This window comes from Megalobrama amblycephala, linkage group LG4, assembly GCF_018812025.1.
Source record: "Megalobrama amblycephala isolate DHTTF-2021 linkage group LG4, ASM1881202v1, whole genome shotgun sequence".
Lineage (NCBI taxonomy): Eukaryota > Metazoa > Chordata > Actinopteri > Cypriniformes > Xenocyprididae > Megalobrama > Megalobrama amblycephala.
Genome location: NC_063047.1, coordinates 49,017,720 through 49,078,112, shown reverse-complemented (window position 1 = coordinate 49,078,112; position 60,393 = coordinate 49,017,720). Strand labels below are relative to the sequence as shown.

General features: G+C 36.9%; 3 protein-coding genes and 1 pseudogene across 3 annotated transcripts in view; all 4 read right to left on the bottom strand.

Annotated features, from left to right (window-relative positions):
• Positions 1-2,631: 2,631 nt before the first annotated feature.
• On the bottom strand, positions 2,632-24,746 carry LOC125267786 (annotated as a pseudogene).
• Positions 24,747-26,740: 1,994 nt separating this feature from the next.
• On the bottom strand, positions 26,741-41,559 carry LOC125267782. Its single transcript, XM_048189732.1, has 2 exons — positions 33,167-41,559; positions 26,741-30,409 (listed from the first exon to the last, which is right to left on the bottom strand). Exons 1-2 carry the CDS (start codon positions 34,194-34,196, stop codon positions 28,818-28,820), a joined length of 2,622 nt encoding a protein of 873 aa, XP_048045689.1. The 5' UTR covers positions 34,197-41,559; the 3' UTR covers positions 26,741-28,817.
• Positions 33,469-42,482, bottom strand: LOC125267784. The gene is made up of 2 exons (XM_048189733.1): positions 41,570-42,482; positions 33,469-37,153 (listed from the first exon to the last, which is right to left on the bottom strand). The coding sequence occupies exon 2, from the start codon at positions 36,454-36,456 to the stop codon at positions 35,116-35,118; it is 1,341 nt and encodes a 446-aa protein (XP_048045690.1). The 5' UTR covers positions 36,457-37,153; positions 41,570-42,482; the 3' UTR covers positions 33,469-35,115.
• Positions 42,483-52,766: 10,284 nt separating this feature from the next.
• LOC125266145 (cationic amino acid transporter 2-like) overlaps positions 52,767-60,393 on the bottom strand; it is a 9,592-nt gene continuing 1,965 nt past the window's right edge. Inside the window, exons 5-11 of the mRNA XM_048186601.1 lie at positions 59,026-59,248; positions 58,095-58,231; positions 57,744-57,846; positions 56,417-56,541; positions 55,332-55,498; positions 53,900-54,008; positions 52,767-53,453 (exon numbers count right to left, since the gene is read on the bottom strand). Coding sequence (XP_048042558.1) covers positions 53,305-53,453; positions 53,900-54,008; positions 55,332-55,498; positions 56,417-56,541; positions 57,744-57,846; positions 58,095-58,231; positions 59,026-59,248 — 1,013 coding nt within the window. The 3' untranslated portion in view covers positions 52,767-53,304. The remainder of the gene's footprint in view (positions 53,454-53,899; positions 54,009-55,331; positions 55,499-56,416; positions 56,542-57,743; positions 57,847-58,094; positions 58,232-59,025; positions 59,249-60,393) is intronic.

Genomic DNA, 60,393 nt, shown 5'->3' with positions numbered 1-60,393 from the left:
TCATTTTTGGGTGAACTATCCTTTTAATATTAATTTAACACAATAATAGCAATGTAGCTTATGCTAGTGCATAAGCTATCTAAAAACAGTAAGAATGAGAAATGCTTTATTTCACAACCTATAGCTTCAGTTATATACTAGTATATGAACTATGTAATTTAAAAGACATTAAAGGGGTCATATAATGCCACTTTTACAAGATGTAAAATAAGTCTCTGGTGTTGCCAGAGTGTGTATGTGAAGTTTTAGCTTAAAATACTTTTATAGCATGTTAAAGTACACATGAAATCATATTTGACCTTATTTATTTTGTTAGCTCAAATTGCTAGTTTTGTGGTGAACAATTCATCCGTGCAAGTCAATCCACACAAAAAAATTGTTTGGCTTCGTAATATTTAATCAAAATTTGAAAATGCTCCTCCCCTCTGCAACGGTGCCCCTTCTCTGATGACATCAGTTTGACGGCTTGGGTTGAAATCGCTTAAACCACTCCCCTGCAACCGTTAGACTGCTATGAGCGAGAGATGGAGAGGAGGAGCGCTAAAGTAAAACCCTGCCCTCTATTCAATATTCTGTTTTACTTGGAAATACGTGACAACACTGGAGAAAAGTCGTTTGCAACTTCCGGTTCACGTGGACTTCAAAGGTGCTCTATGTAAGAATGATAGCTAGTGGTTGAAATGGGTACTGCAGTCCAAATTCAAAATATTGTTTGCCCCGCCCCCTCCTCCTCAGACTTGAAGCTCTCGCAGGTTGCCAGTTTGAGGACACGCAACAGCGTTGGAAGGCGAGGGGACTTAAAGGATTAGTTCACTTTCAAATTAAAATTTCCTGATAATTTACTCACCCCCATGTCATCCAAGATGTTCATGTCTTTCTTTCTTTAGTTGAAAAGAAATTAAGGTTTTTGATGAAAACATTTCAGGATTTTTCTCCTTATAGTGGACTTTTTGAAGAATGCGGAAAGCGGAAGCACATGCAAGGTGATATTTTGTGTTTATAAAGCATATACAGTTTTTTTTTTTTTTTGAAAATGACCGATCGTTTCTCTAGATAAGACCCTTATTCCTCGTCTGGTATCGTCTGATATCGTAAAAAGCGCTCCGTTTTTGTGTGTCCCTTTAAATGCAAATGAGAGCTCATGTTAGCAGCTCCGATTACTTCACGCAGAATCACTGAAAATGTCAGAAACTGTTCAGCATTTTATGTTCAATCTGGAGTCGGACCATGGTGGAGAGACTCAAGAAGAAGTGACAACATGTAGAATGCAACAGGAAGTTTCTGAATGGTTAGTTGATGAATTTATGTAGCTGATGTGGTTTTAACTATCTTAAAGTCATTCATTAGCATATTCTGTCACGATAATCTATAAATCACTTGTGTTGGAACTGTTGTAAGATCCTATAGAGCCAGTGAATATATGCTGCATGAAGATAGAGCAGGTATAGTTTAGTTTAATTACGGTTATAACTTGTCATGTTGTTATCCTGCTTTTATGAAAAGCTATTGCATTTGTGTTAAGTATACAGTACAGTCCAAAAGTTTGGAACCACTAAGATTTTTAATGTTTTTAAAAGAAGTTTCGTCTGCTCACCAAGGCTACATTTATTTAATTAAAAATACAGTAAAAAACAGTAATATTGTGAAATATTATTACAATTTAAAATAACTGTGTACTATTTAAATATATTTGACAAAGTAATTTATTCCTGTGATGCAAAGCTGAATTTTCAGCATCGTTACGCCAGTCTTCAGTGTCACATGATCCTTCAGAAATCATTCTAATATGCTGATTTGCTGCTCAATAAACATTTATGATTATTTTCAATGTTGAAAACAGTTGTGTACTTTTTTTTTTTTTCAGGATTCCTTGATGAATAGAAAGTTCAAAAGAACAGCATTTATCTGAAATACAAAGCTTCTGTAGCATTATACACTACCGTTCAAAAATTTGGGGTCAGTAAGAATTTTTATTTTTATTTTTTTGAAAAGAAATTAAAGAAATGAATACTTTTATTCAGCAAGGATGCATTAAATCAATCAAAAAGTAAAGACATTTATAATGTTACAAAAGATTAGATTTCAGATAAACACTGTTCTTTTGAACTTTCTATTCATCAAATAATCCTGAAAAAAAATATTGTACACAAATATTTTGTACAATTGTACACAATAAATGTTTCTTGAGCAGCAGATCAGCATATTAGAATGATTTCTGAAGGATCATGTGACACTGAAGACTGGAATAACAATGCTGAAAATTCAGCTTTGCCATCACAGGAATAAATTACTTTGTGAAATATATTCAAATAGAAAACAGTTATTTTAAATTGTAATGATATTTCACAATATTACTGTTTTTTACTGTATTTTTAATTAAATAAATGTAGCCTTGGTGAGCAGACGAAACTTCTTTTAAAAACATTAAAAATCTTAGTGGTTCCAAACTTTTGGACTGTACTGTATATTGCAATAACATGGCCTTACTCCTTTGTTGCATGTTCTCTTTATGGACATTTTAGGGTTAGTGATGTTGTTTTCTGCATCCAACATGTTGCATATGCATATACTGATACTTAACATTGGATAGCATGTTGAAAGCTATTAAAAAAAAAAAAATTCAATATGCTATTCAATGGTGAGTAGTGCACTCAGATGGAAGAAAAAGACCACTCATAACAAAGGCCTGGAAAAAAGAATTTATGCTACATAGAGCAGGTCACACCCACAGCAGAGCCACATGAAGACATTTCTCTTAGTCTTTTTCAGTATTTCATTTTGTTTACACTTATACATCCTCCTCAAGCTCAATAGTTCAACTGGAAGAACACAGAAAAAAAAATCATATTAATAATTTTTTACAGGAGAAAATATATTCTTGTCACAAAGCACAAGAACTATAAATAATGTGATTTGCTGCAATGAAATTAGCTAGCTAATGACATGTATGTACATTTTTGCATTGATCTTCAAAAGCCAAACATTAAACGTAACAGCGGCGACAAAGAAAGAGAAATGTCATGGGTTGATGCATTGTGCTACCAGATTTTCTGTTATCTATAGGCTTTATGATTAGTAACAATGACAATAAATATATAATTTAATAATAACAACTGACACTGGGGCAGTACTCTCAAAGGTACTAATACTAAAATATAATATAGGTTCAGACTTTTATCACAAAGAGAGTGTACTCGGTCTCAGTCATCATCTCAAATTCACAAATTCATCCTCATAATCATTCAAATTTAAATACAAAAAATTTTTCTCAGTTGCAAAGCACTAGAAATAAATGTTGGCTTTAAAGCTTGGTTTGTAGCTTCGGTGTAATGGATCCTTTTCTTTGCTCGTCCTCCAGTTTAGCATCAATTGTCTCAACATGGTTGGGGTGTTTGGGAGACTGATTACGTTTCTTCTGTACACTGAAGTGCACTCCATAACAGAAGTAGATGAGCAAGCCTATGTTTCATTAGGAAAGACAATTATACTTCAGCAGGTATACATATGTATATACTGTATATACACATGTTCAGAAAAAAATTGACTATATATTGCAAATACAGTGGATTATATGACCTACAGTATATTATATTATGCACATATTATGCATAAGCCTTTCGATCGCATGATTTTTAAGATGATCAAAGAAACAAATCTAAGTCAAGTGTGTCCAAACCTTTAACTGACAGTGTATGTATATACTGTAAATAGTCATGTTGTCTTACCCACTGCCATCCACACTGCATAGCGAATCCATGTTTCACCTCCCAGCTGAACCATTAAGTAAACATTGATGAATGTACTGAAAATAGGAAGTATTGGCAGGAGTGGGACCTACAGAAAAAAATGTGAAAATGTTTTTGAAGACCAAAGCAGTCATCATTTACTCACCCTCATGTCATTTTAAACCCGTAAGACTTTCGTTCATCTTCGGAACACAAATGAAGATATTTTAAATTAAATCTGAGAGCTTTCTGTCCCTCCATTGACTTCTATGCAACTACCACTTTGATGCTTCAAAAAGCTCATAAAGAGATCGTAAAACTAATCCATATGAATTGAGTGGTTTAGTCCAAATTTTCTGAAGAGACTCAATCGCTTTATATGATGAACAGATTGAACTTAGGCTCACATTCAGGGCCCTATTTTAACGATCTAAGTGCATGGTCTAAAGCGCATGGCGCAAGTGTAGTAATTAGTTTTACCATCTTTTTTGAAGCATCAAAGTGGTAGTTGCATAGCTGTCAATGGAGGGACAGAAATCACTCAGATTTCATTAAAAATATCTTAAATTGTGTCTGAAGATGAACCAAAGTCTTACGGGTTTCGAACGACATGAGGGATTTTTTTGGTAATAATGCTTTAAAGTAGAAAAGTTTCATGGCAACTGTTCTTAACAAAAGTAGTTCTCAACAGGTGGATTGCAACCCAAAACTTTCTATGGACAACCTTGTGAGAAATGTACACTTTAGCATAGTTTTAAAAGGACTTATTACAAAATAATATACTTTAAAAAAAATACACTGAAGTATGAACTGAATATAATGTTTTTGGACACTTAAATGCATGTTAATTTCAATTAAATGTAAAGCTATTATAATTTAAATTCATATTAAATGCAATTATAGTTGAACTTTGTGCTTTTAGACCCACTTAAGTAGGACTTGAGTACATCTTTATATGTTTATATGAAGTTCTGTTCTCTTTGAAAGAGTACTGCCGAATATACTGACAAGCATTTATGGTAAATTAAAATATACTTTAATGTAATTTCCATTGAAACTTATAGGCTTATGTCTTGTGTTTAAATATATTTGTGATTAGGCATTTATAAAAATGAAGTTACAATTTAGCAGACTTAAAATACATTAAAAGGTAATATTGAATAACATGCTACAGTTAAAATTATAATCAAATACTTGTGTGTTTTATTATGTTGGTCAACTTGTTAACAAACAGTAATGCAAGTAAATCTCTTTAAGTACACTTAAGTGGCCTTTTATTTCAAAAGTATTATATCTGCAAGTATAGTTTACTTTTAAGATTTGAAGTACACTATAAGTGCACCATTAAGCACACTTCTGTTTCACAGTGGCACAAACAGCAGGAGAAAAATGCAAATAGAATGCAAAAACAGAAGCTAAATGCAAATAGTAAGCTGACACTAACCATATTAGCATGCCTAGTTAAGATAGGAAAATAAACTAATGAACTAGGTAAAATACTGTTAAACAAATGGATTTTCATTGTTCAAAAGGATCTTTTGCTGTTGACGTCAGAGACTGTATATGCCCAATCAAACTTGTTAGAATTTTAGCTAAAATTCATCAGTCACTTATAATACTCACGTAGGTCATATGTCTAATACTACTACAAAATTCTTCCTATGGTAAATTGTTGTAAAGCACACTTCTGCTGTTGTTTATGTATGTCATGTTAATAATTTTGCAAATAATAATTTTGACCTACAGTATGCATGGTAATATTAATACATTTCAATAATTGAGTTCAGTGCCGTTTTATTACAGCAGGTTTGGTACTGTATTGAGTTGTCGAATGTAAAATGGATTCCGAAGCAAAAACGGTTGAGTACCACTTCTACAACATCTAGGTACATCTTGTTTATGCATTACTTAAAAACTAAAACATGTCGTTGCCTTCTTAACCCAGTGAAAACTTACCATAAATGCAGCCTTGGTCCCATTCTGCGGCTGTCGCCAAATAATGATGATAACCATGATAAAAGCCACCAAAACCAAAGTGATAATCAGAATCATCCACCACTCCTCAATCAGACCAGCTGGTACACCTTTTGTGATGATCACACTCAGGATAACCGCAAACACAACTAGAAATGACAATAAAAGTAAATAAGAAGTGTTGAAATATTGAAATACACATTGAGTAACCACATAGTTCACCCAAAAAAAATTCATGTCATAAATTCATGTCAATGTCATTAATTACTCACCCTCATGTCGTTCTAAACCCGTAAGACCTTTGGTATACAAATTAAGATGTTTTTGAGTCCACTATTTTAACAAATTCTTCAGTACCTTTCAGTGGTAATTAAATTGCTGTCTATGGAGGAGTCAGAGAGCTTTCGGATTTCATCAAAAATATCTTAATTTGTGTTCTGAAGATGAACAAATGTCTTACGGGTGTGGAACAACATGAGGGTGAGTAATTGATGACTTTCATTTTTGGTTGAACTAACCCTTTAAAGACGTGTTCATACCAAGAACGATAACTATAAAGTTAACTATATGAGTGTCCACATCAGCGGACGATATCACTCTGTGTACTGCTGCAGTTTAGCCTGGATGCCAGCCGAACTTAGCCCCGCCCACAACATTTTGAGGTCGGGGAGTTCGGTCTGGACTCGATCCGTAGAGGAGTAATTATGCCCGAACAGAAACTGTTCGGACCAATCACATTGTCAGGGCGATGATTGACAGATTATCACCAGAAACGTAATCAGCCACGTCATCAAAGAGCGCTTGGGGAGTTTGATTGACAAGCGATCTAACCAATCAGAACGCCGCATCCGCCATTTTGTCCGACAAAGCAGTCAGGAGTTAGAAGATTAACCTCGGTGGAGTTAAACTTGGAAAAATTGTGCATATTGACGTCTTTCCGCGTTTGAAACAACATTCATTCTCATGTTCATTCATGTTTATTTGATGCTATAAATGGACTAGTAGGAAGAGATGATCGGTTCACAAGCCTCTTGAGCTGAGGCGCTACAGCAATCTGTCACGATCATGGTCACAACCCATTAAAGAGCCACAAAACGGTTTTTGTTGTTTGAATTTTTTTAATAACTACACAGTTTGAAAGCTGGGACTTTGTTTAGTATCATAAGTAACCTGCTCTGTCTCGTCTGTCAATGTGATGTCAGTTTCCTCTTTGCTCCTGCGATGTATTTTCCACTCTGTGTGGCGTGACAGCGCCACGGCTTGTCGGACAAAGCAACAGTAACTAAGGGGGGCGGGTCTTTGCGAAAGGTCAATTAGTTTACAACAATGATGGCTGTTGAAGAACTGAGATGTGTAGATTCCGCCATCGCGTCCGTTATAGAAGATATCGACAGCGCATTCATTTTAAAAAAGGAACAGAGGACCGCGATCAAGGCATTTGTCTATGGGAAAGATGTCTTTGCCGTCCTTCCTATGGGATTCGGCAAAAGTTTGATTTATCAGCTGGCCCCGATGGTCGCTAAGAAGAGTTCTGTTGACAACTATGCGTCGCTCAACATACGTCACTTACTCTGTAGCTCTGATTGGTTGTAGGTCTATCCAATTGAGGTCTTTCCTGGATCGGTTGAAATACGCCCACATAATCAAAGCCCAATGGAGCAGTATCAGACTCATATTCGAACTAGAATTGAGTATGACCACGTCAGGCTAGCTGCAGTTCCCTTTAAATGTGGAACTTCGACACTGCGTCTTGGTACTGGCACTACGGGGAACACCATCAGCTTGACCGGTGTCTGAGGCATGTGTGAACAGATGCAAATAATCATAGGCAGACGGCAGTCCATGACATCACACGTGGAGCGCTCGTGGCTGTGTCTGAACTCACCCCCTATACTATTTGAGGGGAGAACCATTTGTAGTGGTGTCCAAAACCATAGTGGACGTTATCGAGCACTCATTCAATCCCATAATGTGTTGCAATAATGAGCATACAACTGATGTACACTCAACAGCTAGAGTCTCTCCAGAAGATGGCGCCTACAGCATAATCAACCATCCATCCATCCATTTACCAAACTGCTGGTCCAATGTGGGTACAGCGTAATCATACAGGCATAAATTTATTTTTGATTCATTATTAAATTGTTTAATAAGGTTTATACACGCTAGTTTCCATGACAGAATTAGAGATAAATCACCACTGGAGCTGTCAGTTTGCTAAACAAGCACAAACTATGCAAAAGTGGCAGACCTTCACTCACTCGTTTTCATTCACCCCTTCAAATGGACTATATTAGTGGAGTAATGTAGGGAATAGTGAATGAGGGTATAGGGGGCTATTTCGAACACAGCCCGTGAGTTACACGTCATCAGCTTTTTTTGTCTTCAGGAGCCGCTTGTTTGTATATGTGTGGAAGATAAGAGTCTGTTGGAGCATGTTTGACTCTTGATTACATTGTATTCCTGATAAGAAGCTCTGTTCTTGCTTGATTTTCTCCCGAGGGATGAAAATCTAGCATTTGCATGGAACGCGTTTGGCTCTCACGGAAGCTAGAGGCACTCATGGTGGTGCATTTGTGGTTAGAGGCTCTGTTATTGCTTGATTCTCTCTAGAAAGATAAGAATCTAGCTCGTGTATGGAGCGGATTCGGCTTTTAAGGGAGCTGAATGCATTCATTGTGATTTGTTCGCTGGGGGAAGCTCCACCCATGCTTGACTCTCACTTGAGGGATGAGAGTCGAGCATCTGCACCTTGCAGCTTGGGTCCTGCGGCCACCGAGGTGGTGGGCAGATTGATTGCTGGGATTGTAGGTGGAGCATAGGGAGGATCCTGATGGGAGTTTTCTCTTTTGGGCTTCTCCTGCTGTTTCATGGACACTGTTGTTTTCATGTCGGTTCGGCAAACCGCTCTGTGGCCACTTCTGTCCTGACTAATTTATTGTGACTGAGGAATTAGATGCAGAGAAAGTTGATGCATTATTAATAATTAATAACAAGGCATGTTATTAGTAATCCGCCTCCTCTGCTGTCCCACAAAGAAGTGTGTGAGCCTTTTGTTCCTTCTATATTTCAGTCAGCAGCTTTCAGGAGAAATATCCCCCTCTGGGGGTCTGTGAGGGTTAATAAGTGTTAATGTTAATAAGTAGAGGAAGTTCTCCTGCGAGCATCCTACCTTGTTATCTGTCGCATACTATGGTCTATTACTAAAAGAAAAAGACGGAGCGCTCACTATAGTGGGTCTTAGGTAGAGTGCCTTGACTTAAAGCTGGGTATGGGCCTTAATTATTTTGGGGTCTTTAAGTAGGGCCTATAGGCTTCCTTGGGGTTTGGAGCATGGGTGAGGAGAGTTATTGCGCAAACTACATTATGTCCTGCTCTCATTTGCCTCCCTTTCCTGATTAAAGGGTAAGGATGTATGCTTATTACTGAGTTTTTAGCACCTTGCATGTTCCCTTTGGTTGGCTGTTCAAGTACCCCTTAGAGTAGAGCAGGGTGAATGGAACTATAATGGGCAATTCATTTCATTTAACTCCATCCCCAAATGTGGTTTGGTCTGGAAGAAGGGATATATGCTCCCCTTTGGTGGGGTGCTTCTATAGGGATGATCAGTGTTACAACCTAATGAGTAGAGGCAGATCACCAGTGGCATCCCTCTTTATCATAGTAGCATTTATAGTTTAGCCATTAACTATAGTGAATCCTGAAGAATTGCCTTTACTCAAGTCAGGTATGAGCTAATCTCACCTATAGGGTCGTTAAAATGGAGCAGATGCTCACCTGTGGTAGGCTACTCCCTAAGAGCCTTGTCAAATACTGATGAGATATGCCTGACGTAGCTGAGACTATGTTGGGTATTTTCCCCTTAGAACTCTGCTTTTGGGGACACAAGGGGGGGAGGAAGGTGTAACAACTGGGACTTCCTTTGCTGTAGGTCATAGAAGATCTTTCCTAGTATCGGGGAGTCTTGGCTTAGGGAGTAGCGCCACTATATGAGTCAAATGGGATGCACGCATGGGGTTGGAAGGCTTCTGACTTCGGCTGGGTAATCCGTAGAGTTAATTTATGCTATGTCTGCTATGTCCATGCATATTCACAGCCTAGTGAGGCAGGCATTCCCTCAGCATGGCGTAGTGAGTATTGATTCACCAACAGTGGGAACCAACAGTGTCTTGTTCCCCTTCTCAGGGAACCAGGGTTACAGTCGTAATCTGAGACTTTTTGTCGTATGCGGCATTAAATGCTCGAGCTCTTTAAAGCAGCATGCATTCTGATTGGCTATAACAATAACTATATAGGCGTCCACACTAGTGGACAATATCATTCTGTTTATGCATTTATGTCAAAATGATTATATTTACAAATTTAACACGATACAAATTTAACAGAGTGTCTACTATACAGTCATTATTACCAGAAAACTAATTATTTAGAATTTTCTTTAAGCTTGTAATTTTTATTAATTACAAGGTATTTTTTCAAATAATTATGGCAGAAGCAAAGTGGTATTAAGGCCTTTGCACACTGAGTCCGAAATTTTCATAAGCGTTTTTTCGTATTCGTGATCCTAAAAATGTGTCAACCACAGAGACCTTGCACACTGAATCCGATGCATATTAATGAATTCATTGCAAAAAAATCTGCAAAACAATATAAAATGTAGTCTTCAAGCAGTGAGCATGATTTAAAGAGGAAATATTTGGTCCATCCAATCCTGAGGTTGCGTAGAGAAGAAGGAGAGTTCCACCTCATCAAGGAGCTGCGTGATTATCCCGAGCAATTCAGAGTTTACTTCAGGGTGTCAGTGGCTCAGTTTTTATAATATGTCTCTTTGTATTCCGCACTTTGTTTGTGCTGTAGACGAAGTGGGTCAACTTGTCAGATGGCATTTTGGCGTTCGCTTGTATGGTGGCTCTGAATTGTCAAAACGTCTCTCAAAAAATTCGTGCCACGGATGAAAATAAAACCGCAGAAAATCGAACCTGATCCAAATTTTTTATGACAGACAAAAGTTTCGGAGGCAGTGTGTAAATGTGAGGGACACAACGTGAGGTCGTATTTATTTTATAAATTTATTTTATATAATGAGCGAAAATTTCGGACACGGATTTCAAGTGAGCAAAGACCTTTAATCATAAAAAAGAACAATTTAGTTTGTACTCATTTTGTGTACTACTTATAAGTGATAAAGTTGGTAGGTTTAGCTGGTTTGACAGGCTTGTGTGACTAAACTACATTTTCTAGCTTTTTTGTGATTGTACAAGAATGATGGCACTTCTAGATACACAATAAATCATACACTAATGGGCATCCTTTGCTCTTTGTTTAGGTAAATAGGCCTAAATGATTTCTGTCTTTGCCAAGATGTGAGAAAGAGAGAAGAAGGAAATATGCCAGGAGGATTTTAAGGAAGCATTAGCTACACTTACTCAACAAAATTGTAAACATACATACTCATCACTGCACAAGCATGAAATGATAAAAGCTGAAACTCACTAGTAAGTATGGTCAGCAGAGACACAGCTTTAGAACTTGTGGCAGAAGCATATTTAGGGGGGCGAAAAGGATTCCACTTCTGGACTTGTGATTTCTCACTGAGCTCTGGTTCGTACCTGCATGGACAAAAATAGTTACTTTAATTGCACATCTGTTACTATTGCTAGTAATTTACATCATACTCTGCTGGATATAATGCAATGGTTTACTGAGCACTGCACATCGTGCACAGGGGGGCACCACAATGTGATCCAAAGGGCACTTTACTACTAGCAATTAAAGGGGCAGAGTGCACCAACTGCACCAAATTGCATATTTTTTGCTCAGTTTGGGCCTCTGAATAAAACTGAGGTGTCTTAAGTGAGTTACATATTTACATTATATCATACTATATGAGCCATAAAATCCTGATGTACTGTATCACACACTTAACAAAAAACTCATATGCACATTTTTTTAATTTTTTTGTCTAAAGGTTCAATAAACTGTTCTATATAAAAAAAATATATTAATTGTAAGAATTTACATTGTTAAATGTATTTTTTGTGTGCTTTGTAAAATCTGTGTCGGTACTTCAGGAAAAAAAAAACAATTGTAAAATGTATGATACTATCCATAGATAATTCTTTATATTATATGTATCTTTATCTGTGTCTTACCTAAGAATTAAGATGCAGATGGCAACGAGGGTGTAGGCAAAGAGCGTTCCAATAGACATCATGTCTACTAGAGCCTTCAGGTCAAACACCAGCGCCATTATCGCTAAAATCACAAACAGTTCACTCTTAGAATTTCAGAGGCAAACTTTTAAGACAACCAAATTTACATGTACTATAATAAACAAAAGAATATTTTTTGTTGTTCTAAGTATTCAACTTTAGTGGCCATTGGGATAGCCCTTCATGATAACCTAAACATTTCTCTGGTGTAGTAGTTATGCTGTCTAAGGTACAGTTACAGTATGTCGCTTAAATTAGTTACTGTTATCATGGTGTATTACTGGGATGTGTTCTCGAACAGAATTACCTGCTACTACTCCAGAAGCAAGTGTGGCGATGACAGGGCTCTGTCTGGAACTCATGTTACTCAGTGGTTTGAATAGCAGCCCATCTCTGGCCATAGCAAATAGCACACGGGGCATAGGAAACATGGCTCCCAGCAGACTGTTGAATAGTAAAGAAAAGTGCATTACACTGATGTTACAGTAGTTTAACTTGGCGTTTTCTTTTACAGTTTTGTACATTTCAGGAAAAAACTCATAACAGCTAAAAGAGTTGTGCATTCAAACTGATGTGGCATGTGTTACGCTCCTGTTTTCTCATAATGTTGCATGGTGATCACTGACTGTCAAGTTCAGCTGCAAGTTTGCTTAAGTGTGCGGTATGTAAGGAAGACAGCTAGTGGTTGAAATGGGTACTGCAGTCCAAATTCAAAATATTGTTTGCCCCGCCCCCTCCTCCTCAGACTTGACGCTCACACGAGTTGCCAGTTTGAGGACACGCAACAGGAGCGAGCCCAGTTGACATTGGAAGGCGAGGAGACTTACACACTGTAAGTTGATTAGTAATTTATTGATTTATGTTAAGTTGAAATCGCGTTTTAAAGGGGTACTTCACCCCTGGAAAGATGAATGTGTATTTAAAATTGGTCATTTATGTAGTAGAAATGTGAAATTATTTTTGAATTTGGAGCTTTCTAGACTGAGAAAAGGCAGAAAATGTATTTTTGACTAATGTGGTTGAAAGACAACAACTCCCAGAATGCACTTGTTTTGCTGCCCTTGCGAGGCCACGCCCAAACCACGCCTATCGGTTACAGGCGGCATTCAGGAAAATTCAAACAAATAAATCGTGAGTTAGTTCATACATTTACAGCGAAATGGTGCTAAATTGCTTTGTACCTGGATGTACACCCAAAACCAGGAAAGGACAAGTAAGTTTCCATCATTTTCCGATTAAGTTAAAGATCTGGAGCGATGTAAACAGTGGCTGCGGGCCATCAAACACCCGAAGTTTGGAGATGACACCGTTATAGAAAACCTAAAAAAACCGCAGAATATGTAGTCTCCATTTCAAGCATGAGGACTACGAACCAAATATCTTTGCAATGAAGAGAACCATTCTGAAGGACACCGCGATACCATCGATATTCACTTTCCCAGAGGACGAACAGCCTGGGCATCTGGTACTAAGCGTATTCGCCTAGAGCTAAGACTCACTGATACTAGACTGATAACACAGTAGCCTATATGTAGTGTTGTAGGTAGCAGTAAAACTGCAAACTTAGCAAAGTAACGTTAGCTAGACAATTACATATAAGTTGCATATAAGTTGACCGTTATCAAAGTAAAGCCTCTGTTCTGTAAAACTGAGTTTATTTATCTATTTATGCTAACGTTACCACAAAAGCCTGTTGCTGTATTGGTTGAGATGACTGCAGAGACCGATACATTTGCGAGATGAACCACTGATGTAGTGCAGACAAAATAAAGTGAATTACTGTAAGCTTAAAAATATAATTGACACCCACTTTTGATAAAATCTTTGATCTATGTCCGTGAGTAACCTCAAAAGCGCATATGTATGGGCGTGGTGAAAAAATGCGGAACTAGCTGCTATTACTGGCTGTAGTTTTAAGCCTCTGGCCAAAAAAGCCTCCGATGACGCAAAATGACGATTTTTGCGTCATCGGAGGCTTTTTTACAGAATAAAAATGCATAAATCTCTCATCTCGGGCTGATATGAAGGGGGAAAGCACGCTAATTCGAAAATACTAGTGGCATTCTACTAATACAAAGCTTAATGCTAAATCCTGAAGTAACCCTTTAATATGCTCCCATTCAGAGAAATTTCTAGATGGATGCTGAGGCTTTTTAGGTTTGCGATCTCTGACCCAGTTTGTTCGCTGGCTTCCATGGCTGCAATTTACTTCATGTGTTTTCCGCCAACTGGCAACCCAGGCCGGCGAAATACTTTGGTTTAAGTTTTGCACAGACCAAAACAAAAACAGATATTCCGACACGACACGTTCACATTTTGAACTTTCTTTAGTGTGTAATGTTTGCAGCATGAAAAAGGTCTACAAGTCAGTTACAAGTCAAAAGGATTCTCTATATCAGTAGACACTGTTTCGAAACTCTAGTCTCGAGTTTTCTTCCGGGAACGAACAAGTTCCTCATTTAAATAATTCTGCACAAGGCATATGGAAAATGAAGGGGCGGGGCCTGGTTGAGTTGTGGTAAGGGGCGTGACAGTTCGAAAACATGCTCAGAGTGGGTGACCAATCACGACACTTTTCGGAAGGAGGGGCTTCGTAGAGACAGGAATTAAACAGAGCGTTACTGATAGACTAAGAACAGGGGATATGTGAAAATTAAAATAATGTATTTTTTGAACATTCAAGGATGAAAACCTATTCTAGTTGACCCCAAAAACAAAATCAAGACTTTGTAAAGGGGCATAATAGGTCCTCTTTGAAGTCACAATGTAATCAAAATAGACTATTTTTGTTTTTTATATAATATTGCAGTATGTATTTTTAAATTCATCATCATTATTTTTTTTAATTCATGTGTCCTCATAATCTTTAATCAGAATAATTTGCCCTTTTGCAGCGACATCTCTTCTCTGAGTATGTGTTTACTGGCGTGAGGGCGGGGCAACCTGTCACTCACATAAGATCCACCAATAGTAAACCACAATCATCCAATCAATTCCTGTGATCCCGTCCAACATTTTTTCTTGTTCGAGAAGCCTTTTCACTCAGATATATCTGACAATAGGGAAGAAAAAACTATGGCAACCTCCATTTCATGCCGAGTTTAATTTATATATACATTTAAAGAACTAAGCTGTTAAAAATGTATCTCCTATAGAGAACCTGATCAACCTGGATTTCCACCACATGTGTTAAATAATTAACTTCTGTTCTGACATTTCCTACATCAACATCCATCCTTGACAACTGTGTTTGACAGTCATAGAGTCCTGCATTATCTATACTACATTTGACTTTATGATGCTAATTTTACCAAACCGATGGACACACTTTCCTTTTTAGTTCATGAGTATCTGTACTATCTTCTTACTAATCACGCAATGCTCTGTTTTATAGTCTTAATAGTACGAGTCTAGTGTAGTAAGTGCTTTATAGGCCATATATGTTGCTCTACCTTGTTGAGAGAGCACACAAAGATCCAACAGCCACAGCATACTTTGCAGGACCCCAGCCCACATAGGTGAAGGCTACGGGTAAGGGACTCTGAACACTTAGTTGGTAGTAGGGCATCATGAGGGTGAGAGAAGCCGAAACGCCAAAATAAGCCAAGAAGCAGATGAGAAGAGAAGCCACAATTCCTATGGGGATAGACTTCTGAGGGTTTCGTACCTCCTCACCTAGAAACAAGAGACAGGTTTAAAATACAAGTGCTGAAATTATTTAGACTAAATGTTTCCTGCTATGCGTTATGTTTCAAAAATTCTTAGCATTATAGCTACGGGGTGATTCACAATATTATAAACTTTGATTTGAAGCAAAAAAAATATTTGAAAATTGGACAAAAAGACAGTGTATAAAGGCTTTAGTGAGGGAAAGAACTACAATCTCATGAATCATTCAACAATATTGAATTAAAAAAAATGGAGAAATATAAAACGTTGTTGATTATATCTATACAAACACTGTATTTTAAGTTTATTGCAAAATATGCATAAAGTATTTTGAGATCATAGAGAGACAAACTCAATTAAAGTTCACCCACAAAGGAAAATTCTGTCATCATTTACTCACGCTCGTTTTGTTCCAAACCTGTATGAGTTTCGTTCTTCTGTTGAACACAAAAGAAGATATTTTGGAAAATCGTTTAAATATCTTCTTTTGTGTTCAACAGGAGAAAGAAATTCATACAGGTTTGGAACAAATACTCACAAGGGTGAGTAAATAATGACAGGATTTTCATTTTTGGGTGAACTATCCCTTTAAGTCATTTGCGGCGCTTCATGAGAGTGCTTCCCTAAAGAGCTCTTTTGGCATGATTTGGCAAATGTAAACTTTTGAAAGTAACTTGGTGCTTCAAATAACGTTTGTATCGGTTGCATCTGTTACGACAAATGTATTTTTCATTGAATCATTCATTCAAGAGATTCCTTCAAAAATGCTGATTCATCCAGTAATGATACAAGTGAAGCAGTCAGTCATTGAATCATTCATTCAAATCGAGTTTTTCTTTTAACAATTCAGATTAATTTAACATTTTAAATAGACTACAGCAATTAACGCTTTGTCAGAACCTCTAGTAAATGACATTATTTTGTTTAGTTGTCTTTTCAGAATTGTGAGAGAATCATGATCTTAGTTTGAAACAAAAAATCATGATTCTCAGTTTATCCAGAATCATGCAGCTCTACTTTAAAGATGCAGTGTGTAAATTTTAGCGGCATCTAGCAGTGAGGTTGCAAATTGCAATATAGAGAAGCTATGGTGTCCAACACAGGACGAAGATGTCGTCGTCTGAGATAGTAGCCATACTATGGGGTTGTATTGCGGTCACGGATCAAAAAATAATAAGCATGAATCAAAAATTAAAAAAAAACACGTAAAAATATATTGGACAAACTGAAACAAATAATGCAAAATGATCAGAATGGCAAAGAATGTAGTCATGGATAAAAATATAATAAGTGTGAATAGAAAAATTAAAAGCGCATTTAAAAAAATAACGAGCATCAATTAAAACTTTAAACACATTAAAAACTTCTGTTTATGTGTTCTTAAAAGTTGTTTTCCTTGCTTTTATTACTCTGTACTTTGTGCACTCTTACATTTTCTGCTCATATTTTACTCTTTTGTACGCTTGTGGTGTTTTTCTCTTTGCTCTTCTTTCCACGTTCTGCTCTTGCTTTTCCAAATGTTGCAGTTCGAGTTTCATGTAAATTAGGGCAGGCTTAAGCGTCAGCATTGATCCACTAGTTCTAGATTGACATCACTTCAATGTGACTCATGGCTACTGATGCACACACTCATACAGGGTAAAATAAGAGTAAAATATGAGCAGAAAATGTAAGAAAGCACAAAGTACAGAGTAATAAAAGCAAGGAAAACAACTTTAAAGAACACATAAACACAAGTTTAAGATTTGTGCAATATAATTTTTAATGTGTTTAAATTTTTTAATTCATGCTTGTATTTTTTTTTAATTGCGCTTTTAATTTTTCAATTCACGCTTATTATATTTTTATCCGTGACCACATTCTTTGCCATTCTGATCATTTTGCATTATTTGTTTCAGTTTGTGCAATATATTTTTAAATATGTTTCTAAATTTTTGATTCATGCTTATTAGTTTTTGATCCGTGACCACAATACTTTAGGCGGGAATCTAACCCCATACCCAGTCAAGCAAATAGAGCAGTTAGTCCGTTTAGGACATGCCAGCGCAAAATGGCGACTTAACATGTAAGCGGACCCACGACGTAGATAGAAATGGCTCATTCTAAGGTAATAAAAACATAACGGTTCATTATGTAAGGACTTTATACACCACTGAAAGCACAGTTATGCAAATTATATTGCATTTCTGTCAATAGACCCTATCAATTTCCCTATGGAGAAAGTGAATGGAGATTTTTCTTCCAGAACCAGATTAGGCCTGTTTCACTCTATTGATGAAGTACCTGTGGTTGCAATGCAGTCAAATCCCACAAAGGCATAAAACAGGTAGCAGCTCCAGCAAACGTTCCCTCAAAACCAAAGGGAAAGAATCCTCCAGATCCAAAACTGGATAAAGTTTCATTTGAAACTGAGAGATTTCTAAAGGAAAAAAGCAATGTTAAAACTATTTTTTAACATAGTAGATGGTGCGGTAATTAAAAACAAACAAATTAAATTGAAAAAAAGATTCAGAAGCATGAAATACGCTCTCAATTTTTCATTAAATTTTTTTGCAAAGTCATAGATCTAAGGGTACGTTTACATGACAGAGATGTACTAAAAGAGGAAATGTTTTTCCTTTGCAGACGACACCATTGTCGAAACGATTCCAGTTCAGACGGATCATTGAAAACGACTAAAAACGCTGTATTATTCATGCCAGGCCAGTAGTTGGCAGTGTCACTTTGTAAAAAAAACTACGCACCTATAGACTTAACACGCATAATACGCATGCTCATGATGTCACAGATTTGTGTTTTTGTAGTTTACATAGAGACGATAACAGTATCGTTTTAAAAAACTTGGTTTAAAACTCGTTTTTTTAAAACGTTGTTTTTTCAGGCCCCCAAAACTCTGTTGTCATGTAAATGAACGGCCAAAACGCATAAAAAGTTTTACGTTTTTAGTTGAAAACTGTCGTGTAAACAGTCCCTAAAACATGCAGTTGTAAGTTTTACCATAACCACAAATGCTATGTAAATTTCATAAAGCAACATACGTGGTTATTGTGTAGTTCAAAATGTCCTCCTGTGTTATCTGCCAATTTCCAAGGTCACCCTTGATGAACCCAGCAATGATGACAAAAACCAGAACTACCATATTTATTGCTGTGAAGATCTTATTGACAATGGCAGACTCCTTCACCCCAAATGCAAGGATACCTGAGAAATTACAAGAATTAACACAAATCTGACTGTGTTTTATCATAGCCCATTTAATGACACTACAATAATTGTGCTATAGATCTTACTTGCCTGCCAAAAGCATTATAAGGCCAGCAGCAAAGAAGTCTGGATAGGGAGCGAGGCCAGGTAAATTCATTGGTGTATTTTTACTCAAATAATTGGCGATCTTATTTCCAATCAAGTCATCGAAAGTGCCGCTCCATGCTCTGGCCACACTGGATGTGCCTGTCATAAAGTCATTCAGATTAAGCAATTCATTCATAGAGACATTTGATAAGCAAGTTTATTGACCATACAATTATAGGTATAATCATTTAGTGAGTCATGAAATAAATAAATAAATCTTGATTGATACCCCTGATTAAAATGATTGTGGGATGCTTGTGGAAAACATTATTTAGTTTCCCAAAAGCATTGTGAGGTCTCTGCAAACTATTTTAATTCTTTTGGGAAATGCAGCCCCAGTTGATTCTGCAATATTATGTGATACTCAAAGTATATTAAAGCTACACTAGAAGTGCCTTGTCAAGTGTCTTATCAAGGCGGAAGGACGCATCATGATAATGATTCCCAGAATTTTGAACAATCCGTGCTCAGTTAATGTTGGGCATGTAATGTTTGTTCTTGCCTATGACATATGACAGCAGTAAGTTCCAGCCGGTGATGAAGGCCCACACCTCTCCGACGGTGACGTAGCTGTACAGATAGGCAGAGCCTGTCTTGGGCACTCTGGCGCCAAACTCTGCATAGCACAACCCCGCAAACACAGACGCCACTGCCGCAATGAAGAATGACACGATGATGCTGGGGCCAGACACTGTTCTGGCAACCTCTCCAGAAAGGACATAGACCCCAGCCCCGAGTGTACTTCCCACCCCGAGGGCCACTAGGTCGAGTGTGCTTAAGCAACGCTTAAAGTTGGACTCTTCACCATCGGGCTCCAGTGGCTTTCGCCTCGATAGGCTCTTCAAAAAGGACAGCACCTTGTTGCAGAACATCCTGAGACAAATAATATAGGTGATTATCTAATAAATTAAACATGCAGCATGTCTATCATTCTTTAGAATTATGTTAATAACAGATATATTTAAGAGAAACAGATGTGCATTCTCCAATTAATCATCTTTCTTTATTATTCATTCTTTTAAATCCATTTTTATCTGTTCATTTTTTAAATAATTTATAAATAATGTTTAAACATGATCAGTTTATTTTTTTGGTTATTTTATGCTCTAAAAGCACTGTCTGTGAAACATGTAATACAAATAAACATGCCTTGCCTTAAAGGGAAAGTTCACCCAAAAATGAAAATTCTCCAGAGTTGATACATGGGCCCCATTGGCTTCCATAGTATGGGGAAAAAATACTATGAAAGTCATTGGGGTCCATCAACTTCTATTATTCAAAATATCTTCTTTTTTTGTTCAGCAGAAGAAAGAAATTCATACAGGTTGTGGGTGAGTAAATGAGTAAACTATCCCTTTTGGTTGTGGTTTTGTTTTGTGTTCATGCTTTCATGTCTTTTATTTTGTAGTTTGGTTCCTGTTTCCTGCTCTTGCATGCGCTTCCCTTGTGCACATGTCATGTTCTGATTGGTTGCTCTGGTCATGTGTTCTGTTTTGTCATTGGTTCATTGACTTTATCATGCTCATGTGTTTCTTGTTAATCATTAGTCTTTGGCTGCGTCCCATCAGAGGCTGCATCCTTCGAAGGCTGATTGCGTCACATTGGCGCTACAAAAGCTGTCCCAATTCGAAGGCTTCCTCAAATTTGGCCGCCAAATGCGTCCTTCATTTCCCGTGAAATAAAGGATACAACAGAGAGATCCTTCGCAGCTTTGCCTACACCATAATTCGCTGTGCACTAGTGATGACAGGAGAGACATTTCCAAATTACATATTTTTACATAAGTATTGGGTTTCAACCTACTCAAATATCTAATGTAAACAAACAAACTAAAAAATCGCTCAAATGTTGACGTATCTTACTAAGATGCGATTATATATAGTTTACTCTTTATTGCATGCAGAAATGGACTATGGCGAACATATTTAGACAGTTTGTGAATCCTGTTTTCAGACAGTTTAATATAACTTTAAAAAAAAAAAATTCCATTTCACTCATCAATGTCAGTTGTCACAGTTGCTAGGCGACAAGAACAGTCAGTAGGCGTGGCCTTTGAAGTCCGAGTCCTTCGAAGGAAGCAATCTTTGAATTGGGACACAGCCTTTGTATACATATAGCCCTTATGTTTCATTGCTCCTTTGTCTAGCTTTGTTGATGAAACCCGCTGTCTGATGAGTCCATGTCCAGGTCAAGTTCATGTCCATGCTCCTGTTTATTATGTTTATTTTCACATCAACTCATGATTTAAGTTTAGTTTTCCACCTTTTGTATTTGGTTTCACGTCAATAAACTGCACTTGGGTTCACAACTCGCCTACAGTAGACATTCGTTGCACGTAGAGTTTCCTCTCTATTTTATTACAATGCAAGTGATTTATTCATATTTTATCTTTCTTTATTCATTCTTTTGAATGAATTAACAGAATTAACAGTACTATGAAATGAAAGCCAAAATGAAAGTGCAAAAAAATTATGAAAGTTTAAATTTACTTTAAAGCAAATGTACTGAACTAATATATTTATATATATCTATATATATATATATATATATATATATATATATATGTGCTAGAAAACAAAGCCATATGTCTAACCAAGTTGTGTTACAAATTTAAGGTTGATATCACAAAAATTGAGCCCGATAAAAAAATATTTGAAGTAGTTTCAATTCCTTTTTTTTTTTTTTTTTCACAGGATGAATTTTGAGAGTTTAAGCTTTAAAAATGATACCTAATTTATGATGATTGCTAAATTATGTGATAGGGATAAAGGCTATAAAAAAGCACGCCAACTGCCCTGCTACTGGGACACTTGACATTTTTTTATTTCACTTCATTTGCAGAAGACTTACACTTACACAGTGCTTCCGTTATCAGGAGATAATAAAAATAATAATCCATTTTATTTGTATACCACCTTTCATACATAAAATGCAGGTTAAATTACTTTATAGGTCAGAGCATAAACTATAAAGAAAAAGCATAAACCATAAAGAACGTAAAAACAAGAATGACAAAAAAAAAAAAAAAAAAAAAAAAAGGAAAAAAAGGAGAGGAGATGAAGGGGAAAAATTATACAATGACTAAATATATTACAAACATTAATTAAAGGCTACAGGGAAAAAACTTTTTTTGAAAACATATGCTTAGAGTTTGTGTATAATTTCATTTGGAAAGAGGCTGACCATTTCAGGGCATAATAAAAACTGGTTCACCTGAACTTTTATCATTTACATTACAATCCTCTGATTTTTAATGTTCAAAAGTCATATAACTTATCTCAAACCTTCCCTTATAGGCACGCAATATCTGGTAAATACTCTTATCTTGCTTTTATGATGTTCTCGTGAACAGACTAATGTGTTCCTAATGGGAAATTGTGAACTCAGCAGCAAATGTAAACTACATTTCTATCCTAAAAGGCTTTTAAAAAAAAAAAAAAAAAAAAAAATGTAGTTTAGGAATTTTACAGAAATTATGCCAGTTATGAAACATTAAAATGTATTTGTATTCACTCTTTTCTTAAACAAAAACACAAAGCGTCTCCTTAAACTATCCTAACTATGACTGTGAAGCGCACAAAACTGAATAAGCCTTTGCCAAATATTCAAACGGAGCTAACTCGATCTTCACATTATTCACAGCATCTTCCTGAAGAAATGAAGTGTCTTACCTGTATGTGTAGATTCCAGGCGGTGTGTGAAGGTGAGGTTGTGGTGTGTGAGTGCTGTGGCCCCAGAGTTCCTGAGCACAGTCCATATATCAAGAGCCCCTCCTGCAAACTCTCACGTGTCCAAATCCTTCAAGTGTAATTTTTGACAGACTCTGTTACATTTAGAAGAAATGTGTGATTTCTGAAGAGGAGATGTACACTTGAAAAATGGCATTTTGCATTTGTAAGCCTGACACAAGGTATTTAACAAAAGAACTCTAAAAGTGTGGCGTGGTTACAACTTATGATTTTATGAAAGTTTTTGAACATTTTCAACCCGTTGAACCCCAGTGAAGTCCACTATATGGAGAAAAATCCTTGAATGTTTTCCTCAAAAACCTTAATTTCTTTTCGACTGAAGAAAGACATGATTATTTTGGATGACATGGGGGTGAGTAAATTATCAGGAAATTTTCATTCAGAAGTGAACTAATCCTTTAAGGCAGCAAATAAACCCCTTAGCATTCCCATAAAATTAATGCCTAAAAAAGGCATACCCAAAGTAAAGATCTTTTATTACGGAAAATGGCATGACCAAATGTTTAATGTCTACCTTATCTTCTTACACCACAGCAATTTCATTCACGATTGCAAAGGACATGTACACTGCTTGAAAATAACAAAGACCCATAAACATTTAATATTGAAGACATAAAAGTAATTCCATGCTGAAATTAATGCAATGAAAATGATCAGTTAAAAAATAAAATTAACCAAATTAAATGTATTGTTCTATAACATAAGTATATAGTATATAATAAAAGAATAAAACAGTGAATGTTTCATGAAATAAAGATAATGATGAATCATGATGAATCATGGAAACACTGAGTTTAACTCTGTCACTGTCAAATCTGATTCTATGGCAGTTTAAAAAGATAAGGGGCAAAATTTCTTGCTGACTCTTATTATCAGTGACTGAAGTCCATGACTATATCCTGAATAGCAAATTACCATACTGTTACTATTTCTGCAGCATGTAGCTTTGATACATTAGTCCTATAAAAAAGTAATTACTATCGAGTAGCTTACATTTTAGACATTTTAGATAAGAACAAATTACTTAGTCAAACATTATAAGTCAGCTTCAACACACCTGTGGTAATTGGGTTGTTGTAAATTATAACTGTTATAATCATTATCTATTCCTTTGCCTTGCTGAACCTGAATAACAGTATGAAATACACATATACATATTGATTATTAATATGTTTTTAATGTGGTACCTCCACTAGTGGCCAATGCTTTAGTTCATTTTGATGTGATAGGTGGATTTGCAACCTTTATATTACAGAAATAGAATGAGGAGAATGAATTTCTCCTATATGCTTGGAACAAAATATGTGTTTCATATCGTCATTCAGGTTCAGCAAGGCAAAGGAATGGGATAATGATTATTACACTTACAATTTACAACAACCCAAGGTGTGTTGAAGCTGACTTATAATGTTTGACTGTAAGTAATTTGTTCTTATAAGTAAATGTGCATAAACAGACTTTGTATTTTGTTGGTAGACAGTAGACTTAGTGAGGGGATCATGTGAATTGATGTAGTTGTTTGCTGAAAGTAGCAAAACTAAAGCAAAAAAAGACCAAAGGTCTAATATGCCAGCTAGAATGCAAAGTTACAGGACTAATCATTAATTTTTCTTTAATAATATTTAATGATGGATCTCCTAATGTTTTTCTTCCTAATGAGTCATCTGAATACTTACGTTCTTATTTAGTGGGTATGTATACTGTTCATGAAATTACACCTGAAATACTAAATACTGTATCTAACTAATAATACATTTAGTGACTTAATCTGACCTTGACTGACAATCACTGTAAATTGGCCTAAAAATGCCTTTTGCTGTCAGTTATTTTGTTCATTTTTCTTTTCTTTTCTTTACTGCAAACCCTAATTTTCAAATTTAATTTCACTGAGTTGGGGAAAATTAGTTTAAATTAATTAATGGTAGTGAAGCGACGCATCTGATGCTGGTAGGTCACATAAATATGACAGCATGATGAATTATGTACATCTGGATTACATACATACTACCAGGGCTTGACATTAAAGACACTCAGCATTTTCACTGGCCACAATTTTAATGTCGATACCATGGGGGAAAACTGCCATATAGATATTTTTAATATTATCTCATAATTTGACAGCTTAGGCTGCTGTCACTTTAAGACCTGACGCACGGATCCATTATACTGTTACAAATGCATTTTCTTTCTCGACTGTTTACGTTCACTTAAAGTTAGTTCACCCAAAAATGTTAATCTAATCTATGTAATTAATTATTACATTTACTTAATTAGTCATGTTTCTGATTATTGAAATATGAATAAACAAAACAAATGGTTTCAAGTTTGTTATAATATGGTTTTGTATACAATATATTTTTATTCATTTAATAGTCATTTTAATTCATGATAATATTTGACTGTTTAATACTGTATACCGTGAAACCGTGATATTTTCTGAGGTGGTTATCATACCAGTAAAATCTCATTCCAACCCTAGTAAGTTCCATCATGAAATATACGTAATAAACACGATCAGTCAGGTTGTGAACATATCCTTACGCCTTTATGTTCGGTGTTAAAAAGCCAATATGAAAGCTAAGTGGACCAGGACTACTTTTTTGGGGGGGTTGAACCAAACAAACCAAGCAAACTGAACTACAAGTGTGAACACACCCTAAATGTACCAAAAAAGTATTTTGTTTATATGTATATATATATACCCGTAAGACCTTCATTCATCTTCAGAACACAAATTAAGATATTTTGGATAAAATCCGATGGCTCAGTGAGGCCTCCATTGAGAGCAAGACAATTAACACTTTCAGATGCCAAGAAAGCTACTAAAGACATATTTAAAACAGTTCATGTGACTACAGTGGTTCAACCTTAATTAAAACAGAATTTTCATTTTTGGGTGAACTAACCCTTTAAAACATAACTGTCTGTGTCTACGTGAATACTTGCCAACACCGTCATTTTGACATTATTTTGTGTGTTTTTGACTGTTTAAGCAGTGAAAAAGAACTCAACGTAATACTGAGAGGCGGCTTTATGCGTGCGCACTTTGGGTGTGAGCACAAAATCTGCGGGAATGAGTGAAATTATGCGCAATACATGCAATCCCACGTCGAAATTCTGGTATTGTGTATCTATTCTGCTGACAATGAGTATTGGAAGTGTTTCAGATATTTCAGCATTGTTATCGAAAAATTGATATTTCTGACAAGACTACATTGCACTTAGTTTGTTATTTCAGTTGCCTTTTTAAAGACTACAGTTGAAAAATGTAAATATAAAATTCAACCCACCAAAGTGGCTAGTAGTAGTGACTGCGTTACATGCCACTGCCGAAATCCACCACCATTTGGCGGTTGTTAATGTCAAGCCCTGCATACGAAACGTTCATACTATACAGAAAGTACTTTTTAGCGCTCACAAAGTAAGTACTTATCCAAAATAGTCAAGAGAGTATATTATTTCAGACACATCCTGAGTCTTTATGAGAGACCTCCCTTCATGATGCATGATGGGAACTGAACCCCGCCCTCAAAAGTTGTATTTGTTAACATTAGTTAATGCACTGTGATGTAACATGAACAAACTATGAACAGCTGTATTTTCATCAACTAACCTTAACAAAAATTAACAATAGTAACAAATGTATAGCTCATGGTTAGTTCATGTTAGTTAATACATTAATTAATTTGAACAAATAAAATATTACTGTAAAGTGTTACCAGTTAATCTTAGGTTCATTTTATTTTATTTTATTAATCTGGTAACACTTTACAATAAGGTTCCATTTGTTAACATTACAGTAGTTAACATGAACTAACAATGAAAAACACTTCTGAGTATTTATGAATCATAGTTAATATTAAGTTCAACATTATTCAAATCAAAAGTTGTTGTTAATATTGTTTAATGGCCCTTAGCTAACAGTGCAGGTGTATGTTCTGTTTGCCTGAGTTTGTCGTGGCAGATTTGATGTTTCTTTGTCCCTTCAGATCTGGTCTCGAAGAAAAACTTGCAGAGTCTAAGTTTTCAGGTCTCAGAAAAACTCACAAAGTCGAAGTTCCAGGTCTCAGAAGTATTTAACTTTATTGTCAAGCAACAAAGTGAGATGCCAGCTCCGCATCTCAGGCTCCCTTAGCTGGGGCACAGTTTTATACATTTTTCTTATCTCTTAAAACACACCAAATTAATACCATTGGCTTTTTCTTATCTCTTAAAACACACCAAATTAATATCATTGGCTGGTAATATTCACTCTTACATTTTCCCATATTCTCACTTACACGTGCTCTCCCCTCACACCTCCTTTCCATGTACTACCCGACCTTTCTGCCATAGACACATCACTAATATAATTGCAGGTGTTGCTTATGTAAGAGAATTTTCTTAGTAAGGGTGACCAGCTTCCAGCTACTGTACATCTTTTGACTTCATTTCTCATGGGCCTTCTGCCAATTTGATGGTCAACCCTTTTCCCATTGGCCAAATGAAACATTGTATCAAACCAGTCCACACCCCCCAGAGACAAGAAGCCTTCACGTGACACCCATAATAATGGTCTTGTTCATTTCACAGCCACCTGTTGTCTGGTGGAAAATTACCAACAAAATATGCTCAGAAATTTGTTTGACCCTTACAGTTACAAAGGCCAAGAGGCCTCAAAACACTTCTAGCTTTTATAGTAGGCGAACAAATTCTACAATTGATTTCTATAGGATGGATAAAATATTCCACAATTGTTTTCTATAGGATGGATAAAATACTCCATCATATCCCCCCTCTGGGAATCTCTTAATTCCCACTTCCATTTCCCTTTTCCCAGAGTGCAACCTCACAAGTCAGCCCTCTCATCTTCCATCTCAGGACCAATAGTGGTCCTCCTTTTCACTACCAAATGGCTTCCTTATGTGACTGCACTCCAGAAGAGGTCAGAGTCAAACATCACTGCCCACAATTTTTACTAGGGAAGTGTAAAAGGCTCCGCCTCTCTAACTAAACACTCTAGGGGGTCAACAAAATCAAACATAAATCAACAATTTGTGTTAAAGCATGTGTGTGGAAAATCTTGGCCTTGCCCATGGTTGTCATGGTTATGTAGAATATATCAGTGATTAAACTCATTATGGTTAATATAGATTATTATTTAAAACCACTGGTTCTCCCATGGTGTCAGAGGAACTCTCAGGCGCTTCCGGTGGCCTGGGGCGCTATCTGGGCTGCTCCACCGTTGCCAGAGGTACCCTGGTCCTGCCTAGGGCACTATCTGGTGTTGGGGCTGACAGCGGGTTTTTAAACCACCAGTAGAGTCTGCCCAGGCTGCCTCGACTGTTGTGCTCGTCGATCCTTTCTTCTTTTGAGTTCCATTGGACTTTTCAGTAGGTTAGTGAGTACACATTATAACTTCAAAGTAATGATGAGTAAATAAATGAGTATAGTAATAAATGAAATATAAGAAAACTTTCTTTGTCATTTCCCTTTAAATCTGGTTGCATTACCTCGTAACACGGGCAATGACCTGCTTCAGACCCTCAGTCGTCCCCTCTCATTCAGGTAGTTTAATATAAGTATAATAACTTGAAAAAACATAATAACAATAAAAGATAAAAACGAAAATAAAAACAGGAAGAGGGTTTTAAGCCAAAATAATAAACAAAACACCCATTTACTAACTGCCTACTCTACCCATGTTCTAAATTACTTACTTTGTTTTTTCCCCAAAGAAAAGACATGAAGTAGCTAACTCCCTTTCTCACCAAAAACATGATCAAACTCTTTGATAAAAATAAAAAAAGGCACCCCTTCCATCTCTTTATGTAGTCGGTCTTACAGAAACTCGTCCAGTTCATCCAGCCCTGGACCAATTGGATACACTCCAGTGTTGGTGCATCCGATATCGACTCCAGATCGTCTTACAGATACATTGATCATCTGTTTGGCAGCTGCATTGGCCATCATTGATCTGAGAAAAGGCACAATACAACAGAACAACAACACAAAAATAGCAACAGCCACTGCTATTATTATTCCCACCTTGGTCATCCATTCTTTCCACGACCCTATTATTGAGTCAAACCATTCCCCAATATGTCTGTCTTTTCCTGCATTTTCAAATACTTATTTTCTCAAGCCTTTCAGCTTCTTCATGGCCTTGGTGAATGATCCATCAGGGGCTGTGTTATTCGGAATAAAAGTACAACAGTCAGTTCCAAACAATATGCACACACCCCTTTTTCTGCAAGCAACCAATCCAATGCTTGTCTATTTTGCCATGTCATTTTACTAGTGTATTTCAGTTGCTCCCCCAAAGCCGCTAGTGCATCATCTGTGTAGTTAATAAACCTTTGTTGGTTGTAGTAAATGTAGTTGATCCATTCTACATTTTTGTTTGGGGTTATCCAGACAAATATAGATTCTATGCCTGATAACACCTCATCTCTAGCCTTAAATTCATGTGGTATACCCCTTGGTTGGCCAATTTCATCAATTTTTACATTAGGGTCTGGTATGTAAGCTCTCTTCACTCTCTGTCTTATGGCTGTGGATTGGTCAATTTCTCTTGAGTCTTCCTCATTTGGGTCCCAATCTATGATCCCTACAGCTTGGGCCAATCTTACTCTGGTGCACAGTCCCTTCCATCCCTCTTTCAAAGTGGCTCTCAATCTTCTACCCCCGCATAACCAAAAATAATCAGCTATTGCTTCACTTTGGTTTTCCAATGGCTCTATTAGAGGGAAATTTAGAGTTGCATTCTCACAATTTTCATAGGGCTCGATAATTGTCATATTTTTGCTCACTGTTGCTGTCGCATATATTATACTACTAGACCTATACACATTTGGATTGTTATACATTTCTCTATCCAGATGCCAAATGACAGCACACTTGCCTTTAAATTGTCCCATATTCTGGTAGCCTTTAGTTTTGTTGAAACATTCATATTCTAATGACCGGTCTAGAACATAGTTCTTTGGGGTTTCTCTTTTACGTGGGTCTATTTTTACATCCAAATTCTTACATTCATCCCCCCATCCCATCTGGTAGTAGAATTTTTGATAATATGGATTTCCCAGCATTTTTAGGCATTTGGCTGGACAATAAGGAACACTTCGTGCAGGCATGTGGCAGTACTGCGAGTAAAATCTAGCACAGTCTCTAAAATCATATTGATTTGGTACTATTGTCAGTTTTTGCAGTGGAGACGGTGCACAAAATATGCAAGCGTTCTTTCGTGATTGCTTAGCCGTGTATTCTGCCCATCTGTACCAATAATTGTGATAAGCAGTATCTAATAGTCTTTCCTTTTCCAATTCTGAATCAATGTCATACCCTGTTTCTTCATAATAGGTTCTATTTAGGTCCACCGATCTCTTCTTAATGTGTTTGTCTGCATTGGTACCTTGTGTTAAGTTGGCCACATTAAGATGGTTGACCCCAGTCAATATCTGGCAAGTCAAGCCCTGCAAAGTCGAAGTCTGAGAAGTCGATGTCTGGTAGGTCGATGTTTGGGAAGTCGATGTTTTCAAACTCTTCCTGCTGATGTCTATTGGCTGAAGGTCCTCGCTCAGGTGAGAGGTCTGCTGGAGTCCTTGAGTCTGAGGGAGGCATTGCAGCATGTGTACCAACACTAAGATCAATGTCAAGATCTCTCTCACCTTCCTGTTCTGTGTCCATTGGCGGTGGGAGACCATCCTGTATCTGCATTTCATCTCCGGACTCAGTGCATTCAGCTGCCCTAGAATGATGTTCATCAACAATATTATTTTCTCTAGCATGTTCCGCCTCCATCCCATGTTCGTCTTGTTCACACTGCTCTACTCCTCCCCTTGGTCTCAGCCTTGGAACTCTTGTGCAGTGATTCAAATGATACCAAGTCGTGCTACCTTCTACCTGTACTGCTGTTGGAGTTGCTCTCACTACAGTGTAAGGTCCTTCTCGTCTTGGTTCATTCCACCGTCTCCTAATGACTCTCAGATATACCTGGTCTCCTGGAACTACTGGACAGGGTACTTCCTCTTCCTCTTTAGGTCCCCTGTTCTGCTCCTGTGTATAAATGGCTTCATGTATAGCAGTTAATTGTCTCATGTAAACTCTGAGTTAATTTTGGAGCTGCTCTAAGGGTGGTCCTTCATATGGACCTCTTAAATGAGGAGCAGGCATGAGTCTCCCTGTTAACATCTCATGTGGAGTCAGATTGGTGATCCTATTCGTTTGCATTTGATAATTCATTGACGCCAGAGGCAATGCCTCTACCCAATTTAGTTTAGTGTCAGCACAAATTTTGTTAATCTTGGCTTTAAGAGTTGAGTTAACCCTTTCAACGATACCCTGGGATTCTGGTCTATAGACGCAACCGAAACGTTGTTTTATTCTTAGTTTCTGCATTACTGTTTTTACTGCTTTTTGGATGAATGATGAGCCATTGTCAGAGCTAATCTGAGATGGTATGCCAAATCTTGGAATAACTTTGGTCAGAAATTTGATTACTGTTTGAGCTCCTTGATCTGCTGAAGGTTCTGCTTCCACCCACCTACTGAATCGATCTATCACCACTAACATGTATCTTTTTCCCCTTACAGATTTTATCATGTCCGCATAGTCTAACACCAAATGTTTAAAAGGACCTTCTGGCAGTGGTATCGAGCCTAATGGTGTTGATATTCCTTTTTTAATATTGTTTTGAGCACAAATTTCACATTCACTCAAAAATTCATCAATTCTTTGTTGTAAATATGGAGACCAAAATCCCTGTCTTTTTGTCTTTTTATCTTTTTCAAGATCTCCCCCCTCGCGCAATGGTCAAACCCATGCGCATCTGTTATCAAAATGGTTAACAAGGGGTTTGGGGCTATCGTGTATCCTTCATGAGAACGCCAAACACCATTTGCATCTCTTGTTACACCCCTTTGTTGCCATATTGTTACTTCATAAGGGGTTGCTCTGTTTTGCATTTCAGTTATATTTTCTATCGTTGGAATGGGTTGGATTAAAACTGATGGTGCCATTACTGCTAATTGACATCCTGAGGCCTGCTTGGCAAATGAATCTGCGGAATTGTTTCCTTTGATGATAAAATCATTACCTTTTTTGTGAGCTTAGCACTTAATAATGGCCAATCTTGTTGGGTACATCATAGCTGAAATTAATTGAATAATTTGATCTCCATGTTGTATTGGTGTTCCATCACTCTTTTTGAACCCTCTTTACTTCCATACTGCTCCAAATAAATGGCATACCCCATGGGCATATGCCGAGTCAATATAGATATTAGCTACTTGATTCTTTACCAACAAGCATGCCTCAGTTAAAGCCCTCAGTTCCGCCAGTTGTGCCGAACATGGTTGTTCACAATGCTGCAACACAACTGGAACAAAGTCATCATCTTCTCTTTTAACAACAGCAAATCCAGCATGATTTCCCAAATGATCTCTGAAACATGATCCATCTACAAAGTACTCTACATTTACATCAATAATTGGTGTTGACTCTAGATCGGGTCTCAGGCGAGTAAATGCCAAAGAGTCTGTCACACATTTGTGTGGGGTTCCCTCCCCTTCCAAAGGGATAAAATTGGCTGGGTTTGTTGTTGTGCATCGTTTTATAGTAATGTCAGGGTAGGTTAGTAAGGTAGAGTATGTTAAACATCTAGCCTGTCTTAGGACAAATCTTCCTCTCTCCAATAGTTCAGCAACCTTGTGATGAGTATAAATAATGACTGGGTAGCCCATTGTCACAGTGGAGGCCTTATCATATGCAAAATATACAGCTGCCAGCCCTTGTTGATAGCATGGCGGGTAGCCTTGTGCCACATTATCCAATTTGGTGCAATAATAGGCAATTGGTTGCTTTTTTCTGCCACTACATGTTTCTTGCATTAGGACAGCTGAAGCATATCCATCTTTTCTATCAGCGACATATAGATGGAATATCTTATCATAATCTGGTGTCGTGAGAGCAGGAGCACTTTGAAGCTCCTTCTTCAATGTTTCAAAAGCTATCAATGCCTCAATATCCCACGTTAATTGTGCTTTCAGATTCTGATGACCTACTTGTTTCATCAGAGTTCGTAATGGAGCTGTCTTGACAGCATAATCCTCTATCCAATCAGCACTGAACCCTGTCATACCCAAAAATGTCATCATTTGTCCCACTGTTTGTGGTTGTGGCGCTTTGCTAATGCCTTCTAATTGGCTTGGGGATATTGCCTTTGTTTTGTGTGCAATAATTCGCCCCAAGTATTATACTTGTGGCAAACAATATTGCAATTTTTGTTTTGAGCACTTATGGCCACCTTCTGCTAATTTGGTGAGCACCTTAATGGAATCCTGATGACATTGTTCTAGTGTTGCTGAACAAATCAGCAAATCATCCACATATTGTATCAATGTGCTATCCAGTCTTAGATCTTCTAAATCAACCTTTAAAACCTGATTAAACACATGTGGTGAGTTTTTAAATCCTTGGGGCATTCTGGTGTATGTATACTGTTTACCTTGGTAGGTGAAGGAAAAAAGGTGTCTGCTTTCTTCCGCTAATGGAATGCTGAAAAATGCATTACAAAGATCAAGGACTGTGAAATAATTAGCAGCAGGCGGAACATTTGTCAATAGTGTATGGGGATTTGGAACTTCAGCGGGACAATCTTCCACTACTTCATTCACTGCTCTTAAATCATGTACTAGCCTCCATTTTGTTTTGTTGGCCTTTTCAATTGGTAGAATGGGTGTGTTACAATAGCTAATTGTTTCAACTAACACACCCGCTTTAATTAGCCCCTCAATCGTTTTTCTAATGCCCTCTACGGCTTCTGGTTTCAGTGGGTATTGTTGTTTTCTAGGTAAATTAACTCCTGGTTTAATCCTGATCCTTACTGGATTTGCAGATTTCACCAAACCCACATCGGTGTCATGTTTAGACCACAATTCTTGTGGTACTTTTTGTTCCATTTCTATCATTAAATCATCCAATTTAGAATTTAATTTCTTTTTCTTTTCTGTGGTTTTAACTATTATTTTTGGAATGCCTATCATTTTAGTAGGACACAGAATTTTGAGATACATCATATCTGATGTTTGGGAAATAAAAGGATTCTCTGTAGCTTCCCATTTTCTCCCTTTTGCATGTAGCATCATTGGTCCCAAATCTTCTGGTCGACACCCTTCATTCATATATATAGTAACATGTGGGGTTGATTTTTCTACTTTAAACCAATTCTTAATGAAGCTGCATTCTTGGATTTGTAATGCTGCTCCCATAGGCCCTATTATTAAATGTTCTGAAGTCAGGGGTATTTCTTTGTTCACTGTCTCTCCTAGCCATTTCTCTTCCAATTTGGGATCCCTAAATGGATCATATATCATTGTACAATGAAATTCAGTGTCTGGCATTTTTGGGTTCCTAAGCTGTTCCCTTATATAACTTCCCCATTTATTAATGGTTTTAACCACTTCCTGTTCCAAATTTCCCAACCAATATATGTTTGCTTTTGGTTCTTGTGTGTCATGCCCTCCTACTACAGTCATTTGTCAGATCCCTTCATTGTCTATGTATATTCCCTCAGGAGAACACCATATTTGCAGTTTTAGCTTGCATATTGCATCTCTTCCTAAAAGATTGACTGGTGTTTGTTCTGATACTAAAACTGGGATTCTTATTTCAGTGTCTTTGATTTTCATCTTGACTGGTGCCGTCATTGGAATTAGCTGCGTTTGTCCCGAGAATCCTACTGTCTTTACATATTTTCCAGACTTGGGGAGGTGAGAGGCATAATTTGGGCTTAAACAGGAAAAAGTCGCCCCAGTATCAGTTAGCATAGGTGTTATCTTGTCCTCTATCTTAACCTGCAGCATAGGTTCTTGATCAGCATCAGAAGATATCATTGGTAGCTGATTCCTCCCCGTAGGATTCTCTGGGCATCCCTAGTAGCCCTGGTCTGGGCCACGCCATGGGTTGACAGGTCCTGGCATGTGATTCTGAGGGTTTTGCTGCCATGACTGTTGTCTTTGGCCTGTTGGTGGTATGTTCTGTGGCCATGGGTTGATAGGACAGTCTATCTTCCTATGCCCAGGTTGGTTCCATCCCCAACAGTTCCCTGCGGAGCCATAGCTTCCTTGTTGATTGCTGTTCTGTCTTCCTCTTCCTCTCCCTCTTTGCTGTGAATCGTTCATTTTTCTATTACTTGGCTGCTCGGGCAGATAGATCACAATTGGTGCACCATGTTGTTGCGCGCTTACTGGAGTCATGTTCTGGTGCACATGTGCTGGTATTGTTGTGTTTTGCGTTGGTGTCATAGATTGAATAGGTGTCATTGGAGTCTGGGTAGTTAGGCCAGATGCGTTTACAGTAGCCATTACCACAGACTGATCCTCGTTTTCCTTCAGCATTCCTTGAACCTTCTTCTTCATGGTAGTTAGTTCCTTTAATTGCAGTTGAGTTAGTCTTCTATGAAGCTCTCTTTCTTGATTTTTTTAGCTTTTGTTCATTCTTCCTATGCTGTTCCACTGCATGAGCCACATGATCACAAAACTCCTTTGGTGACTTGGAGTTCAGCCCCACTACATCTTCCAGTCTTGTTTTCACAGCTGGGGGCATGGCCTCTACTATGGCAGTTCTGAACAGTGTTGTTATCACCGGGTCTTTTTCTGGGTCTCGCTCCAATTCCTGTTTCCATCTTCTCAGTTGTCTTTGAATGTAGGTGGTTGGGTTTTCTGCTTCCCCTATTTGCTCCCCTTTCAGTAGCTTTGGATCCATCTGTGTTGTGTAGCTTCTTCTTAGCGTTTGCCATATCAGAGGTCGGAAAATGTCAAGAGGAGTGGCATCCATATCTGTCCTTCCAATTGCAGGTTGAAGTCCTGCAGCCTCAAAAATCTCATTTGTTTTGGCTCCTCCCACACACCTTGCCAACAAGGCCTTAACATCTCCGATGGCTAGTATCTTTCCCATTGTCTCTTTTTCCAGCAGTCTGATCCACTTTCCAGCCCCCTCATGTATGTCGGGGAGGCGGGCTACAAGTCCTTCCAGATCCTGTCTCGCCCATGGGACATACTGTCCTTGGCGTCCCCTGATCAGTATGGGGCACTGTCTTTTGTCTTTATCTTGCATGTCTTCTTCTGCTCTTTGCATGAATATGGCGCTTGTAGGTCTTTCTCTTAAATTGTCACCCCTCCTCCAACGCTGTTCCCTTTGGGGAACCCCTTCAAGGAGGAGTGTTCCTGAAACTCTTTTGTACTCTCCATCAGGGCTGCTTGAGTGTGCTCTTGATCTTTGACAACTCTTCCATTCTTCCTTTTCTATAATTTCTCTCATAGCTTGAGCCTCTTTAGCAAGTAGCTCTTCTGTTATCTTCATATCTTGATGGAATGACAGCAAACTATCAGCTATGTCTTGATCTTGCAGTGGTTGCTCACCTGCAGCCTCTTCACCTCTCCCCCTTTCCTCAAGTTCTCTCAATGCTTGTTTTGCATAGTAGTATGGATCCGTCATTGTGGGATCTGTGGATTTCTTCTTACCTTCTTTGCTTCTTAGAGGTTCCGCTTGCTTTTGCATGGCTGGCGTTTCTCCTTTCACTCTCAATGGTTTGTCAGATGTGTGCTCCTCAGCCTCTTCACAATGAAATCCCACTGCTCTCTCTCCTTCACCTTCCTCTTCTTCAAGTTTTTGATTTTCAAACTCCACATTCCCTCTCACATGAAGTGTTGCATTAACCATTGGTAATTGATTAGCAGAATCATAGTGTGATGCATATGGAGGAGGCCTTTCTGATTTTGAAACATTTTTTTCCATTTTTTCCCTCCCTCATTTGTCTTTCCTTTAATATTTTTATTCCCCATTCCTTGAATAGTCTTAACACTTCATGTTCCCGTTCTCTCTTCTCTTCTCTATTCTTTGTCTTATCATTAGCCTTGTGATTTTTTTATTAATGCTTCCATCTCTCTACACATGGCTACGTCAAATGTTCCCTCTGCAGGCCACTTTGTATTTAATTTTATGGTCCTTTTTTCCCATTTTTTAGATAACTCTCTAATTGTGTCTCTACATATGGGGTATTCTGATATTATGCACTCTACAGGTGTGTCTTTTTCTGTTGACGCTGAAGCCATTGTCATAAGCCAAATCTTAAACCTCTTTAACCCCAGTCAATATTATTTATTTATTTATTTATTTATTTTTAATTCTTTCAAATCTTTAATTCTTCACCGGATTGGCCAGACGAGGACCACTAAAAGCATCCGACCCCTGGCTTCCTCCGGAATTTTTACTGGGTTGAGGACTTAGAACAGCAATTTGATGGTCTTTCTTTTCTTTATATATTTTAAAATTGCTCTTATTTGTACCTCAGTCAATGACTTCGTCGTCACACCTTCCAGTTCCAGCCAATTGTAGTTATTGCGTTTCCAAATTATGTCCTCCCCCAAGCAGATCAATTCAAAACTCCAGAGCTCATTTTCCTCAACCCTCCGACCAGTTGCAGTGACTCCTCCTGCCCAATATGAATAAGTAAGACATGGGGTTAATTTTGTATCAAATCCTCCTACCACAGTTACTGAAATGTGCAATTTATTTTTGGGGCAATTAATAGTTTCTAATGGTTCGAAAATTTCAATTAAATCTGCTCTTTCTTTGGCTCTTAGAATTCTTTTCCCTCTACTCCCTCTCCTCCTCCTCTTCTTGTGTGTTTGAGGGTCTGACATTTCTCACAATCATTCTTAGTTCTTCTGCTTCCCTTTTGCCCTTTGGTATCTCTGGCCGCATGTGGTATATGTGTTCTAATTTATTTTTCAGAAACACTGACACAACCAATCTTCCAAGTGTCCAATTTGTGGTGTAGAGTGGGTTGATCTCTTCTCTTTCTCCAACTGCAAAGAGTGTGTCACTTTCCCACTCTGTTGACCTCGCACATGAGGTCACTTTGAAGTAGATGTTACTCAATATGGTTGCTCCTCCCAGATGTTGTGGCCATCGATATCCCAAGTTCTTTTTCAAGTATGGGACACACACTGGATCTATTTTTAATATTGCCTCTGTCAGCAATCTTTTTCCCCAGAAAAAGTCAGGTTTTTCTGGGGAAACAAAATCTGTCCAAATGCCATTTCAGATTATCAAGAGTCATGTATTTCTTGATCTCATATTGCCAATTTATTAAAGGCCATTCTTGTTCGACCTGATCCAAATTTGTGATTTTTGTCAATTTTTCAAAAGTTCATTTTTCTTCTCTTCTGTCAGCTCCCTTTTCTGTCCCTCTTTATCCACAAACTCCACTTCTAGCCAAAAATGATTTTTAATCCCTTTGGATTCTATCAATGCTTCCTTAAACTCATACTCTTCCCTAAGCTCACAATTTAGCCTTCTGACCCTGTCCCTATCATATCCACCAAGCTTCACCTCCATGTTATTCAGAGAGAGAGAGAGAGAGAGAAGAGAGAGAGCGTGAGGCAGAGAGAAATCCTCCCACTCTTTAACACACACACACTTCTCGCCTCTCGTAGCCCCTCCTTTATCCTGATCACAAGATTTCTCCTCCCTCTCCGTCAGAGGCAGCCCTGCCTCTATCTCCCCTCTCCAGCTCCCCTCTCCCTCTCCCAGAGGCAGCCCCGCCTTTATCTTCACACTCTAGTTTTCTCCTCTCCCTGTCAGAGGCAGCCCCGCCTTTATCTTCACTCTGTAGATACAGTGCAGGCTCAATCACACACTCTTAAAACAATCACACACCCGGGTTTTCACTCACGCAGCACACACTAAAGACCACTATACACAATTTTTTGCAAAAAAAAAAAAAAAAAACCTCTATTACCTTTTTCCTTGAATATTTTAACTTAAGGGCTGTGCTTTCCTGTCTGCATCACAGCACTTACAGTTTTGAAAATGCTCAAATAACTGACAGGAGCCAATTTCTGGGAGTGTTCTTAGTTTTTTTCTCAACAGTTCTATTTCACCATATTTTACATTCCCTTTATTATGTTGGATTTCAGCACCCATTAAAAAACTTGCCTTTTCCATTTCACAAAATCAACAAGAATGTTCACATAAATTTTTAAACAGTACTCATATACTTTTACCAATTTTAGACCAATCAATAAAAATTTCTTATACATAAATTTTTGCAAAAATGGAAAAAACAAAGTCTTCTCTAATACCTTTTTTCTTGGTTGTTTGGATTTATTAAGGGCTGTGTTTCCCTATCTGGATCACAGCGCTTACAGTCTGGGAAGTGCCCAAACAAACGACAGAGCCAATTTCTGGGAGTGTTCTTAGTTTTTTCAACAGTTCTTTTAGAATATTTTACATTTCCTTTATTATGTTGGATTTCAGTATCCATTAAAAAAAAAACTTGCCTTTTCCATTTCACAAAATCAACAGGGATATTTACATATATTTTTATACATTCTCATACACTTTTGCCAACTTTACACCAAGCAATAAAAATGTATTATACACCAATTTTTGCTAAAATGGAAAAACAGTTTTCTCTGTTAACTTTTCCGTTATTGTTTTGACTTATCAAGGGCTGTGTTTCCCTATCTGGATCACAGCAGTCTGGAAAGTGTCCAAATTGATGAAAAAACAATTTGTGGGAATGTTTTTAGTTCCCTCATCAATTCTTATACAATTATTTTACTTTTTTTTTTATCACATTTATAATTTTGAATTTTAGTGTCCATTAACCATCTTGTTTTTTCATTTCACAAAACCTGCAGGATTATTCACATATGCTTCCGAACAATACTTCCCATATGCTTTTATCAACGTTTCATCAAACAATAAAAACAGTTTGAAACAAACCACGCAATTCTATTTCACTTTCTACCTAATTCTGCATTATACACAATATTATATATCTCAGTCACTTTTTTATCAAATTGCCCTCCCTTCTCAAGGCCTTTTTTTATTTACAACTAACAGTTCCCGTCTATCTGGCAGCCAGCTCGGAGCCCCCGCTCAGCGCCGGGTCCTCCCGTCCGCTCTGGCTATCACACAGACAAGCGTGATCACACACCTCAGCGCTTTTCACACATACAGACAGACGTATTTCACATACAAACATATAACATTTATGTGCCCCACTCAGGCAGACAAAAACGCACTTCATGCGTATTTAGACGAACGCACCTCATGCGTTAAACATTTAGACGAACGCACTTCATGCGTATTTAGACGAACGCACCTCATGCGTTAAACATTTAGACGAACGCACTTCATGCGTATTTAGACGAACGCACCTCATGCGTTAAACACTTAGACGAACGCACTTCATGCGTATTTAGACGAACGCACCTCATGCGTTAAACACTTAGACGAACGCACTTCATGCGTATTTAGACGAACGCACCTCATGCGTTAAACACTTAGACGAACGCACTTCATGCGTATTTAGACGAACGCACCTCATGCGTTAAACATTTAGACGAACGCACTTCATGCGTATTTAGACGAACGCACCTCATGCGTTAAACACTTAGACGAACGCACTTCATGCGTATTTAGACGAACGCACCTCATGCGTTAAACATTTAGACGAACGCACTTCATGCGTATTTAGACGAACGCACCTCATGCGTTAAACACTTAGACGAACGCACTTCATGCGTATTTAGACGAACGCACCTCATGCGTTAAACATTTAGACGAACGCACTTCATGCGTATTTAGACGAACGCACCTCATGCGTTAAACACTTAGACGAACGCACTTCATGCGTATTTAGACGAACGCACCTCATGCGTTAAACACTTAGACGAACGCACTTCATGCGTATTTAGACGAACGCACCTCATGCGTTAAACATTTAGACGAACGCACTTCATGCGTATTTAGACGAACGCACCTCATGCGTTAAACACTTAGACGAACGCACTTCATGCGTATTTAGACGAACGCACCTCATGCGTTAAACATTTAGACGAACGCACTTCATGCGTATTTAGACGAACGCACCTCATGCGTTAAACACTTAGACGAACGCACTTCATGCGTATTTAGACGAACGCACCTCATGCGTTAAACATTTAGACGAACGCACTTCATGCGTATTTAGACGAACGCACCTCATGCGTTAAACACTTAGACGAACGCACTTCATGCGTATTTAGACGAACGCACCTCATGCGTTAAACACTTAGACGAACGCACTTCATGCGTATTTAGATGAACGCACCTCATGCGTTAAACATTTAGACGAACGCACCTCATGCGTTAAACACTTAGACGAACGCACTTCATGCGTATTTAGAGGAACGCATCTCATGCGTTAAACGCTTAGACGAACGCACTTCATGCGTATTTAGACGAACGCACTTCATGCGTTAAACATTTAGACGAACGCACTTCATGCGTATTTAGACGAACGCATCTCATGCGTTAAACACTTAGACGAACGCACTTCATGCGTATTTAGACAAACGCACCTCATGCGTTAAACATTTAGACGAACGCACTTCATGCGTATTTAGACGAACGCACCTCATGCGTTAAACACTTAGACGAACGCACTTCATGCGTATTTAGAGGAACGCACCTCATGCGTTAAACATTTAGACGAACGCACCTCATGCGTTAAACACTTAGACGAACGCACTTCATGCGTATTTAGACGAACGCATCTCATGCGTTAAACACTTAGACGAACGCACCTCATGCGTTAAACACTTAGACAAACAACACTTATATACATGCATGCGCTACCCCTGGGACCTGGAAGTTACTTCTCCTTTTATTTTAATCAATTCAATCAATTATTTTATTTTTTAGTCATTTTAATTTAAATTTTTTATTCATTTCATTTTAAATTTTAGTCATTTCAATTTAAATTTGGTTCGTTTTGGTGAAGTCTTAGGCAGTCACCACGCAGGCATTAGCTCACAAGGGGCCACACAAAACAAATATAAGCAAACCTGCTTACCTTATTTATATAGCGCGCTTTTGTTTTGTGGAGCCTCAAGCCAGCACGCCCACCGTGGTCCCACCCCGACCTCTTCCTGGCTCCTGGCTCAGGGCTCGCCAATTATGTCGTGGCAGATTTGATGTTTCTTTGTCCCTTCAGATCTGGTCTCGAAGAAAAACTCGCAGAGTCTAAGTTTTCAGGTCTCAGAAAAACTCACAAAGTCAAAGTTCCAGGTCTCAGAAGTATTTAACTTTATTGTCAAGCAACAAAGTGAGATGCCAGCTCCGCATCTCAGGCTCCCTTAGCTGGGGCACAGTTTTATACATTTTTCTTATCTCTTAAAACACACCAAATTAATACCATTGGCTTTTTCTTATCTCTTAAAACACACCAAATTAATATCATTGGCTGGTAATATTCGCTCTTACATTTTCCCATATTCTCACTTACACGTGCTCTCCCCTCACACCTCCTTTCCATGTACTCCCCGACCTTTCTGCCATAGACACATCACTAATATAATTGCAGGTGTTGCTTATGTAAGAGAATTTTCTTAGTAAGGGTGACCAGCTTCCAGCTACTGTACATCTTTTGACTTCATTTCTCATGGGCCTTCTGCCAATTTGATGGTCAATCCTTTTCCCATTGGCCAAATGAAACATTGTATCAAACCAGTCAACACTCCCCAGAGACAAGAAGCCTTCACGTGACACCCATAATAATGGTCTTGTTCATTTCACAGCCACCTGTTGTCTGGTGGAAAATTACCAACAAAATACGCTCAGAAACTTGTTTGACCCTTACAGTTACAAAGGCCAAGTGGCCTCAAAACACTTCTAGCTTTTATAGTAGGCGAACAAATTCTACAATTGATTTCTATAGGATGGATAAAATATTCCACAATTGTTTTCTATAGGATGGATAAAATACTCCATCAAGTTCTAGTTTGTCTTCTGTATCTAATCATTCTGTTCAGGTATTTTGGTTTCTAGTTCTCCCAGTGTTTATAATCCCTGTGTTCTTTCAGTTCCTTGTCCGATCATGTTTAATTACAGTTGTTGTGTTTACTTTATCTCTCTTGTATCTTCTGCCTGTATGTAATAGAGACTATTTGTACTGGATGTTCTTCATCATGCACTTTGATCACAGCAACTCGTAACAGAAAATAGGACATACAGTATGGATCTACCCGCAGTACTTCTTTTATGCCCCAAGAAGAATGACCGCTCCCTGGAGTCACACACCAGGGACTTTTTCGAGTTGGCATTTCTAACTCACTATCCACATTTGGGGCATGCCTCCCAGGGAGCAGTCCACATCAGGATTTTGCAGCATGTGTGGAGTGGGTACTGGTGAATAACAACTCTGCATTCACCATCAGCCCAGTGGAGGACACCAGTCTCACTCCAGACCTAGCGCCCAGCCAGCCTTTACACAGATAGATGGAGCTACAGCCTGATTTCACCACAGACAAGGAGCCTAAGCCTGCCACAGAGAACTTGCCAGGGAATACTTGGAGTTTGAGGGCATTGATGGAAGCCCTGCCCACAACCTGCCACTGTGAATAAGTCTTGGCCTCTGGAAATATAATGAATGATTTAGAGGAGGTAATATCCTTGAATCTCACGTTATTGCTGGTCCTGCTCAGATCTGAGTTTCCTGTGTCTCCAGACTTTCCTGTGTCTCCAGAGTTTCCTGTATATCCAGGGTTTCCCATGTCTCCAGAGTTTCCTATGCTTCCAGAGTACCCGTCCAGCCTCCCTCTCCTACCTCCTCTACCAAAGCCAGCCTGTTCATCAGCTTTTCCTCTGCTGGTTCCTGTGAGTTCCTCAGCTCATCCATAGTTGGTCCCCTGCAGTGCGGCGGATCCGCCTCGGGTCTTCCAGTCCCCAGCTTTGCCTCGGCATGCGTCAGGATAATTATTAATATAACTCTGTTGTGTTCATCAGAAAGAAGAAAGTCATATACACCTAGGATGGCTTGAGGGTGAGTATAGCTTGGGGTAATTTTCATTTTAAAATGAACTAATCCTTAAAATAACAGTGCAACCCACTGAAGAGATGTATGACACCCTCACAGCCTCGCTTTCATTTCTGTTAAAAATCAAAGATGGCGCTGCTGTGAATAATGTCTATTACATTGAGATTACAGCAACGCTAAAATATACTGCAAAATATTCCAGCTCAGTCAAAATGACCCAGAATGCAATATAAATTATGGTGTTTTACTGAAATGTGGCATGGTACTGGTCTGGAGGTTTTTACAGTACTGTGCTGCCAATCTATAGTGAAATCTAACAGTGCAGGAGTATGTTCTGTTTTTCCTTGTGTTTGCCTGAGTCTTCTGTAACTATCAGTTAATCATTCTGTTCAGGTGCTTTGTGTTCTTAACAGTTTCACCCAGTGTTTATAACCCCTGTGTTTACAGTTGTGTTTATCTCCCTTGTATCTCCTGCCTGTGTGTAATAAAGACTATCTGGATGTTCTTCGTCGTGTGCTGGTCATATCCTCCTGGGACCCAGAAAAAAAGTGTTTGAATTTAATATTTTGTTTCACATCATTACATTGTTTAGAGCATAAGAAAAAAAACGTTTTTAGGTTTCAGGATTTTTTTTCAACTAAATTTTGTTTAAAGATGATTCTCAACTATGATATGAAAGATAGAACGGAATGAATCGATATACCATTTTAATTTAAGCAATATGTGGGTAAAATGGCCATACATGGATTTTCCCATTCAATACAATGCATCTATAAACTGTATCTAATTTGCATATTAATGTGTTCTTGGAGCAACATATAATGAAAAAAGAAGTGTAATAATGGGAGTAAAAATTGGCAACATTTTCATAATATTATATTATAATTAAATTTTATTATATTATATTTAGTGGCGTTACAGTGCCCTCCATAATATTGGCACCCTTAGTAAATATGAACAAAGGTGGCTATGAAAATAAATCTGCATTGTTTATTTTGATCTTTCATTCAAAAAATTCACAAAATTCAAACCTTTCATTGTAAAACAATTAAAACAATTGAAAGAGGGGGAAACTTATATTATGAGATAAATGTTTTTCTCCAATGCATGTTGACCACAATTATTGCCACCCCTAAAAATTCTTATAAGTAAAATGTATCTGAAGTATATTCCCATTCATATTTATGTTTTTTTTTTTTTTTTTTTTTTTTTTTTTTTAGCACACAGGGTGATGAGCATGAAATTATCCAGCCATGACTTCCTGTTCCACAGGAGTTCAAACATGAGGAAACAAAGGCCAAATCCCCATTTCCACTATCAGGACAATACTAAAGAAGTTCCAATAAACTAAAGATGTTACAAATCTGCCTGGAAGAGGACGTGTGTCTAAATCATCCTAATGCGCGGTTAGGAGGAGAGTTTGAGTGGACAAATGATCACAGCTGGAGAATTGAGCAGAGATTAGAAACAGGTTGTTCGGGAGGGTTTTAAGAAAAATCCTCTGCTCTCATCCGAAAACAAACTCCAGCATATTCAGTTGTCAGACACGACTGGAACTTCAAACGGGACCGGCTTCTATAGTGAGATAAAACTAAAAAAGGTGTTTTTTGACAGCAAACCCACCAGATTTTTCCTGCTTCTAACAGATCAACTTTGAGGACAAAATGTTCACTTGCTGCCTATTATATTATATTATATTATATTATATTATATTATATTATATTATACGCTAAATGTTATCTCTCATTGGTTAAAAAAACTGATGTGCTACTGAAAATAATTCTTCATGTCCTAAGAAGTATAGTGCTGGTCAAAATAAAATTTGATTTTACATAGTTGCTCTATAGGCCTATATAGGCTATATTTGGAATATATAATATTATAATATATTTAACATTTTTAGATAATATATGAAAAAAATTAAAATGTAATTTTTTTCATATATTATCTAAATATTTTATATATATTATCATATTATATATTCCAAATATAGCCTATTAAAATTATATAAACTTTTTCAATATTAATATTTTTATACATTTTTATACATGATTTTGCTTAATATTTTAAAATATATTATTCTAGCTTTCACAGTGTAGAAACTTTCAAACATATAGCCTTGGTATGCATCAGACTTTTATTAAAAATACTTGAAATTGCAAGTCGAAAATAATAGTTATCACATAGATATTGGTGCTCAGAAATGCAACGTTTACAAAAGTTCACAAAAAGTGATTATCAGCTTTTGAATAAATATTAAATTGTGTGAATATTGAATTGTGTTTCATTTTAGAGTCAATTTCATTAAGCGGGTGACAGAGACCTCTGCTGGTGAGATGAACGTACTGCACTGGATGCGGCAAACTCATTTCACCTTGAAATTTTAGCAATCCTGTCGCTGATTATCGAGGCATGAGACAAAGCGTGTCCCACAACTTCACTGTCATAACAGGTAACGCTTAAAATAAAGGCTCTTTCTACCACAATAAGAGATTTTATGTATAGAGGGTATGCGTCGACGTCACTTTCCCGCCGGAACGCGCTCCCTCAGCTGGACTGAGTGACAAAAGAACTGCTGCGTGACTGGATTAAAGGGTTAGTTCACCCAAAAATGAAGATTCTGTCATTTAAAGGTACTAAAAATATATTTAAATCAGTTCACACAGTGGGTCAATATTGATATCATAAAGCGACCAGAATATTTTTGGTGCGCCAAAAAAACAAAACAAAACAAAATAACTTATTTAGTGATGGCCAATTTCAAAACACTGCTTCATGAGCATAATGAATTAGTGTATCGAATCATGATTGAGATCGCGTGTCAAACTGCCAACGGCTGAAATCACTTTGGCGCTCCGAACAGCTGATTCGATACACTGATTCATTTATGATCCGAAGCTTCCTGAAGCAGTGTTTTGAAATCGGCCATCACTAAATAAGTCGTTATTTCGTTTTTTTTTTTTTTGGCACACCAAAAATATTCTCGTCGCTTTATAATATTAATATTGGACCACTGTACTCACATGAACCGATTTAAATATGTTTTTAGTACCTTTATGGATCTTCAGATTTCATCAAAAAGATCTTTATTTGTGTTCTGAAGATGAACGAAAGTCTTACAGGTGTGGAACGACATGAGGATGAGTAAATGATGACAGAATTTTCATTTTTTGGGTGAATTAACCCTTTAAAGGTGCAATATGTAAGAATTTTGCAGTAAAATATCCTAAAACCACTAGGTCAGTGTTATATATTTTGTTCATTTGAGTACTTAAAAATATCCCAAATGTTTCCAACTATTTGTAAATCGTGAGAAAACTAATTGTTGTTATATAGCTCAACACGTTTAAATCTATTTTTCTTGATTTTTTTGTGAGTACCATGCTTTACCACGCCTCAGAGAAAAACACTATTTTGTGAAGTAGCTAACATAGCATAATCAGATGCAGCTTTATTTTTACTAACAGTTATACAGAATTTTCTCCATCATACAATACGTTTTAAAATGAATTGCATGCCATTTATCAACTCAAGCCATCCAGTATTTAATATGATATTCTAAAATCAATATCTTACTGCAGTGTGTAACAGTGTCTCACAGCAGCCACCGAGCGAACGCACAGAGTAACGTTATAACATTTTCAACACACTCAAATGTATCCAGGGGTTAAATTGGGATTTGTTATGTGGGGGGGCTCTGTGGTTTCAGGGGTGCATGCAGGGGTGTAGTTTGTGGGGGGGATGGGGGGGAGTTAACCCCCCCAATATTCAAAGCCATCAGTTACAACCCCCCCAATACAATACAACCATACCAACGTTCAACCCCCCCCAAAGTTGAAACCAAATCTACGCCCTTGAGTGCATGTGTATGTGAAGACTACAAAATCGTATCAATTGGCAAAAACAAAAATATAACGAGTTGCAATGACTAAAATGCTGATCATTCTATTGATGCTGGTAGTGTGCAAAGCTACATCTAATGACAATAAAATCTTCCTGTAGGCCTGTGCCTTTTCTTTTGTGTCAGTATCAAATATAAAAGTGATTCTACCAAAGGACAGAATAAATACAAAATACAGAGTTTGACATTAAGCCTTGTTTTGTGCTTGTCCTTTGGACAACTAAATTGGTCATTTACTTGTCAGAGTAAAAAAGTAGCATGCCTGAAAAAAATTTGATTTTTTTGTGTTGTAATTAAATATAATTTATTCTGAAACAAGCAACATTCTCATCAGTGTTTTATCAGCAGTGACATATTTAAATTGCATATTTATGTTATTTACCCTGTGGGTATTTTATTAACCTTTATAAAGGGCACCCCCCCACCCCCAATCTAATTAAATTTATGTTTAATATTTTATTTTTAAATAAATGGCGCCAGTAGATGGCGGCAAGTGACTGTCTTAATGAGTGAGCCACTGAGTCATTTATTCAAACGATTCATTCTGAATCAAGAATGAAGCAGTTGTTTATGATTGGGCCATTGAATCTTCACTCAACCCATTCGTTCAAAACGCTGAATCATTCAAAACGGCTGAACGTAGCTGTGAAATGTGCTGGTTCTGCTTTGTTTGGAACTATTTTCGCTACTACAATAAAACAAAAAAACAGGCAATATTGCACCTAAAACGTAATTAATTAATATTAACTACTTGTTTATTGAACTGTTGTATGAAATTAGTGTCAATTTGAATCAAGGTGTATTCAGGAATTCAGCGCTTTCGGACGTGTGATGCTTAACTTTATCATAACGTAAATAGCTAGCTATAAAACCCCCACATATTGAATTTTTACTGCAACATCATAACTGAGGTTCTTTGTGTGAGCAGAGCTCATTTGTTTTGAATTCTCCTCAAGAGGTTTTGTGCACCTCAACAGCGCAATAAGCTATCACTGCCATATACATTACATATATTACTATCCACTATCAATCGCCACTTAAGCTAAATGAATCATTCTCGTGTTTTGGTTGTTATTGACATTTTAATCAAGCTGCTTATCTGGTCAGGCAAGTAAAATTCTCTTTCACATAAAAAAATCCACTAGCCCTGGTAAGCCTATGTGCCCCGGCCCAGTTTAACCACTGAATGTATCTAATATGATAAACAGAGCTGTGTTACCTCATACTCATGACCGGAAAAGCCGAAGTGGCGCCGGCGACTGTGGCATAATAAAAGTTCAGCTGCTCACGGCGTGTGTTGCGCAATCGCTCCAGCGGCCTCGTTCAGCTCCCACAACACTCGGTCCTGCTCTGCTTCATACTACAGTAATGTTAATAATCGTATCCATGAACATGATTTCTTCCCAACTCTTATCCAGATTGTTTCCTCCAGCTGTGAGATGGAGACCACATGTCCCAAGATTCAGCGCTCAAACTTGCCGTCATCAAACTAAGCCTTTGTTTTAAATAGGCCTCTAGCGACCTCTAGCGGACAGAAAATCTTACATATTGCACCTTTAAAGGTGCCCTAGAATTGAAAATTGAATTAACCTGGGCATAGTTAAATAATTAGAGTTCTGTACATGGAAATGACATACAGTGAGTCTCAAACCCCATTGTTTCACCATTGTTTCATACACCATTGTTTCCTCTTTCTTATGTAAATTTGATTTGTGCAAAAGACCTCTGAAGAACAGACGAATCTCAACATAACACTGACTGTGACGCAACAGTCGGGATAATTAATATGTACGCCCCCAACTTTTGTATATGCCAGCCCATGTTCAAGGCATTAGACAAGCCAGTATTAACGTCTGGAGCAGCACAGCCGAATAATCAGACGTTGTGCAGGTAAGCAAGGACAATAGCGAAAAATGGCAGATGGAGCAATAATTACTGATATGATCCATGATATCATGATATTTTTAGTGATAGTTGTAAATTGTCTTTCTAAATGTTTCGTTAGCATGTTGCTAATGTACTGTTTAATGTGGTTAAAGTTACTATCGTTTCTTACTGTATTCACGGAGACAAGAGCCATGTCGTAATTTTCATTATTAAACACTTGCAGTCTGTATAATTCATAAACACAACTTCATTCTTTATAAATCTCTGCAACAGTGTGTAATGTTAGCTTTAGCCACGAAGCACAGCCTCAAACTCATTCAGAATCAAATGTAAACATTCAAATAAATACTATATTTACATGATCCGATGCATGCATGCAGCATGCATGACGAACACTTTGTAAAGATCCATTTTGAGGCTTATATTAGCTGTGTGAACTTTGTTTATGCAATGATAGAGTCGAGAGCTCGGGGCAGGGAGCACAAGCATTTAAAGCGGACGCACACTGAATCGGCACATATTTAATGATGCCCCAAAATAGGCAGTTAAAAAAATTGAATGATAAAAAATCTATGGGGTATTTTGAGCTGAAACTTCACAGACACATTTAGGGGACACCTTAGACTTATATTACATCTTGTGAAAAAGGGTTCTATGGCACTTTTAACCCTCTATGGTACGGTGTTGCCTCCAGGCAACATGGTCTATTTTAGTTTGTTTTTAATAAAATAAAGCACAAATTGATTGATCAAACATATCCCAGGACAGAATAACTCAAATACTAATCAATAAAAGTGCAAAAAAGACCAAAACATGACCATCAGGGGTCCATTTTGTGTCCTGTTTCAGCACATGTGCACATATCACATGACTCCATATTTTCTCCATTGAAAAGTGTTTTTTCACTTGTTTGTAACCGTTTAATCACCCACAAAAAATATGAGTCACCTTCACTGGCAAGTAAAGAAGTATTTTTAAGTAATTTACATTATATATCATCAAATGTTTTAGAGAAAATTACAAAAAACTGTGTGTTGCCTCAAGGCAACATTGTACCATAATGGAATCGCATAAGGCCATACAGCCATAATAGGTTTCAATACAAATGTATCATATTTGTAAGGAAAAGAGTTAGAATTATCTAAATATGTTGGCATTTTCACATGATTTTGTAATGTACTTATAAGAATACTAATTCACATACTATATCTGCATATATTATGATCTGCACATTTTCTATAGTACTTCAGAAACGTATAAAACACAGGTAACACTGGCAGCTGATGAGGGTGAGTATGAGGAGTTAATGAGGGGTCATACTGTAATGAGGAAGATGAAATCATAGTGACAATCCGTCAGGGAGATACTGAGGGTGAGAGAGAAGATGGAGATGAGGATGAAGATGGATATGATAATTTAATATAATAACATAAAAATATGATGGTTTGGTAATACTTGCATTCCACTATGGTACAATGTTGCCTGAGGGCAACAGCTGGATATAAAATGTTACTTTTTATTAAATATGAAACTTTTAATACATTAAAAACTAGATAAATTTGTTTGTTTAAGTGTCTAGTTAAAGAAATGAATGTTTTCAATAAATATATTTCTTTTTTCTACATGAAAATGCCAAATGTTTAAATTTTTCCATTATGGTACAATGTTGCCTCGAGGCAACAAATTTATAAAAATTAAATAAATTAAAAAATTATGAAAATGTTTATTGATATTGTTAAAGTGTCCAATTTTAAGCAGGAAAAACAACACAAATAATTTTTTCCTCATTGATATCATATTGCGTACCATAGAGGGTTAAATTCTCTAAATTAACTGCAAGGAGGACAGAGGGAGCAAGAATTTGAGTGAAAATGCACAGGTGCATCATGCAAGTACATGTTCCTACCAAAATCCAGCAACTACCGTATTGTCTCTAGCAACAATTTTGATCAAATAATTATAATATATATTTATATATAACTACTGTTGTTGGTGTATTGTGTTTTAAACCTTTCCCTTTAACCCTTCTATTGCTCTGATTAAGTTTAAAAAAGTAATTTGGCCACACCTTAAATGGGTCTTACCATTGACATTACCTGAGAAATTTTAAATTTTAATGTTGGGATTTAGAAGCATTTCAATAACATTGGGTGAAGAGTGTATCTTAAAGGGTTAGTTCACCCAAAAATGAAAATAATGTCATTTATTACTCACCCTCATGTCATTCTACAGCCGTAAGACCTTTGTTCATCTTCAGAACACAAATTAAGATATTGTTGGCTCAGTGAGGGCTCTATTGAGAGCAAAGCCATTCAAACTCTCAAGGTCCATAAAGGTCCTAAAAACATATTTAAATCAGTTCATGTGAGTTCAGTATTATAAAGTGACAAGAATACTTTTTGTGCGGCAAAAAAAAAAAAAAAAAAAAACTAAATAATGACTTTTCAACGATATATAGTGATGGGCTGAGTAATTTATTATAATATTTATAATTTATTTATTTAAAGTAATTTATACGAAAATTATAATGGGACTTGTTAGACAACATGCTGCTATGACCAAGTAAGACATGCTGCTGCTGTACAATAGAGCTGTGAAGATAATGATGTGATTGCAAGGGATTGAGTTAAGGACATCTTAAGTCATTTTGGCCTGGTTTCACAGACAGGGCTCAGCCTAAGCCAGGATTAGGCCTTAATTCAATTAGGATATTTAAGTAAGCATTCATTTGAAAAAAACATTACTGGTGTGCATCTTGAGACAAAACAATGGCCCTGACATATTTTAAGATCTGTCAGTACAAGTTACTTTAAGTTAAAACAGCTCAAACAAGCATTTTAGTCTAGGACTAGCTTAAGCCTTGTCTGTGAAACCGGGGGTTATAGGTTCTCAAGTAACTGTATCTTCATTTAAGAGCGTTTAGATATTTGTATTGGGAAATACTGAGGAAGAAAATCATTTTTGTAGCGCAAGAGATTTAAATTAAACAGTTTAAAAACTCAAAATATCCTTCTTTTGACACATAAAAAGGTCTATGTGACAGTAAGGTGTAGATTATCTAAAATCCTGTTAGTTAGTCTTTTGTGTTTTAGTCCAGTCAAGTCTTGTCCTGAGTTGCATAGTCCAGTTGAGCTGCTCTCTCGCTCCTGGTCCTGATTGTAAAAGGTAATGTATAGGCTACTCAATTACATGTTCCACTGTTAAAAGGTTTTATTCCTAAAGAAAGGAAGAGCATATGCTGTGTATTGCAGTATATGCATACTAATGCTTAACGTTGGATAGCATGTTGAAAAGTGTTTCTTTTAAACATTTTTAAATATGTTATTCAGTGGTGAGTAGTGCACCCAGATTAAAAAAAAAAAAAGAAAAGTCCAGTCATAACAGAGGCCAGGGAAAAAAGTTTTATGCTACAGGTCACACCCACAGCAGACAGCAGAAGACACTTCTCTTTTTCAGTATTTTATTGAGTTTACACTTATATGACCTCTTAAAGCTTAATATTTCAACTGGAAAAACACAGAAAAAAAAATCATAGTCATTTTTTACAAGAGATAATATATTGCTCTTGTCACAAAGCACAAGAACTATAAATAATGTGACGTGGTGGAATGAAATTTGGCATTTATGTACATTTTTGCATTGATCTTCAAAAGCCAAGCATTGAACGTAACAGTGGTGACAAAGAAAGAGAAATGTCATGGGTTGATGCATAGTGCTACCAGATTTTCTTTTATTTATAGGCTTTATGATTAGTAACAATACCAATAAATATGCAATTTAATAATACTACTGACACTGGGGCAGTACCCACTACCCTCAAAGATACTAAACCTTATATAAGTTCAGACTATTATCATGAAGAGAGTGTACTCAGTCATCAGTACATCTTGTTTTATAATTTGTGTTAAACGTTTTTACTCATACTTCAAATTTCAATACAAAAAAGGTGTCTCAGGTGCAAAAGCACAAGACATTAATGCTGGCTTTAAAACTTGGTTTGTAGTGTTGGTGTAATGCATCCATTTCTTTGATCGTCCTCCAGTTTAATTTCAATTTCCTTAACTTGGATGGGAGACTGATTTTGTTTCTTCTGTACACTGAAGTGCACTCCGTAACAGAAGTAGATGAGCAAGCCTGTGTTTCATTAGGAAAGACAATTATACTTCAGCAAGTATACACATCCTGAAAGCTTCAAATGAATGTGGTTGGACTTGTGGTCATAAATGCAACAGCTGCATATGTCATAAAGCATTAAGAATAAATGAATTTGGCAATCAAGCATGGTATATTTGTGTATTCAAAGAAACATCATGTTATGTGTTTGTGTCTTTCAGCTTGAAGCCTATTAAATAATATTGTAACAGATTTTGCTGACTCATTTGTGAATGAAAGAGGTGTTTTAGAAAAAATATATTGCACATACAGTGAATTATATGACCTATGGTATGTTATATTGTGCATATACACTATTATGCATAAGCCTTTCGATAATTTTTTTTTTAAGATGATCAAAGATGTGTGTCCAAAATTTTAACTGACAGTGTATATATGACTCTATTTAAACAGTCATGCTGACTTACCCACTGCCATCCACACTGCGTATTGAATCCATGTTTCACCTCCCAGCTGGACCATTAAGTAGACATTGATGAATGTGCTGAAAATAGGAAGTATTGGCAGGAGTGGGACCTACAGAAATATGTGAAAATGTTTATGAGGACCAAAGCAGCCTTAAAGTAATTCTAAACAGAACATTTCCATGCCAACTGTTCTTAACAGCGGTATAGTCTCAACAGGTGGATCACAACCCAAAAATTTCTATAGTAAACCTTGTGAAATAAGGTACATTAGCATACTTTTAAAAAGACTTATTACAGAAATAATATACTTATAAAGAAAATACTGATGGACAAACAGAACCTAATGTTATATAGACACTTAAATGCATGTTGATTGCAATTAAATGCAAATCCATTATAATTTAAATTTATATTAAATGCAATTATAGTTTAACTTTGATCCACTTAAGCTGGATTTAAGCGCATCTTTATATGTCATTTCATAATTCTGTTGTCTTTGAAGGTGTACAACTAAATGTACTGACAAGCATATATGGTAAATTAAAATACATTTTAATATCATTTCTATTGAAACATGTCGGCTTATGTCTTGTATTTTAATATATTTGTGATAACACATTTATAATAATGAAGTTGCAATATAGTGAACTTAAAATATATTAACTATAAGGTAATATTGAATAACATGCTATAGTAAAAATTATAATCAAATACTTTACATGTGCTTTATTATGTTAGTCAACTTGTTAAGAAAAAGTAATGCAGGCATATTTCTTACGTGGCCTTTTATTTCATAAATATAATTCATAAATAAAGGGTAACACTTTATTTTAGTGTCCTTAATACATGTTGCAGTAGTTAGTGTAGTAATAACTATATATTATGCATAATTACATGCAACTAATCCTAAACCAAACCCTCATCCTAAGACTAACCTTATAGTAAGTACATGTAGTTAATTATTATTACTCTGTCTGTACTTAAATGTATAATTACACTGCAACACAGACACCTTTAAAAAAGTGTAACCAAAACTAATAACAGAATGGATTTTCTTGGTGTTGACATCAGAGGCTGCATATGCCAGTTAAACTCATTAGAATTATGGCTAAAATTCATCCATCAATACTGCACATATTATAAGATTACATAGCAAGTCAAAATTATTATTTGCAAAATTATTAACATGACAAAAGCACACTTCTGCTTCTTTTTTTTAGGTATGTCATGTTAATAATTTTGACCTGCCATGAATGGTATTATTAATACATTTCAGTGATTGCGTTCAATGCAGTTTATTACAGAAATTTACTGTACTGCGATTCCGAAAGAAAACCAGTTGAAAACCAATGCTTCAACATCTAGCCACATCTTGTTTATGCATTACTTAAAAAGTAAAAAATGTTACATTTTTCACCCAGTAAAAACTTACCATAAATGCAGCCTTGGTTCTATTCTGCGGCTGTCGCCATATAATGATGATAACCATGACAAAACCCACCGCAATCAGAGTGATAATCATAATCATCCACCACTCGTCAATCAGACCAGCTGGTACACCTTTTGTGATGATCACACTCAGGATGACCGCGAACACAACTAGAAATTACATAAAAATTAAATAAGAGGTGGAGAAATATTGAAATACCCATTGAGTAACCGCAACTATTAAAGGCCCATTCACAACCAAGAAAGATAACTATAAAGATAACTATAACGATTAGCATCCACAACAGTGGTCGATATCATTCTGTTTATTCTAAGCCCGCGCTACAGTTTCCTTTTGAAGTGGAACTTTGACACTGCATCTTGGTGCTGCTTGGCTTAGGGAGTAACGCAACTATCTGAGTCACATGGGATGTGCCCATGGGGTTGACATGCTTCTGACTCCAGCTGGGTAATCCGTAGGGTCAGTTTATGCTATACACCCACTATATTTGTGCACATTCACAGCCTAGTGAGGCAGGCATTCCCTCATCGTCTTTGTTGTGAGTAGGCCTTTTATGTCAGCATTTATGTCAAAATGCTTATACATAAAGTTTAGCACTGCTATACACTCATAATTAACAGAAAACTAGTTATTTAGGATTTTTTTTAAGCTTGGAATTTTCATTAATTCCAAAGTATTTTTTCAAATAATTATGGAAGAAGCAAATTGGTATTAATTATAAAAAAGAACAATTTAGTTTGTACTAATTTTCTGTACTACTGATAAGTGATAAAGTTTGTCAGTAAAACTATTCATTTAGCTGGTTTGACAGGCTTACATTTTTCAAACATTTTTCGTGATTGTGTGAGAATGATAACACTTCTAGATACAGAATAAATTATACACTAATGGGCATCCTTTGCTCTTTGTTTAGTTGCATAGGCCTAAATGATTTCTGTCTTTGACAAGATGTGAGAAAGAGACAATCAAATATGCCAGGTGGATTTTAAGGATTTTACTCAACATAATTGAACACTTACTTGTCACTGCACACATTCAAGCATGAAATGTTAAAAGCCAAAACTCACTGGTAAGTATGGTTAGCAGAGACACCACTTTTGAACTTGTGGCAGAAGCATATTTAGGGGGGCGAAAAGGATTCCACTTCTGAACATGTGATCTGTCACTGATCTCAGCTGGCTCTGGTTGGTACCTGCATGGACAAAAATAGTTACTTTTATTGCAAAGCTGTTACTATTGCCAGTAATTTACATCAAACACTGCTGTCTGAATATTTTCGTTTGGTCTGGATATTATGCAATGGTTTACTGAGCACTGCACATTGTGCACCAGGGGCATCACAATACGACTGAAAGGGCACTTAACTACTAAAGGGGCAGGGCCAGCACCTGGACCAAATTGCATATTTTTTGCTCAGTTTGGGCCTCTGAATAAAATTGAGGTGTCTTTTCCTCCTCAAGTATGAGTCCATATTCACACTATATATAAGTATGAGTCCATATTCACACTATATTCACACTCATACTTGAGTCCATATACATATGGACTCAAGTATGAGTCCATATTCACACTATACACTATAATTAATGTGATCGACGTGGGTTCGAATCCGTCTTTTGCCGAGCTCGCATTTATTTTCAATAAAAATGAAAATAATGTTCTAAAAGTGGAAATAAAAATATTAATAAACAAGTGTATAATAATATTAAAAGTGTTTATTGGGTAGGGTTAGGGGAAGGTGTAGGGAGGGTTTTTATTTTCCCAATAAGGCAGCATCCATTTAATAATTTTAATAAGTATAATCATTTTCACTCTATGATATTATTGCATCCTGTTAATGTACAAAAATACTGAGGTGCAAATATTATCTGCCAATATAAATTTAGGATCTAATTATTATTTACCCATGGCAAAAAAATGATACTTTTACATTTTCACCTAGTGTAAATAGCATATTGCTAAGAAAATGCTGCTATTGTCGCTTAGTGTAAATAGAATATGCGTGAGGAGCTGGTTTCAATAGAATATAAATAGAAGTATAAATAGAATATATCGCTATTTTCATTTGGTGTAAATAGCATCTACAGTTGTTTGCACTTATTGCAAATAGCCGCTGCCAAAAAAAAACATTATTTTATTTTTAAATATATTGTCAAAAGTTTCAATAAACTGTTCTATTTTTTTTTTAAAGATTTTTTCTGACTATTATCTGAAAGAATTTACAGGGTTGCATTACATATTGCATACAAGGTGGCATTACATATTTCAGTGTGAATATATTTTCTGTGTTTGTAAAATCTGTGTGGGTACTTCAGGAAAACAAACAATTGTAAAATGTATGATACTATTCATAGATTATTCTTTATATTATATGTATCGTTATCTGTGTCTTACCTAAGAATTAAGATGCAGATGGCCACGAGGGTGTAGGCAAAGAGCGTTCCAATAGACAGCATGTCTACTAGAGCCTTCAGGTCAAACACCAGCGCCATTATTGCTAAAATCACAAACAGTTCACTCTTAGAATTTCAGAGGCAAACCTTAAAGAAAAACTATAATATACATGTACTATATTAAACAAAAGAATATTTTTTGTTCTAAGTATTCAACTTCAGTGGCCTTTGGGACAGCCCTACATGCCTTTTTAGGATCAAGCCCCTAAATATGTTTCTCAGGTGTTATGTCACTTAGATTAGATACTATTATCATGGTGTATTACTGGGATGTGTTCTCGAACAGAATTACCTGCTACTACTCCAGAAGCAAGTGTGGCGATGACAGGGCTCTGTCTGGAACTCATGTTACTCAGTGGTTTGAACAGCAGCCCATCTCTGGCCATAGCAAATAGCACACGGGGCATAGGAAACATGGATCCCAGCAGACTGTTGAATAGTAGAGGAAAGCTCATTACACTGATATTACAGTAGTTTAACTTGTTTTTGTCTTTTACAATTTTGTACATTTCAGCAAATAACTGATAACAGCTACAACAGTCATGCATTCAAACTGATGTGACAAGTGTTTTCTTCCGGGGACGAACACGTCAGAGTATTAAATAATTCCCACCCTAGGCATACACAAAATATAGGGACGGGGCCTGGTTCAGTTGCATGTTGAATCTTGCGGTTGTGGGAAGGGGCGTGACATTTCTGAAACAAACTCGGAGCCGTTGACCAATCACAACACATTGGTCCAGCCGACCAATCAGAGCACACTGCGCTTTTTTTGGAAGGAGGGGCTTCATAGAGACAGGAACTAACCAGCGTTACTGATTGACTGGGAAGAGAGGAGCTGCAACAATGTCAAATGTGTGGAAAATAATGTATTTCTGAACTTTTAAGCATGAAAACCTATTCTAGTAGACCCCAAAAACAAAATCAAGACTTTGTAAAGGGGCATAAAAGGTATTCTTTGTAGTCACCATGAAATCAAAATTGACTATTGTCAACTGTTTTTGATGTAATATTGCAGTATTTATTATAAAATTATTTTTTTATTCACATGTCCTCATAATCTTTAATCAAAATAACTTCCCCTCCCTCCTGCAGTGGCATCTCTTCTCTGATGATGTGTTTACTGGCGTGAGGGTGGGACAACCTGTCACTCACATGAGATCCACCAATAGCAAACCACAACCGTCCAATAAATTCCCTATAGAGAAAATGTGTTGCTCTACCTTGTTGAGAGAGCACACAAAGATCCAACAGCCACAGCATACTTTGCAGGATCCCAGCCCACATAGGTGAAGGCTACGGGTAAGGGACTCTGAACACTTAGTTGGTAGTAGGGCATCATGAGGGTGAGAGAAGCCGAAACGCCCAAATAAGCCAAGAAGCAGATGAGAAGAGAAGCCACAATTCCTATGGGGATAGACTTCTGAGGGTTTCGTACCTCCTCACCTAGAAACAAGAGACAGGTTTAAAATACAAGTACTGAAATTATTTAGACTAAATGTTTCCTGCTATGCGTTATGTTTTTAAAAAAGTCTTTGTTAAAGCATTATGAATCAAACCAGCCAGCTACGAGGTGAATCATAACAGTACAAACTTTGATTTGAAGCAAAAAATTATTTGAAAATTGGACAAAAAGACAGTGTATAAAGGCTTCACTGAGGGAAAGAACTACAATCTCATGAATCATTCTACAATATCGAATTTAAAAAATATAGAAATATAAAAATATTCATTTAAAGTTGTTGATTATATCTATAGAAACACTGTATTTTAAGTTTGTTAAAATACAGTTTATTAAAATTTAAATACATAAAAGCAAAATATGCATAAATATTTGAGCATTTTCAGAGCATAGAAAGACAAACTTGATTATAGTTCACCCACAAATTAAAATGTTGTCATTATTTACTCACCCTCATGTTGTTCCAAACCTGTATGAGTTTCGTTCTTCTGCTGAACACAAAAGAAGATATTTTAAAGAATGTTGGTAATCAAACAGTTGACGGAAGCCATTGACTTCTAAAGTATTTTAAGTATTTATTTTTTTTCCTACTATGGAAGTCAATGACTACCATCAACTGTTTGATTACCAACATTCTTCAAAATATCTTCTTTTGTGTTCAGCAAAAGAACGAAACTCATACAGGTTTGGAACAACATGAGGGTGAGTAAATGATGACAGAATTTTCATTTTTGGGTGAACTATCCCTAAAGGGTGCTTCCCTAAAGAGCTCTTTTGGCATGATTTTGCAAATGTAATCTTTTTAAAGTAACTTGGTCCTTCAAATAACGTTTGTATCGGTTGCATCTGTTATGACAAATGTATTTTTCATTGAATCATTCATTCAAGAGATTCATTCAAAAATGCTGATTCATCCAGTAATGATACAAGTGAAGCAGTCAGTCATTGAATCATTCATTCAAATCGAGTTTTTTTTTTTTTTTTATAATTCAGATTAATTAAACATTTTAAATAGACTACAGCAATTAACGCTTTGTCAGAAACTCTAGTAAATTACATTATTTGGGGTAGTTATCTGTTCAGAATTGTGGGAGAATCGTGATATTTGTTTAAAAAAAATGTGATTCTC

Excerpts from the sequence above, each read along its gene's own strand:
- LOC125267782 (XM_048189732.1), bottom strand. The coding sequence starts at position 34,196 with ATGACTGTAGTAGGAGGGCATGACACACAAGAACCAAAAGCAAACATA. Across the intron at positions 30,410-33,166 it reads TTTTTCCTTCACCTACCAAG|GGCAGCTGAATGCACTGAGT; the intron begins GTAAACAGTATA and ends ACATCATTCTAG.
- LOC125267784 (XM_048189733.1), bottom strand. The coding sequence starts at position 36,456 with ATGGAAAAAAATGTTTCAAAATCAGAAAGGCCTCCTCCATATGCATCA.